Consider the following 72,089-nt stretch of genomic DNA (forward strand, 5'->3'; position numbering starts at 1 on the left):
AGTTCCCACCCTAGACGGGGGGAGTTCGAATTCTCCCTCCCTTCTTTGCTCTGCAATATTCAATCCTGATACTTCCTCAATCAGGGTTTCCTGTCCTAACGCATTCCGTAAGGAAGTGAAACCTAGATCCGGATTGATTGCAGTGCCACTGGGGGGAATAGGTGTCGTTGGGACCCTGGGACTTAGACTGACTTCTCCCGGGAGGGGGATAGATTGCTCTCCTTCCCCACCTCCAATGGGACTCTCCAGGGGTTCTCTTTCTGCTGAGAAGAAATCAGTCATTGTTGTTTGAACCAAGGATGGGTATACAGGAGTTGAGGCTTCCTGCCTTACCCTGCCTTTGCATTTGGTATGTGGCATAGCAACTCAGTGCCTAAACAAGCTATGACGGTTTACACTTACCCTAGTTAACCAAAGTATAAGTATTTAAGAAGGAGAGAGTGAAAGAGAGTCAAAAATAGGGGAATATCTCGAAGAGTCTAGGAGCCTTCTAGCCTTCGCCGGCCGCGTGCCGACGGCGGCCGAGCGCCGATTACCATCCAAATTTATCTGGAGACGCGCAGCAATGATGTCACTGGGGCACCTCCCCCTGCCGAGCTCCCAGCTAGCGAAATCGATGTTCCGGGGTCTCTCACCTCCCTCGGCAAGGTCAGTCTCAACGGGCACCCCCCGATTTGGAGTCCCACTCTCAGTCTCTCCACCTCGGACTCCAAATTCCCGCGTCTGCCGTCCAAATTTATCTGGAGACGCGCAGCAATGATGTCACTGGGGCACCTCCCCCTGCCAAGCTCCCAGCTAGCGAAATCGATGTTCCGGGGTCTCTCACCTCCCTCGGCAAGGTCAGTCTCAACGGGCACCCCCCGATTTGGAGTCCCACTCTCAGTCTCTCCACCTCGGACTCCCAGTTTATTAATTTTTAAGGGAGTTTTATTTCTGTAAGGTTCTCTAGTATTAAATGTTGCTTCCAAGTACAATTATTGAAACAAAGAACACAATTGTTACCTATTTGAATAAAGGTTCATAATGGAAGAATCTGATGAAAATATTTTTCCTGTTAAGATGGATTTAAATGCTTTATGGAACGAAGGATAAAACAAACCATATATGATAGGGTTGAAAGCAGAATTGAAGTATCCCAACCACAAGAAAGCATTGAAAAGGTCTTCAGGGGTAGAGAAATTTATAAAAGGATCTGCCATAGTAGCAATAAAGAAAGGTAACCAGCACAATATAAATACCCCCATTACTACACTCAATGTCTTCGCAGCTTTACTTTCTTTTTTTAGTGACATCTTTTTTGTGTCAGACACAGACTGTGATACAGCTGAGACTTTATGGATTTTTCTAGCCTGATCCTTTGCCACCATAAATATGTGCTCATAAACACCTACCATCACAGTGCCCGGGATGAAGAAGGCTATTAATGAAGCCAAAACGCCCCATAGTTTATTTAGTGTGAGTGAACAAGCACCAATGCAGGATATTGAAGTCACATAATCTTGTATCCCATCAGATAAAACTTTACCAACAGCAAGGAAACAGGGAACTGACCAACTAATTAACACAAAAACAGCAATCACTGGGTTGGTTATTTTGGTGATGTAATGCAGTGGTTGACACACAGCATAATAACGGTCAACAGATATAAAGCACAGATGAAAAATTGAAGTTGTACAAAGCATGATGTCACAGCAAGTGTGGAGTTTGCAGAACCACTCTCCAAAATACCAACAGGAATCAATGGATCTCACCATACTGTAGGGCATCACCAGGAGACCAACAAGAAAATCAGCAGCAGCCAATGAGAGAATTAAGAAGTTAGTTGGGGAGTGAAGTTGCTTGAAATGGGCAATTGAAATAACCACGACCAAATTTCCACCCATTGTGAGTATTATAGCTCCCATCATAGTCATATACATTGCTGAAAAACTGACCAGAGATCTGATGGTCCTAGGACAGGATCCATTCACAAAGTCAAAGCAATATTTTGTGTTCTGTGGACTCAAGGTACTGGGGGAATTCATTATTAAGTGATATCAGCTCTCTCAAATGTTTTCCAACGTAATGTGTTTATCAGAAAGATGTAAATATTCCTGGGAAGGTAAATTAAGAAACATTAGTGATACTGTTTGTTACCGTTTCTGAGATCTTATCAAAGCCCTTTTATTATAAAATAACTCCCACCTAGAGGGAAAATAAATGACTGAAACGACTAAATCAGCCAAACAGATTGTCTTATTCTTTTCTGGTATGTGTTGTTTGGTCTTTCCTGGAATGTAAGTTTCATCAGAGGATTGGAGAAGGACCATTATGTCAATCTGAAAAAAAGATTCATACCCATCAGATTTAGACTTTTTTCTGATTGCACATAGCCATTCCTACTCAGTTACTTAATCTGTTACCCTACATTGATACCCTTTATATTTAAGAAAATATCCTATTTTGACCTAAACATACCAAATGACATTTGCTACACAACCCTGCTAGAGTTCATATACTGTAAAAATAAGAATACAAATATTTATATTGGAAAATTAAATTTATCTTTCTTTTTATTGGTTCCAAGTTTTGCCCTTTTGTCTTTTACCATAATTCCCTACTGACTTGCATACTGATCTTTCCAATATAAACAGTAATCAGGTCACTATCTATCTATTTGTTTATTTTCTTAGACTTGTGACACACCTTTATGAATGCTGGAATCGAGGTAAAACAAATAACATTAATACATTATCACATCAAACAGCATAAAAAAAACACAGTATCACAATTCAAAAACTGCAATAATCATCTCCTGTTATCATTAGAGATGAGCTTCATTTTCTGTGTCGGGTCGGGTTTCAGTTTGAGTTTTCCCACGGATCATTTTTCGGCAAAAACGAAGCTGGAACCCGAACCCAAAACCGGAAAAACGAATAAAAAAAAATCCAATTTGGAAAAAAAATCACCCCAACCCTTAAAGTTTACTGTATTACAACCCCCCCTCCCCCACCATCCTAATCCCTCCCCAAGACATACTAAAAGCCCTGGTGGTCCAGCGGGGTCCTGCGAGTGATCCCTCCCTCTGGGACGTCGGGCTGTTGGGCCTGCTATGAATCAAAATGGCACTGATGGCCCTTTGCCCTTACGATGTCACAGGGGCTACCGGTGCCATTGGTCGGCCCCTGTCACATGGTAGAAGCAATGGACGTCCGGCGCCATTGGTCGGCCCCAGTGACATAGTAAGGGCAAAGGGCCATCAGCGCCATTTTGATTACTGGCAGCCGATGGCCCAAGTCCAGGAGATCGCTCCCGGACCCCCGCTGGACCACCAGGGACTTTTGGCAGGTCTTGGTGGGGTCAGGAGGGTGGGGGGTTGTATTTAATTAATTTTGCAGATCTTGGGGGGTCAGGAGGGTGGGGGGTTGTTAATTAATTTAAAGGGTTGGGATGGGGTTTTTTTTGGGGGGGGTTTCCATAGAAAGAGAAAGATAAAGGTTTTCTGATCTGGGGAATATACCGAAATGGCCCTCCCCAGACCCGAAAACAAAATGGGGAGAAAAAATAATGTTATGCACTCCCCTAATTTGCTCTATAATACGCACAGATGCCCGGGGACAGAGCCAGTTTAGCACAACATTTTTTTTTTTATTTTCCTCCTCTGAATCCTAGGTGCGTCTTATGGTCAGGTGCAACTTATGAAGCGAAAAACCCTTGCCCTTCATTTGCTCCAACTTGATTGCCCAAGCTCTGATGCAAAGATATACCTTTCATTAGTTATAAATTATTTCATGGAAAGTTAATTATAATAAAGTCTAGTGTCTTCTCTTATCCAGTAATGTCCACTTGGTATCTATGTAGTCTAGAAAATAGTACTGCATTCGCTTCCAGCCAAAGGTGCTCCCATGCAGACATCAAAAGAAGGTAATAAGCTTCACATGAAACAAACTGTTGTCAGTAGGGAATTATCCTTCTGTTGGCTTTAAGAGGAACATATGCCATTTGTATTCTTCTGTAACTGACAAAAGAAAGATTTCAAGTAACTGATGGAGTTACCATTTAATCTTTTACCATAGGAATTCTGAGTAAATTTAATTGCATAGTTTAGGATACATGATGCAGGGATCTAAATAACATGAAGTATTTGAAATACTTTGCATTATCCCCGCATTAGGCCATTTACTGTGTGGAATGCAGCCTAACGCAGCTTTGTGAATTAGCTCCTGTTTGCACCTAAAGAAAAGGTAGGTCACAACCAGAATCAACAGGATTTGAATCTGGTTCTCAGTCTGATGCTCTAACCACTAGACTGCGCTTCCAAGCTTATCTTGGCGTATAAACAGATTCTTGACATCCATCTATCAGGCTTTAGAGCTAGCTATAAGAACATAAGAACATAAGAACCTGCCATACTGGGTCAGAGCAAAGATCCATCAAGCCCAGCATCCTGTTTCCAACAGTGGCCAATCCAGGCCATAAGTACCTGGCAAGTACCCAAATACTAAGTCTATTCCATGTTACCATTGCTAGTAATAGCAGTGGCTATTCCCTAAGTCAACTTAATAGCAGGTACTGAAACTTCGTTAATAGTAATGTTAGATGATTTACATAAGAACTTTGATTGGGGGGGGGGGGGGGGTGGCAGTGCAGTATTTGATAATAATCCTTCTTGAAAGGATACTAGCTTTTGATCTGCGGATCATACCATTTTACTGATTCGTTAAGGATATACTGTATTGGGAATCAAAGGAGTATGTTCCACTGGTTTCAAGCATATCTGAGAGAAAGATCAGAAAATTATGTGCCGAGATAATTTTTCTAACCCCTGCAAAATGGAATGGGATGTGCCTCAGGGATCTGTATTATATTCTCTGTTGGACAATAAATACAACCTCTTTGGTCATCTATTAAGAATGCAAGTTTTCATTATTTAATATATGCAGATGATACACAGATTTATTCTGACATAAATGCATTTAGTCTCCAGATAGCTAAATTGAAATTGATTAAAGCTGAGAGCAACAAACACAGAAATGGGAAAAGAAACCCTCTATGTCCTCTTCACCACCAATGCTAATGATTAATCATACATTGCTTGAAATCAGATAGGAAGTACAGATTTTAGGGGTGATTGTAGTTTCAGAACAATCCCTGAAATTTGAAATCTCCTCTGCTGTTTGAATTTCCTTTTACTAATCTGCATACATCATTGTCTTTGACCATATTTCCCTCAGAAAGATATGGAAACCATTTTACACACCATGGTAGCATGACATCATTATTATTGTAATGCCTTATATTTAGGTTTGCCAGAGAAACATCGTTCTCATCCTCCTCTGTCTTAAGAATGGAATAAAAGGAAACCCGGGACAGAAGACAGAAAGTCAAGCTTTCTAGAGGAATGAGAGAACAACTGACCTCTAGGGGAAGAGGTAGAAGGAGAACACAGAGATCAAGGAGAGTGAATAAAAGAAAGACTCATACATGGCTCGTCTAGCATTATGTACTCCGTTTGTTTAATGCTATTCCATTGGTTTCCCATTGTTAAAGGATTGTAGATAAGAGGTGAGTGAGGTTTTCTGTGCAGAAGGCACTGACTGACTGTGCAAGGCACTTGAGAGGTAAATGTGGGGCAGGGTCTAATAGGGAAGAGAAGGATAATGGTGGTAGTGCCAATAAGAGACAAGAGGCTACAGGAATGTAACCTGCAACAATGTAGGGAAGCAGAGCGGGAGGAAGGAGTTCTGGAGCAGGGGCAAAGCCCAAGGAGCCAAGCCAAGGGCTGGAGGAGGGACGCCTACATAACCCAGGTTAGGGGCATCAACATGTAATGCCCATGCATTAAAGTATGACATTTCATATTTTTGTTGAAAATACATTTTTCACACTGAAATGTAAAATAGGTCATTATATTCAAATTCAACATTTTTTGCTGAAAGGAATTATATTTATTTAGAACTTTTCTATACCGACGTTCAAGTGAATATCAGATCGGTTTACAATAATGTTAGGACATAAGAAATTACATGTTAAGAGAGGGAGCTAAGAAAGGGAGCTAGCAGAGAACGGGCTGGAGTAGCACAATCAGGTGCATGCGAAGTATGGTAACAAAATCGAATGTTAACACTTGTTTATGCTGCCTTATAATTGAAAATTCTTTTGAAAATGCAAACTGTAAGTTAAATTTCTCTCATTGGTATGATATTTCTGGTGTTTATAAGAAACATTTTAATAGGTTTTCACTTTACATAAACACGCACTCCCTGAGCAGCTCACCACTAGACAGCTGAATATTCAGTGCCAAAACATTACCTCCAGTAAGGCTGGCTTGTACACTAAACATAGAAGGACATCTTTAATTTTACACTTATCTCAACATGCACCAATACTAAAACGATACTTCTATTTAGTAATTAATACAAAATCTACTTTTATATTTTTATGAATTGTCCCTACCTGCTTGTTTCCATTATTGCTACTCTTTCTAGTGATGTCTATTACTTAAAAAAAACAAAAAAAACCAGTTCCAGATATTGCTAGGATATTGAGTCAGACTTTCATCATACTGAATATTTTTTGTTGTTACTTCTTACATTTTACTATTACCTTTGGCGCAATAGTGACTTATAATCACAATACAATGGCTCGATATCATGAAATTTATCCTGCAAAATACAGGTTTCAAACTCTAGCCCAATAAATATGGCAAACCAGATTCTATCAGATTTGGGAAGCATTGTCTAAAACTTCCTATGCCCACCCCTAACATAAAGATTGTTTAATATTTGATCAGTTTGCTTTTTTTGCAAAAAATATCTTTATATTAGCTTCAAAAATAGCATTGTACATAATTAAAATTGATGGCATCTGGTCACTCTATGTACTGCTAAATTTTTTAACAAAATAAGCTGTTTGAACACTGCAGGATATCCTCTATTTCACAAGTTTTTTGTTTATTATTAGTGATATTTCTTTATTGGATTATCTTCTTACTTACAGCCATTTTATATATTATCTCTCTGAAACTGGTTTCCTTCTAATAAATAGCATCAAAATGAATTGTATGTATGAAATCATTCCATTTGTTTTTTTTATTGTACCTTCCTTGTAAAATCCTTTACAACACTGCATTGGAAGTCTATCCTTTTCTCTTATGCTCCTGGTGTGCTGCTCTGTGCAGAAGTTCCCTGGATAATTTAATGCTTGGTATTTATGTAATAGAAAATCTCTCTGAGGACATTTCAGCATTATCCCTGATGAATTTTGAGTGGCATTTGTCCAAATAACGTTTCAGATTCAGTGTGTTCTCTTCTATTATCAAATAGGCAAAGAACGCATACTTCAAAGCAAAATTAGAGGGGATTCAAATGGTTATTTGATGCTATTATGTAGCAAATCATAAATAATAATTTCTGTAGATTAAGGATGGATCCTAAATTTTTCCATAATTTTCCAAAATAATTTTAAAGTGTTCTAAATATGAATGATGTGTTGAGGGACCCCACAGTTTGGAACAGGATGAAAAGGATTTAAATTCTGTCTTTTGATAACCCAAAGGGAAGAAAGAACAGCTATTGGTGGCCAACTGTAACATTAGTAATATAAATTTTAGTTCTTATCAATCTAGAAGTAAAGATATTAAAAGGGCAATTTTGAAACTATCCACAGTACTTGCAGGCCTTTCTGTGCCCATGGGCCTGCAAGTAATGTGGGGAAATGTGCCAGAAATGGCATTTAATAATGATGATTCAGAGGAACTGAAACAAATCACGAGGAGCCTGGAAAATGTACTAGGACAAATTGGCAAATTAAAGAGTAGCAAATCACCTGGCCTAGGGGATATGCAGCACAGAGTTCTACAAGAACTAAACATGAAATTGCAGACTTATTACTAGTAGTTTATAAACTATAACTGTCTATTGTACTTGAAAATTAGAGGGTAGCCAGTGTAACACCAATCTTTAAAAATAACTCCAGAGGTGATTTGGGAAACTATAGACCAGTGAACTTGATGTAATTGCTGGGAAAAATCATAGAACGTATTATAAACATTATAATTACTGAACATAAAGATAGACATGTTTAATGGAACAGAGCCAGCTTGGATTTACCTAACATAAATATTTGCCTCACCAATCTGTCACATTATTTGAAGGGGTTAATAAACTGAGGGTTAATGGTTATTCAATGAATTCATTGTATCTGGATTTTTAGAAGCTATTTGACAGTCCCTCATGAGAGACTCCTGAGAAAATTAAAAAGTTATGTGATAGGAGGCAATGTTCTATTGTGGTTTGAAAACTGGTTAAAAGATAGGAAACAGAGTGTAGGACTAAATTTTCAGTTTTTGCAAAGAAGGAAGGTAAATAGTGGAGTGCCTCAAGGATCTATACTGGGATTGCTGCTTTTTAATACATTTATAAATAATCTGCATGGAAAGGGGAATGATGAGTAAAGTGATCAAATTAGAAAATTATTCCAAGTTGTTAACTCACAAGTGGATTGTGAGAAATTGCAAGAGGACCTTTCAAGATTGGGAGAATGGGCATCCAAATGTCAGATGAAATTTAATAAGGACAAGTGCAAAGTGATGTACATAGTCAAAAATAATCCAAACTGTTATTTATACAATGTTAGGTTCCTTCTTAGGAGTCACCTTCCAGGAAAAGGATATAGGTGTCATTGTGGACAATATGTAGAAATCCTCAGCTCAGTATGCAGCAGTAATCAAAAAAGCAAACAGAATGTTAGGAATTATTAGGAAATGAATTAAGAATAAAATAGAGCATTACATAATACCTCTATATTGCTCCATGATATCACTGCATCTAAAAAAGGTATAGCAGAACCAGAAATAGTACAGACAAGGATGACCAAAATGATAAAGAAGTTGGAATGGCGCCGGCGCTACCTTTGCCCTGTCATATGACAGGGCAAAGGTAGCGCCGGCGCCATTATGGTTCCTGTCCCCGACGTCACGAGCGTAGAAGATCGCTCCCAGACCCCCGCTGGACCCCCAGGGACTTTTGGCCAGCTTGGGGGGGGCCTCCTGACCCCCACAAGACTTTCCAAAAGTCCAGCGGGGGTTCGGGAACGACCTCCTGCACTCGAATCGTATTGCCGTAATATGGCCATATGGCCGGCGCCATTTTGCAAAATGGCCGGAGCAAAATGGCCGGCCATTTTGCAAAATGGCGCCAGCCATATGGCCATATTGCCATACGGCAAAATGGCGCCGGCCGTACGGCGCCATTTTTCATTACGGCAACATGATTTGAGTGCAGGAGGTCGTTCCCGGACCCCCGCTGGACTTTTGGCAAGTCTTGTGGGGGTCAGGAGGCCCCCCCAAGCTGGCCAAAAGTCCCTGGGGGTCCAGCGGGGGTCCGGGAGCAATCTTCTACGCTCGTGACGTCGGGGACAGGAACCAAAATGGCACCGGCGCCATTTTCTATCAACACACTCGTGGCCCGAGAGTGGTAGATCACAACGGGACCCCCCCACTGGACCCCAGGTAATTTAAGACATTTTGGGGGGGTTCGGGAGGGTGGGGGATTTATTTTAAAGGGTCGGGGTGGGTTTTAGGGATGTTTTAGTGTGCCGGTTTTCCCGCCCTCCCCCTCCCCTCCCCCTTCCCCCGATTTTCGATTTTTGACGATAAATCGGGGAAATTCCTATTAAATATCGCCTCTAACGATTTTTGACGATTTAAAATATATCGGACGATATTTTAAATCGTCAAAAAATGATTCACATCCCTAGAATATACTGAAGAGGTTAGTGCTGTTCACCTTAGAGAAAAGACAGATGAGAGGAGATATGTTAGATGTCTATAAAATCATGAGGGAGGGGGGCAAGATGGCTGCCTGATAGGACGTGCAGGAAGCGAGCTCCTCCACGGCGATTTACCTTTTGAAAAATACCTATTGAAATGCCGCACACTAAAAGAAAAGGAAAGGTTCGGGGAGCACTGACCAGTTCCCCGATGCTAAGTCCTTCTCAGCCATGGATTGAGGGCTTCCTGACGGGAGTATCAACGACGCCATATGGGCTGGTCGCTGGGGGAATGCTAGAGGAGCGAACGCATTCACCCCTGACCCTGGACGTCACGCTGAGCCCTGGCGAGCCGATACGGCCGATGCCCCCAGCACAGTGTCCTCTCTTTCTCTGACTCGACCCGAAGCGTTTTGCAACTTGAGACTTCGGGGGAGGTGCAGGCGAGTGCCGGGACTGTAGAGGTGGAATCTGCTGCCCCGAGAGATGTAGGACCCTGTGGTGGGCTGGAAGAGAAACCTGGAGAGCAAGATTCTACCCGTAGAATGAGCCCAGGGAAACAACAAACGGCAGCTTCGGGAGAGCAGGAAGAACCACGACAAGAAACCTCAGAGGTTAATGTAAATCTGGGACAGCCTGAGGACATAACACTTGGGAAGGTATGGTACGCTTTAAAAGCTATTGATTCAGCATTGAAGTCTATTGCACAATCTACCTTTGAAGTTAAAAACCAGATTAAGGAAAACAAAGAAGCTGTTAAAGGTTTTGAAGTGAAACTGCAGAGCCACGAGGAATGCCTGCAAAAAATGGAGACTTTACAGAAAACTTTATAACATCTGAAACAGCCATGGAAAGGAAAATGGAAAAACTTGAGAATAGTTTAAAATTATTAAACCTTCGTGTTTTAAACTTTCCGGTGGTTAGAATGATATCACCTATTGAATTATTCAAAATATACATGAAAGAAATTCTTAAGCTTCCAGAGGCGGCTCTTCCAGTGTGTACAAAAGCCTACTACCTCCCAGGAGTAACACCTCAGGCAGAGAGAGAAGATTTACCTTCGCTGGATATATCTCAAGTTTTAGAACTCTCTATAGAAGCTGAAATAAGGGAAAGGAAATCAATGCTAATATCCTTTGCGTTCTTATCTGAACATAATTACATATTGAAAATGTTTCTGAGAAATAGGCAAGCATTATTTTACAGGGCAAAGATTTGGGTATATCCTGATCTTACAGATCAACACTGCTTCGCAGGAAGGAATTTCTTGCCTTAAGAGAGAGGGTTACAAGTATGGGGGCCCGTTTTATATTAAAGTTTCCCTGTAAAGGATGTGTTAGATACCAAAACAATAATTATGTCTTCTTTGACCCTAAACAACTGCGAGATTTTTTGGTGGGACATCCTAATATTACTCCAGAAGCGTAATCGACTATAAAGAATATGGTACTCACCTATCTATTTCCTTAGTAAATTGTAATGTTATTCGCTCCTTTTTGTTTCACTTGCCCCCTAGTTACCTATATTAAGGTACAAATTATCTGTATAAATTTTCAGTTAAATAGTTTTAGAAAGGAAAGGTGTTTAACCTTTTTTTTCCAGAAATTGTACCGTAATCTTATTATGTTCTATTTCATGTATTGTATGTGAAAATTTGAGAAATAAAAAATTAAAAAAAAAAAAAAAATCATGAGGGAATTGGAATGGGTAAATGCAAACCAAATGCAAACTAAAAAGATTAAGGGAAATTCCATGAAGTGTTGCGACCGACACTTCCCAACGGCTTCACTCCGCCTACCTTTCCTTTTTTGCGGCTCCTCCTGCTCTTCACGGATGCCTGGCTGCCGCGGCGTCCACCTGTCGTCCTCTCCAGCGTCCCCGGACCGGCTTGGGCGCTGCCTCCCGTCATGCTCTTCAGGTACCTTAGGGCGCGCACCTCGCGGCCCTCATTCTTATTTCCTCATTGGCGCATTTCTCAGGAGCGTCCCCTGTGATGATGTCATGCTGCCCGGATATTTAAGCCTACAGTTTATTGCTAGCTGTTGAGTTAGCAAGGGTGTTCTTACGGACGGGATTCGCTCTCCGTACCCAGCTACTCTGCCTTCCAACTTCCATTGGACTCTTTCTGCTAACGGGGTACCCACTCCTCGGGGACCTCTTTGCTTCTTTCAGGTCACTATCAGGTAACCGGTACTCGCTCCTCGAGGGCCCATGTTCCCTGACCCGCTGCCTGCATCTATCTCCTCTTCTACTTGGAAGAATTCACTACAGACACCATCAGTGAGTACTACTACCATCCACTCCTCAGAGCTGTCTCCCTGGAACCAGGTACTCGCTCCTCGAGGACCTGCCCCCGTTCCAGCGCCAGTGCCATCTCCTACGTGGAACCGCTGTGTGAGTACTTTGCCAACAAGTCTCTCTACCTCCAGGGACCTGGTACTTGCTCCTCGAGCACCAGCTCTCCCTATCTTGGGGCTTCTCCATATTTGGGACTCTGTGAATCTTCTATTGTACTCACTTTCTCAGTTCTCTCCACTACAGCACCTTTTGAATCTTGTAAACCGTTGTGATGGCTTCACCGAATAACGGAATATAAAACTGAACAAATAAATAAATAAATACAATAGTTCTTCTATTATCCAAAAGAGTAAGTAACTTATTCACATTAACCCCTTCTAGACCTCTCATGATTTTAAACACCTATCATATCCCCCCTCAGCAGTCTATTCTCCAAGCTGAACAGTCCTAACCTCTTTAGTCTTTCCTCATAGGGGAGCTGTTCCATCGCTTTATCATTTTGGTCGCCCTTCTCTGTACCTTCTTTATCGCAACTATATCTTTTTTGAGATGCAGCTACTAGAATTAAAAACAGTATTCAAGGTGTGGTCTGACCATGGAGCAATACAGAGGCATTATGAAATGTTCTGTTTTATTCATCATTCCCTTTCTAATAATTCCCAGCATTCTGTTTGCTTTTTTGATTGCTGCAGCACACTGAACTGACAATTTCAATGTTTTGTCCACTATGATGCCTAGATCTCTTTCATGGGTTGTGGTTCCAAATATGGAACCTAACATTCGGGCCAATGCAGTAATATGCACTAGACTGAGCGCACCGTTAGTCCCCGTTTGGCCACGTGTTTTCAACACACTATTTTTACCCCTTATACAGTAAGGGGAAATAGCGCGTGGAAAACGCACAGCCAACCTCCCTGAAACTAATAGTGACCGCAACATGCAAATGTATGTTGATGAGCCTATTAGTTAGTCTCGCGCGATCCAGAAAGTAAAGGGGCAGATTTTCAAAGGCTACGCGCGTTACCTGAGAAAATCTGCCCCTGTGCGCGCTGAGCCTATTTTGCATAGGCTTGGCGGCACTGCAAGCCCCGGGATGCGTGTATGTCCTGGGGCTTAGGAAAAGGGGTGGGAAGGGGCGGGACCTGGGGCGTGGCAGTGGCCCGGGGGCAGGTCCGGGGGGGTCAGAGGTCCTTCCAGGGGCGGGTCCGGGGGTGTAATGGCAGTTTGGGGGTGCTCCAGGATGGGGCCGAGTCCCCCAGCATTGCGGCCTGTGCTGGGGGATGGCGAGCCAGCGCGTGCAAGTTATGCCTGTCTCGGGCAGGTGTAACTTTTGAAATAAAGGTAGGGCGGACAAGTTAGTTAGGGGTTGGGGGAGGGTTAGATAGGGGAAGGGAGGGGAAGGTGGGGGGTTGCTGAAAAAAAGTTCCCTCTGAGGACTCTCCAATTTCGGAGCGGCCTTGGAGGGAACAGTGAAAGCCATCGGGGCTCCCCTCGGGCTCGGCGTGCGCAAGGTGCACATGTGTGCACCCCCTTGTGCGCGCCGAGCCCGGATTTTATAACATGCGCGCGGCAACGCACGCATGTTATAAAACTGGGTGTAGATTTCTTTGCGCCGGGTTGCGCAAACAAATCTACGCCCTTGCGTAGATTTTAAGATCTGACCCAAAATGGCAGGCAAGCTGCACATTTTACTCTCAGAAATTAACTCCTGTGAAAGGCAGGAGACCGTGTCGGGGGACGCCATTAAGCCGGTGCTTGTATAAACTTGTGGAGTTGCCATATTGAAAAAATAAAACACATCTTGTTTTATATGACTGTCTAAATCAGTTCTGTCAGGATTCAACACTCACCTGCACTATATGTACGTTGCGGTAATTGAAATCTCCCATTATTATAAATACCTTCATTAAAATCCTTGTTTGCATTAAAAAATGAATTCTCATTGACAATCTTTTGAGTAATTAAAAAGTATTGGGCTAGGAGGACATGTCCTATTGTGGATTGGTAACTGGTTACAAGACAGATAACAGAGGGTAGGACTAAATGGTCAGTTTTCCAAATGGAGAAAGGTCATTAGTGGAGTCCACAGGGATTTGTGCTAGGACCTGTGCTGTTTAATCTATTCATAAATGATCTGGAAAGGGGAACAATAAATGAGGTGAACTAAATTGCAAATGCTATAAAATAGTTCAAGTTGTTAAAATAACAGTGGATTGTGAAGAGCTGCAGAAAGACTTTGAAAAAGTGCAAAGTGATGCATATAGAGAAATATAATTCCAATGACAGGTGCCCAGTACTGGGTTCCATATTAGGAGTCGCCAGCCCGGAAAAGGACCTTGCACTCCTTCTGGACAATCCATTCAAATCCCCAGCTCAGCGTGCTATGGAATTCAAAAAAGGAAATATAATGTTAGGACTGACACAAGAAACAATAGAGAATAAAATGGAAATTATCATCTTGCTGTTGCGTTCGGCAGTCCATGGGCTGCCCCCATGACCCGTCGCCCTTACCTTTGTGGCCTAGCCAACAACTCTGCCTCTGGATGTGGCAAAATGCCACCAATATACCACAAAACACCATACGGCAGGACACAGCCAGCCTCAACACACCGCACGTCTCCCTAGGCATGCTCATGCTTGACATTGTCCTATTTAAAGGGAATGCAGGGGGAAAGTCACCCCAGCCCCTAGCGATAATGTCACTAGCACTGCCCTAAATATGTTAAGCCCGTCGGTCGCAGATGGCTGCGACCACTTATGCTCACCTCTTTCTTCACAGCAAGGAGTTCCTTCATTGCTGAATTCCGCTCCATCCTTGGACTTCCTGTTCCAGATGCTACACTTGGCGTGAGACACTCTGGGTACCCGCTCCTCGGGGCCCTTCCTCGTCTTTGGCTATCCGCTCCTCGGAGGTCCTTCTTGCCTTGGACTTCTATCTGTCCTGTTCCCCAGGACCTCTCCTGGAACCACCTCCTGTGAGTACCTTACTTCTACGGACTTCAACTATACAAAGCCTCATTGTGGGATCCTATTTGGTGTACCCCATGCCTCAGGCCACTACTGCATCATCCCAGTAGGAACCACTCCGGTATACCCTGCGCTGCAGGTCATTACCGCACCATCACTACATGATCCTCATCGGGGTTCCTGCACCTCGGACTACCATCTCATTACCATTACTGAGACACCTCTCCAGTGTACCCCGCTCCACGGGCCACTACCGATTCTACACGTCTGAGGTAGTTCTACACTACTGAAAGTCTTCCTGACGTACCCCGCTCTACGGGCCACTACCAGATCTTCACATTGGAGGTATCACCCTTGGGTACACCCCTCTGCTCAGAACTTTACTTATACTGTACCTCCAGCTCCGTGGGCTGTGCCTTTCTCCTCTCTTAATAAAGACTCTATTCTACAGCTGTGTCTGACACCACTGAGACTACGCCTACCAAAGGTGAGGCTCACAGGCTCCTCCCTGTGGGCGGAGACACCTCTCACCTCAGCCCAGGGTGCACTCTCTTACAAGTCATAACAATATAAGGGCCATTCCTTTGATGCTCCCTGCCTCAGCATCAAGTCCAGCTACCTTGAGTAGTGTGTGTTGCTTCCCAGCTTATTCCAGCCTTCGTTTGCCCAGCCTGTCCAAACCTTTACCTGGCCTGCCCAGCCTGTCCAAACCTTTACCTTGCCTGCCCAGCCTTCCTCAGCTCTATCCATTCCTTTTCCTCTTCCTGGGATGGATACCTGGCTTTGACTCCTGCCTCAACTCTGGATTCACCCAATAACTGCCTGCTTATGGAATTATTGGTTTTTCTGATTCTCATACCTTCAGAAATTATTCTGGGGTAGTGCAAACTATTCCTGGCATACTCGCTCCTTTCCTGAATTTAACAAAATCTGTTGCACGTCGCCGGGCCTGCTTACCTCGGGCTCCCCTCTGCAAAGCCTGGGCCGTCCTCCCTCGCAGCCGCAGCCAGCCCCCTGTGTCCGCGGCATCCCCAGGCCCTTCAGGGCCTTCCACTTCGCGCAGCTCATCACATCAGGGTTTGGCATCGGATCCGGCCCTAGGCGCGCACGCGCACACGGATCACCTGACCCTTTAAAGGGCCAAGCGCGGGAAACTCCTCCGCGGCACACAATGATGACGTCACCTGAGCCATGCATAAAAGGCAGGGTTAAGGCTCCAGTTCTTGCCTTGCCAAACGGGTCGTCTCATTCGTGAGAAGCTAATTGTCGTCCTGTGTTCCTGCTTCCTTTATCCTGTGCTTGTTCCAGTGTTCCTGCGTTCCTATGTTCCTGTCCTTGTTCCAGTGTTCCTGTGTTCCTGCATTCCAGTGTTTGTTCCAGTGCTCCTGCATTCCTGTGCTTGTTCCAGTGTTCCTGCGTCTGTGTTCCCGTGGTCCTTCCTGTTTGCCAGCATCTGTTCCTGATTCCTGCTCCACTTCCCAGGTTGTTCCTTCTCGGACTAATTCACGGTACTGACTTCGGCTTGCCTCTGACCACGTTTGGACTGATACCCGGTATTGACCCCTGCTCGCCACTGACCATGTTTGGACCACTGCCTGGAACTGACCTCTGCTTGCCACTGACCACGCTCGGACTGACCCTTGCTTTGGCTGACCACCCTCAGACGGATACCCTGGCTTTGACCCTTGCACTTCACTCAGACATTCTCTTCGCTTCTCCTGTGACCACCAGGTGTGCCTACTCTGACGCTGCTCGCGGCCTTCTACAAGCTAGACCACTAGCTGCTGCCTATCCTGCCCGGAGGACCTTCAGTTCCTGTTCCCTTCCAGTGGTCTCCTGTACACTCTGTTCCGGTCTAGCTCAGCTCTTCTCCACTAGCCGTGTACCCTTGCTCTTGGTGGGCACGCCTCTCCACTACCTCTCTGGGAGACCCTCTGAGGCCCACCTAAGCCCAGGCGGTCTGGGTACCCAAGGGCTCAACCTGCGGAACTCCCCGGACTGTTACTGGTGAAGCTCCAGCTTACCTCTGTCTCCTTGTGTGCTCTGCCTCCTGGAGGCAGGCACCCTCTGGGACCTCCCTGAGGGCTGTACCAGTCCCTGTGCCAGGCCAAGGGTCCACCTCCAGTGCAACAAAATCTTAGCACAAGTATCTTAGGGGGCCTACTTTGCAACCTGTACACCATAAATGACTAGTATCTGCATCAATAGGCAAAAGTGTATTAAAAAATAAGAGAATGAATGTAAGAGGGTTAAGAAATTAAATGAACAGAAGTGACAGGAATCTTAGGGTAGGGTCCAAGGATCAGATCCCATCCAAAATGGCATGGATAATTGACCTCGACCTTCCATATAGAAATACACCCTGGCAGAAAAAAACCTAGCAGAAATGAAATATGCATTTGAAAATGTGGTCACTTTATTTACTAGTTTTGGAATTATAGCTGTCAAATGAAGTGCACTATAGCCATAGAACTAAACAAGTACAGGACAAGAGAAATCAGCATATTTTGGCAATAACATTTGGCATTACAGCTATCAAATGTAGTGCACCATAGCCATAGTACTCAACAGGTACAGCATAAGAAAAATCAGCATATATACCTTTTTCTCTTGATTGGTATTGTCTCTGAGGCCAGTATTCAGTAGGCCATTTAGTGGACAAGTAATCCGGCTAAAGTTAGCCAGATAACCTGTCCTGTATATTAAATTGGATAAACGCCCCACTGAATATCCCTGTTTAAAGTTATATGGCTACCTGTAGCCGGATAATTTTAAACCTAACCAGCCAGCAATTTTAATATGGCCAGTTTAAAGTTATCCGGCATTGTGTAGCCGAATAACCAGATATCTTTAAAAGATATCTGAGTAAGTAGTACTGTCAAAGGAAAGGGATAAAAAAGCAAAGGGTCCTGCAACCTGATTCTTCCCCCCTCCCCAAATTTTATATATGGCCCTGTCATTTGTGCACCCCCCCCCCCCACCCTCCAAACCCCTCCTAAATTATTTTAAACTGCATGCTTGGAAGATCGCCGCCCCCCCCCCCCCCAGTCCCTCCCATCCACCCGCAGTCTCCATAGGCCAACCCCCACCCACCTCAGGACCCTCCCATCCCAGCGCTGATACTAAAAGTCAAGCCTGGCAAGTGCAGGGTCTTAACCCACTGCATCCCAACAATACAGCGCCTCTTCTGCTCTGGAAGTGTAAACTACCGACAGGGCTAGAAGACTAGGAAGTTCTCTAGCCACACAAGTCACATAACTTTAGACCTGCTCTGAATCAGGTCTAAAGTTATCCAACTAACCTAGGGCTGGATTCATCATTCTTCGCAGAATGATGATTCCTGCGAAAAAGGGGGCAGGCTTGCGAAAGGCCATCGTAAAAGGTGGTGCTATTCGCCGCGCTACTGCCGGTGATAATGTTCCTCACATTATCGCCGGCAGCGGTGCCGCAGCCGACTCCTCCCCCACCCTGCCCTGACTCCTCCCCTCCCCTCCCCGACTCCTCCCCTCCCCTCCCCAACTCCTCCCCTCCCCACCCTGACTTCTCCTCTCCAGCTAATTTGCATTATATCACATGTGATAAGGCCCTTTTCGCACGTGATAACGCTTTGAAAAATAACCCCCCTGGTTGGTTATCATTAAAAATTATCTAAATTAGCTGGATTATCTAACTCATCGCTGAAACTCCCCCGGACTGCCTCATTTTTTAATCCTGCTAGATTTTATCTGGATAATATCTTCATCTCTAAAATCTTGCCATTTAGATAACTAACTGGGAGATTTTTCAAAATGCTAAAAATATAGCGGAAATAGCGTCCACGATTTTCACACCTCATCGCGTGCTGTGCTATTTTGAGAGAGAGAAAGAGAGGACACTATCAACTCAGTGGGTTTGCAAACATAGGCCTGGATTTATCAAAATGCAGTAAATATTGCATGCGATGGGAAAAGGGGTGTGTTTTATGGTAATAGGGAGTTTATTCACAATCAGAAAGGGTGCAGTAAACTTGCATAGTCCATAAGCTTTCAGTGTAATTTCTTTATTGTATATCGGCAAACTCCACTGTTGTACTGTAAACATTCAGTCAGCGTGATACAGAGCGTCCCCCGACACGGTCCCGTGTTTCGCCGAGGCTGCGTCAGGAGGGACAATAATATAATCAATGGTTCTGAAATAGAATATAAGAAAGGGACTATGTAGAACAATATACCATAGCCGACCAGCATTCATACACAGAGGAACTTCAAATGTAACCGTACAATTCACATACCTTACATACGTCTTCATGGGATTTAACAGGGAGCGCATCTAGGCACTTAACACAGATGGGATTTAACTAGGTAAAAGGCGCGAAAGTCAGACAGACCAATCAGCTCTCTTCAGGGTTTAGCCAATCAGGAGACAGCCCGGTTAGCCAATCACAGTCCGGTTAGCCAATCACAGTCAGATACTATAATCTATTGTTCCAGGTACTTCTGTTATATCTGTTATATCTGTTATAATTGTTACCATGTTATAATGTAAAATAGGGCTGATCGCGCCCTATTCTTTTAGTTATCTGGAAACCGATGTGATATCTCGATTGAATGTCGGTATATAAAAGAAATTATTCAGAGTAAATATCCACCTCTGTTCTCTTTGTATTAAAAGTTCTGCAAAATTACCCCCGTGGGACGGGGGGGGGGGGGGGGGCAACGATTTCTAATACAAAAAAGAACAAGTCAGATAATGTGTGGGATAGTTGAAGCCAATGTTCAACTAATGGTACATTTTCACGTACCCTGTTAATGTCTGACTTGTGTTCTATGATCCGTGTTTTTATCATTCTTAGAGTCTTTCCAACATACAATTTATTGCATGGGCATTTAATAATATAAACCACCCCGCTTGAATTGCAGTCTGAAAAATCTCTTAAGAAAAATCTCTTCCCCGAGATTGGATGTTCAAAAGATGACATCAAGGCTGTATGTGGGCAGACAGAACACTGCCCACATGGTTTATGTTCTCCCACAAAATTATAATTCCTCTCAACTGCAGTCATATCAGAGTGTACTAATAAATCACGGAGGTTCTTACCTCTTCAGTGAGTGAATCTCAAAACACTCTTAAATACATTTTTCAATGCCAACGAATTCCAGTGTTTCCGGATAATATCAGTTATTAATTTACTCTTGGTGGAAAAAGGTAAAATACAGTTCACTGTTGTCTCACTTGAATGTGTTTGTGGCCAAAATAATAAGTCCCTGTTCACATAAAGAGCTCTTTTAAAGGCTTTCCTCAAAACCTAACTCGGGCATCCTCTCTCTAAAAACCGAAATGTCATCTCCTTAGCTTTTAAAAGGAACTCAGGTTTGGAAGAGCACAACCACCACAGTCTCAGAAATTGGCCCATGGGGATATTATTCTTAAAAGCCTTTGGATGACAACTGTCATAATTAAGTAATGTATTGCGGTCAGTATCTTTCCTAAATATAGTCATAGACAATTGAATGTTGTCAAAAGAAATCAAAAAATCCAGAAAAGAAATTTGAGACATGTGAATGTTAAAATTAAACTGCAAGTTCGTATTACATTGATTCAACCAATCTAAAAACATATAAAACTGCATATCTGTGCCTACCCAAATAATGAAAATGTCATCGATGAACCTTAGCCACAAGTAAAGGAAACCAGACCATTCTGAATGGTATATAAATGACTCTTCAAATTCCGCAACATACAGACAAGCAAGGCTTGGGGCCATGGTGGCTCCCATGGCTGTGCTTTTAATCTGTTTATAAAAAACATCCTTGAAGCGAAAATAATTCTGTGTCAATGCCAGTCTAGCTAATTGTAACAAGAACTAGGTTGGTACACATGTGTACTAAGTATTTTTTCTATAGTCCTCAATGGTTCTTCTTGTGGAATATTAGAGTATAAAGAAATAATATCTAATGTAACCAAAAAGCATGAGGAAGGAGGTGTTTCAATAGTATTCAAAATAGTAATCAAATGTGAAGAATCACGAACATACGATTTAATGTGTGGTACAAAAGGTTTAAGAAAAATGTCCACAAACTGGGAGAGGGGTTCTTACACAGAGCCAATACCTGAGACTATCGACCGGCCGGGCGGATTTTTTAATGTTTTATGGATTTTTGGTAATATGTAGAAAACAGGAATAACTGGATGTTCAATAGATAAACATTTAGCCTTCCATTGTGTGATCCAATTGTGTGCTACTGCATCCTGAACCAATAAAGAAATTTCATTCTTTAAGGATCGATCTCCAATGGTAGATAAAAAATCGGATCATTAAGTTGATGACAAATCCCAGCAGTATAATCACTTCTCTCCATCACAACAATACCCCCGCCCTTATCGGCAGGTTTAACCATTATATTAGGGTCAGCAGCCAATACATTAATTGATGAGTCTTTACTCTTAGACAACTTATAGGGGCGGATTTTCAGAGCCCTGCTCGCCTAAATCCGCCCAAAACCGGGTGGATTTAGGCGAGCAGGGCCCTGCGCGCCGGGAAGCCTATTTTACATAGGCCTACCAGCGCGCGCAGAGACCCGGGACTCGTGTAAGTCCCAGGGTTCTCCGAGGGGGGCGTGTCGGGGGGCGGGCCTGGTCGTCGCGGCATTTTGGGGGTGTGTCGGCAGCGTTTTGGGGGCGGGTATGGGGGCGTGGCTACGGCCCGGGGCGGTCCGGGGGCGTGGCCGCGCCCTCCATACCCGCCCCCAGGTCGCTGCCCGGTGCGCAGGAGGCCAGCTCGCGTGCGGGGATTTACGCCTCCCTCCGGGAGGCGTAAATCCCCGGAGAAAGGTAAGGGGGAGGTGTAGACAGGGCCGGGCGGGTGGGTTAGGTAGAGGAAGGGAGGGGAAGGTGAGGGGAGGGCATTAGAGGATTCCCTCCAAGGCGGCTCCGATTTAGGAGCGGCCTTGGAGGGAACGGGGGTAGGCTGCGCGGCTCGGCTCGCGCAGGCTATACAAAATCCATAGCCTTGCGCGCGCCGATCCAGGTTTTTAGCAGATATGTGCGGCTCCGCGCGTATCTACTAAAATCCAGCGTACTTTTGTTTGCGCCTGGAGCGCAAACAAAAGTAGGCTATTCGCGCTCCTTTTAAAATCCGCCCCATAGTGTGTATAATTTTTCTGTGTCAGCAACCTCTTAATATCATCTTGCACCAATCTTTCAAAAACTGTTATACTAGAGTCAACCGGCCTCAGGGGGATCCATCTAGATTTAACATAAACCACTGACCCATCTTAAGTCCTTGGAACATCAGCAAAAAATAGTTTAAGTTTCAAGGATCTGAAAAAACGATAAAGGTGTTTCTGTAAATCAAACTCATTAAATCGAGTTGTTGGAACAAATAAAAGATCTTTACCCAAAACTTTATATTCGTCTGTAGATAGTAGGCAAGAGGATAAATTAAATACAATGTTAGAACTTATTGCCATGGATCTATCTGTTGCTTGGTTGTGCGTGTTACACGGGGTGGCTGAGTTGTTGGTGGGTGACCCCGAGACCGGGTCCCCCGACCCCCATGCTGTGGATGGCTCGAGTCTAAAAAAGAAGTGGCTATAGATGAATAGGATGATGTAGCCATATTTGAGGTAGGTCTCTGATCATTCCAAGATCCCTGAAGTGTGCTGGGCTGTGCCTCTTCTCCTGAAGACTCCTCTGAAGATGTTTCCTCACTCCAAGGGTCATCAAATGTTCACAAAAGAGCACTGTTCTGTTCGTACATCTCACATTGAATGTCAAAGTGGCCCCTAACCCCCTACACTACTATGTAAACCTCACCTCGAGTTACTAGGCGGGCCTCCCACAGAGATATAAATACTTATCTGGGAGTTATTTTGTACACTGTAGCTAGTTTCAAACAAATTCTTCTGACTGTTATGTAAAACTCCACCCCAAGATGTCATATTAACTCTATACAGAGGCACTCGCTCTCTCTTTCACAAATTTTCCCCCGTAAAGCAAGGCTAATATGGCAAGAACGCACATAAAAAAGCTGTAGTTATTTCAGAAGTTAAACCACACAGTACTGTGAGTACTCTACCGCATTCTGTGCTAGGAGAACCTCGTTTCCCTTAACTCTTCCCACTTGCATACTAAATATAAAATTTGCATACCAACATGTGTTGCGCTATTTATCGCGTGCGTTAGAGCCCTTACACGAAATGATAAATGACCCAGTAAGTTATTTCAAACTTCTCTGATACTATCTAATGGTTCCAAGTACAGTTATTGAAGCAACATACATTATTGTTATCTGTTTGTAAAAAGGTTCACATTGGAAGAATCTGGTGAAAAAATCTTTCCTGTTAAGATTAATTTGAATGCTTTTTGGAACGAAGGATAAAACAAACCATATATGATAGGGTTGAAAGCAGAATTGAAGTATCCCAACCACAGGAAGGCATTGTAAAGGTCTTCAGGGGTAGAGAAATTTATAAAAGGATCTGCCATAGTAGCAATAAAGAAAGGTAACCAACACAATATAAATACCCCCATTACTACACTCAATGTCTTCGCAGCTTTACTTTCTTTTTTTAGTGACATCTTTTTTGTGTCAGACACAGACTGTGATATAGCTGAGACTTTATGGATTTTTCTAGCCTGCTTCTTTGCCACAATAAATATGTGCACATAAACACCTACCATCACAGTACCCGGGATGAAGAAGGCTATTAATGAAGCCAAAACTCCCCACAGTTTATTTAGTGTGAGTGAACAAGCACCAATGCAGGATATTGAAGCCACATAATCCTGTATTCCATTTATATTTAATTCAGACAAAACCATTCCAAAAGCAAGGAAACATGGAACTGACCAACTAATGAACAAAAAAATCTCAGTTACATTGACGGTTATTTTGGTGATGTAATGCAGTGGTTGACACACAGCATAGTAACGGTCAACAGAAATAAAGCACAGATGAAAAATTGAAGTTGTACAAAGCATGATGTCACAGCAAGTGTGGAGTTTGCAGAACCACTCTCCAAAATACCAACAGGAATCAATGGATCTCACCATACTGTAGGGCATCACCAGGAGACCAACAAGAAAATCAGCAGCAGCCAATGAGAGAATTAAGAAGTTAGTTGGGGAGTGAAGTTGCTTGAAATGGGCAATTGAAATAATCACAACCAAATTTCCACCCATTGTGACTATTATAGCTCCCAACATAATCATGTACATTGCTGAAAAACTGACGAGAGATCTGATGGTCCTAGGACAGGATCCGTTCACAAAGTCAAAGCAATATTTTGTGTTCTGTGGACTCAAGGTACTGGTGGAATTCATTATTAAGTGATATCAGCTCTCTCAAATGTTTTCCAAAGTATCAGAAAGATGTAAATATTCCTGGGAAGGGAAATTAAGAAACATTAGTGATTACTGTTTGATACCGTTTCTGAGATCTTATCAAAGCCCTTTTATTATAAAATAACTCCCACCTAGAGGGAAAATAAATGACTGAAAAGACTAAATCAGCCAATCAGATTGTCTTATTCTTTTCTGGTATGTGTTGTGGTTTGGTCTTTCCTGGAATGTAAATTGTCTGATTCAATCATTTCTGGTGTGTGCTTATGTCTTTGGTGAAAAGTAGGTTCATCAACAGATTGGAGAAGGACCATTATGTCAATCTGAAAAAAGATTCATACCCATCAGATCTAGACTTTTTCTGATTGCACATAGCCATTCCTACTCAGTTATTTAATCTGTTACCCTACATTCATACCCTTTATATTTAAGAAAATATCCTATTTTGAGCTAAACATACTAAATGGAATTTTCTACACAGCCCTGCTAGAGTTCATATACTGTAAAAATAAGAATACAAATATTCATATTGGAAAATTAAATTTATCTTTCTTTTTATTGGTTCCAAGTTTTGCCCTTTTGTCTTTTTTCCATAATTCCCTATTGATTTGCATACTGATCTTTCCAACATAAACAGCACTCCTTTATGAATGCTGGAATCGAGGTTCAGCAAATAACATTAATACATCATCACATCAAACAGCATAAAAAAAACACAGTATCACAATTCAAAAACTACAATAATCATCTCCTCTTGTCATACCAGTGCTTATCTTTCATTATAAAATAAATTAGATAGCTTTATTGTTCTGTACTAAATGCTTTTTAGCTCTTTTGAGTCAAAATACGTACAAAGAGCATACAACTCGGTTACACTATTTAATGATTTTAAAACTTGCAATGTTATAAAAGGAGTAAATCTATAAAAAAAAAAAAAGAAAGTAAAAGCAAATGGTTCAGTAAAAGCATTCTGGGCCTTTTACCCTAAAGTGCTTAATAAATTGAAAAGAACTTCCTTTGTGCTTCTTTTGCAAGTTGTTTGCTTGCATCCTTCTTTTTTGTGGACTGTTTTCCTTATCAGAGAGCATATATCCACTTTTAAAATCTGCAGGTACGCACACAAGTGACGCTGACATACCTGAACAAAGTTACACCTCTCGGGAGCAGATGTGACTTTCTACATGTATACTTACACATACAGGGCTGGATTTTCAAAGGGTTACATACGCATACATGCTTTTGAAAATTGAAAGCAATCTCGTAAATTCTGTCCTGACTTCAGATCTGTCCCTCCTGAAATGCCTCTTTACAGATGCATGCAAAAGTACGTGTGAAATGGCTTTTCACATATCTTTTGTACACAATCCACCCAAAGAATTTTGAAAAGGCCATTTACATGCATAAAACTGGTTTATGCGTGTAAAGTCTTTTAAAAGCTACCACCTAAATTAAAAACTCAAAAGAAACTGCCCCAACCCCCGCCCAGTACCAAAAAGGCAAAATGAAACCCTAGGCCTTTCTAGAGGTATCTTATACATTTTCATAAATCTGCAAAGCAGGAAGGGGCAGGAGTGATGCCCAGTTGCTCCTGCCCTTCCAAAATCCTTTTTGAAAATGGTGCCAGCAGGCCCTGGGGTCAGTGCTATTTTTGAACCAGGCTCCAGTAGAGCAGTAGTGTTGCATCCATCGGTCGCAGACGGCTGCGACCACTCTGCCTCACCTCTCTTCTACCCTTTTCCTCCTGCCTTGGAAGGATGGCTGCCTCCGCTGCTGTTTGCCGAAACCCTCGGCATCTCCGAGCCAGCATAGGTGTCCCTGTCCGACATGCTTCTTCCTGTAGGTCTCCTAGGGCACGCGCGCACACGCTGCCTACATTTATGAATACGTTATGGCGGGAACCTCTGGGACGGCCCCACCGCATGACGTCAGTACCTCCGGGTATTTAAACCTCCGCTCCAATTCAACGAGTTAGCAAGGACTTCGGTTTTGCTACTCTGACCGCTTCTAAGCTGCTCGCTTGGATACCTCACTACCCTCTGGGGTATCTCGCTCCTACGGAAGCTCTGGGTACCCGCTCCTCGGGGTCCTCTTGCTTCTACTAGCCCTCCGGGGTTAATCTGCCTAACCTTAAGGACACCTGCTCCTCGGGGGTCCTGTCTGCTTTCTTTCAGGAACCCTCAACTCTCCTAGGTACTCGCTCCTCGAAGGCCTATCCTGCTCAGGGTATCCTGCACCTCGGACCTCGGGTCCATTTTCTTTTTCATCTACAAAGGAAGTTATCAGCACTGCTACTCTGTGAGTATCACTATGCTCCAGCTCTTCCTATTCCACTCTTCAGGTTCACGGGTTATCCTGCGCTGCGGAACACAACCAGACCTGTGCTACATCTGGGTGAGACCATCTTCTACAGAGACTATTGTGTTATCACTGGACTACAGTGTTGTCCATTCCTTGGGCAAGATTCAACTCTTCAAAAGCAGTATAATAAAGCTTTCTTTCCTCAGTGTCTGCTTACTAGAGTCTAGCCAATCGTTGTGGTTCCCCATGGGGCTCCTCCCCATGGGAGAAGTCATCACCACTTTGAGCAAGAGTCCACAATATGCCACAAACCCAACAAGTAGAAACTGGGATTGTTCTTGCCCCTTTCTACATTATCCACACCAGGAAGAGGGTAAAACATCTTGGGAGGAGGTTGGTGAGATTTATAGAGAAGACTCTGGGGGTGGTAGAGGGGACAATGTTTTTCATTTTTGTGGATCCCCATCTTTTAAATTCACTTTCCAAAGTGAACTTCAATGGAAAAAAACATTTGGAGGAATATTTTTCTTTATTTTTAAACTAATTGAAAATGTGAGTGTTTTGTCTCATTTTATTTAATTTAAAAATGAATGCATATCTCTAGCCTTTACTGACAATGAACATATTCAACTGAAATGATCTCACACGCAATATATTTTGATAGGGAAGAATCTCAACAATCTATTGTTTAATAGACTGCATAACTGAGGATCACATACTATCTTCATGCCCCTCCAATGAGTAAGCATGGCATAAAAATTTGCTTTATTCGTGGCTACTTTGCCCAAGCCATATGCCTTCCAGATCCAGGAAATGAAGCTAGGGCTCTCTGTGTTAACCGCTATCACCAAAAGGCTGCCACCCCCTCCTCTGTTCACTCTCCAGAGGATTTTGTCTGTCACATCCCATTCCAAGCAACCCCAGTACCTGAAGATCATTGCTTCTGAAATGACTCGCATCTCAGACTGCAGGCAAGACTCCTCTCCTGTGCACATTTTTATACTGAATAGGAACTCTAAAAATATGACCCAGTTCAACCACAATCTTCTCCTTACTCTCCTTCTTTAAACAGATAGATGTTGGTTTGGGCTGTCAGAAAAATCTCCAAGGATCCTGTAGTGAACCCTTCTCCAAACCTAAGAGGATTCCGTCCCTTATTTCCTATTGGGAACTAAAAAAATTGTCTTTGTTCTGAAGGAGGGCTCCTTTTCTCATTTCCTCCCTAAAGCTTTCATCTCCTGCTAACTTCAGCTAACTTTCCCTCAGGAATCTCTGTTACCCTTAACAATTCCTTTATAGACTCATCATAGCGGGGTGCCTCTAGGAATTGGAATGTATCTGTTCTGGATCCATAGGAGGGAGTGCTAGGGGGTGCTCCTAATCCTGGGGAGAAGTGTGCCCTTGGGCATCGGCGAACCTGGAGAGCAGCAACAAGGAAGCACTGAGGCAGGTGAGACTAAGTCCTGTCTGGGCTAGGACCAGAAACCCAGGTCCCCGCCGACCTGCATGGCCTCGGTGAGACCAAACACGCAAGGTTGGCCTCTGAGTAGTCCTTCGACCACTCCAAGCCCTTTTGGACCCGGGAAACGGTAGAGGTGGCAGGCCGGACAGAAGACAAGGGTGGACAAGGACTCTGGAGCATGGAGACTCAGACAAGGAACTTGGAACGTGGAGACTCAGACGAGGAGCTTGTAACGTAGAGACTCAGACAAGGAATGAGAAAAGTCCCTCAGGCGCCCTACACAGCCCAGTCGTGCTGGTCATGGACCACACTGTCCCCTATGTGCCCTGCACAGCCAGCCAGCTGGTCACGGACCACGAGGGGAGCAGGCAAGCTCTGGACATCAGACACAGGACTTGGAATGAAGCCACCCCTTGGATCCTCCGAGGTCGGAACAGGCGACAGACTCAGAATTAAAACATGGGACTTGGAACCCAGAATTTAAAAACAAGGAACCTCCGGAGGCACGGGCTACTCAGGACCTGGAACGTCAGGACTGGGTCATGGAAAATCAAGACTTGGATCACGGAATATCAGGACTGGATCATCAGGACTTCGAACATCAGGACTGGATCACAGAACATCAGGACTTGGAATAAGGAACATCAGGTCTTAGAACACAGAACTTCTGGACTTGGAACATCAGGACTGGAACATGGAACATCACGAGAGACCAGGAACACAGACGACGAGGGATCCCACGAAGAACAAGGAAAGCCAAGCAGGAGCGAAGACTAGAAGTCCTATGGAGGACTAGCCCCTTGCGAAGGCAAGGCAGAAGTGGAAGCAGGTCCCTTAAATAGGGCTGAAGATGAGGAAATGCCCTGGGAGGAGTTCAGGTGGAGCCTGGGGTATATCCGGCCATGGGCCCTTTAAATCTTGAAGGAAGCCACAGCTTCTCCCCTTAGGGGAAGTGGGCAGGACCTTGGACAGCAGCGTCCCTGCTGCTGTGTAGGAGAAGGAGCAGGACCAGGGCCTCGACATGGAGCAGCGGCATCCACTATAGGATTTTAATACCTATGTGCGGGCGTACATTTGTGCACGCAACCCGGTGCGCACAAACGTACACCCGATTTTATAACATGCATGCACAGCCACGCGCATTTTATAAAATCCGGAGTTGACATGCGCAGGGGGTTGCACAATAGTGTACCTTGCATGCGCTGAGCCCTTGGGGAGCCCTGCTGACTTTCCCCATTCCCTCCAATCGGATCGGCCTTGGAGGGAACTTTCGTTCCACCCCCCCCACCTTCCCCTCCCCTCCCCTCCCCTCCCCTCCCCTACCTAACCCGCCCCCCAGCCCTACCTAACCCCCCCCCCCTATCCTTTATTTTATAAGTTGCGCGTGACAGCCAACGGCCAGCCCGCAATCCCGGGCACAGCAGCAAATGGCCGCAAATAGGCCCGGCATGCGTAACCCCCCTATGCACTCAAATCCTCCCTGATTTATGCGCGTAGGGCTTTGAAAATCTGCCCCTATGTCTTTAAGTTATCTGGATACAACGGGATGTTTATCCCATTGAACATATAGGACAAGTTATCCAGGTTACTTCAGCCGGAAAACTTGTCCACTAATCGCCCTACTGAATACGAATTCTCAATTTCTAGGAGACGGTCTCTGAAGTTATTAGGTAGCACATTTAATATAAATCAGATTCTTTTTTCACCCAAATCACAGTTAAGCTATGTAATTCATTGCTGGAGGATGTAGTTAAGGCAAATAGTATAGCTGGGTTTAAAAATGTTTGGACAAGTTTCTAGAGAAATTGATGAATTGTTACTTACCAAGTAGGCTTGAGGAAATTACCACTTATCATTGCATGCTAGTAGCATGGGATCTATTTACTGTTTGGGATCTTGCCAGGTACTTGTGACCTGGATTGGCCACTGTTGGAAACAGGATATTGGGCTTGACAGATTTTAGGTCTGACGCAATATGCCAAATTCTTATGTTCTTATCATTGATATACATCACCTTAAATTTGTCTATTTGACACTCATTCTCCTTGTTCTTTAGCAGAGCTCAAATCAATAAGTCAATTTGTAACTTTTTCACATTGTCACAGATATTGGATTTATCTTTTAGTTTTGTATCATCTGTAAAATATGAACATTATGTTATGTATAAATATAAACATATGATCTATATCTATACACATATCCCTGTAAGGGATAGAAAAGTAAGAGAAGATACTCTTAACAAAGATTGAGGTAGATTTATTTATTTTATTTATTTATTTGCAGTTTTTATATACCGACATTTGTTTAGTAACCTCACATCGGTTCACAATCTACCTTAAAAACAAAATGGAAACCTGATGACTCACTGAGCGAGTCCTTTTTAAGGCAGGTTAAAACAGGCTATGAGGAAGCTGGAAGTTTGAACAGTCTAGAGGCAGTTGGAAAGCCGAGAAATCCTGAAGCAAGGTGTCAAGGGATCCAAGGCCAAGGTAGGAATAAGCCTCAAGCCACAGAGAAGCAAGGCCTACTAAACAGAGCCAGAAAGCTTAGCAAGGAAAAGGCCAAAGCTGGTAGCAAACATTGCTGTAATTAAAGTAAACCTGTAATTGAAACCGTTCTGCTTGCTTGCTGTAAACCTGTTAATGTTTGTGAGAGGTGGTCTGACACCTTCTGAAGGGACCCAGAGAGAACAAATGTCCAATAAATCTGTGCTAAGGTGAAGCCTTGCGGTCTGAGAAGTTATTTTACAAAAGAAAAATATACTAGTAAGAAAGAGGGAAAGCCTGGAGTGGATTCCCACAATCTCCACGTTATATTTGAATAATATAAATATTAGAACAAACATATGATAATTCTGACAGTGCATAAACAAGTCTGCTGATTTTTACAAACTTATGTAAACCGTTGTGATGGTCCCGAGCGGTTTCCGTAATCTAGGACTTCTATTAAATGATCGTAAACCCCCAGCTATGGAAGGGGACACATACATAGCTTCTCCTCTCAGCTGTGTGATTTAGAAAGGGCACTTGTAGCATGCTGGCACAATTAAAGGTTCTCGCAGGGGTGAGGAAGAGACGCTGAAGCAGAAAATAAAAACAACATAACATAAAATAAGCACACAATATTACTATTGCAAGTACTATATGCAAAATCAGTGTATGCACATTTACATAACACTTTTAGATTATTAGACTACATAGGAAACAGAAGCACATGGCATTATAGTAAAAGAAGAATTTAATAGCACTGGAAAATAAAAAAAATAGCTTTTGTAAATTATAACAGAAAACCATTAACTCCTCTCTCTATATCTCAGTTTAGTTCACTTCAAGCAAATAAAAAAATTGGTTTTTCAAAATGTCCTTTCCAAATTTTGGCCAGAATGTTTGCACAAGTTCTCAATTTAATCTCACCTGACTGTTGAATACTTTAGATGAACTTCTCTGCAATGCAGATGTTTGATGAAGCAGTGACTGATGTGCGGGTCGACTTGTTTCCAGTGCCTCATACAGATCCAGGAGCAACTTGCTTCATGAAGATGATGTCTGAACCCTCATAGAAGTAATAAAATCCCCTCTCTGTTCTAAATAAAATGGTGACGTCTATTTTAAAGCTTCCCTGAACTAAATTAGTCTAATTCAAATTATTTTTAAATACTATTCTTAAAACTGTACTAGCTTGAAAGAAAACAAAATCAGAAAATATCTAAAATCACATTTCTTGCCCTTGTTGGAAAATAACAAACAACTGTCTTAGTACTCCTGATAAGTACTTTTTCTTAAAGAAAATTACTAGAAGAAAACTTCTAGCTATTGGAGTTGCTTTTCCTCTATTATAAGCAGCAGCTGGCTGGAGGCTGCATTTTAGGTTGCAGCTCATGACTACATTCCTGTATCTCTCTTTCTCTCTCTATCTCTCTCAACAAAAGCAGCCACCTCCTACACTTCATTAAAATGATTCATTAGTATTTAATCCCTTGCCCTTCATTTGTTCCAGCTTGATTGCCTAATCTTTGATGCAAAGATACACCGTTCATTAGTTTAAATATTAATTATTTCATGGAAAGTAAATAATAATAAAGTCTAGTGTCTTCTCTTTTCCAATAATGTCCACTTTGTATCTGTGTAGTCTAGAAAATAATATTGCATTGGCTTCCAGCCAAAGGTGCTCTCCTAAAACAAACTGACTATTGTCAGTTGGCAAAGATCCTTATGTTGGCTTTGAAAGGAGCATTTGGCATATGATAGAAGTGTTTAAAATCATGAGAGGTCTAGAACGGGTAGATGTGAATCGGTTCTTTACTCTTTCGGATAATAGAAAGACTAGGGGGCACTCCATGAAGTTAGCATGTGGCACATTTAAAACTAATCGGAGAAAGTTCTTTTTCACGCAACGCACAATTAAACTCTGGAATTTGTTGCCAGGGGATGTGGTTAGTGCAGTTAGTATAGCTGTGTTTAAAAAAGGATTGGATAAGTTCTTGGAGAAGTCTATTACCTGCTATTAATTAAGTTGACTTAAATAATAACCACTGCTATTACTAGCAACGGTAACATGGAATAGACTTAGTTTTTGGGCACTTGCCAGGTTCTTATGGTCTGGATTGGCCACTGTTGGAAACAGGATGCTGGGCTTGATGGACCCTTGGTCTGACCCAGTATGGCATGTTCTTATGTTCTTAATTATTTGAAATACTTTGCATTATCCTTGCATTAGGCCATTTATTGTGTGGCAAACTGCCTAACACAGCTTTGTGAATTAGTCCCTGTTTGTACCTGAGGGAATTGAGGGTGAAGTGACATCTCCAAGGTCACAACCAGCATCAGTAGATGTGAACGCTGGTTCTCAGTCTGATGCTCTAACTACCTGGCTACGCTTCCATGCATATCTTGGAGGATAAACAGATTCTTGACATCCATCTATCAGGTATTAGAGCTAGATATAATACTGAGACTTCATTAATTGTACTGTTAGATGATTTACATAAGAACTTTGATGGGAGAGGAGGTATTTGATAGTAATCCTTCTTGACCTGCCATTAGCCTTTGGTATGCAGATCATACCATTTTACTCATTCAGTAAGGATATGGAGGTAAATTTTAAAAGAAGCGCATATGCGGTTCCTGGCACACTCACATGGACGCGGCTATTTTATAACATGCACGCATGAGAGAATGAGAGAACAAATGACCTCTAGGAGAAGAGGTAGAAGGAGAACACAGAGATCAAGGAGAGTGAATAAAAGAAAGACTCATACATGGCACGCCTAGCATTATGTACTCCGTTTGTTTAATGCTTTTCCATTGGTTTCCCATTGTTAAAGGATTGTAGATGAGAGGTGAGTGAGGTTTTCTGTGCAGAAGGCACTGAGTGACTGTGCAAGGCACTTGAGAGGTAAATGTGGGGCAGGGTCTAATAGGAAAGAGAGGGATAATGGTGGTAGCGCCAATAGGAGAGGAGAGGCTACAGGAAGAAATCCTGCAACAATGTAGGGAAGCAGGGAAGGGGGAAGGCGTTCTGGAGCAGGGGCAAAGCCCATTGAGTCAAGCCAAGGTATGCCTACATATACCCAGGTTAGGGGCATCAACATGTAATTCCCATGCATTAAAGTATGACATTTCATATTTTTGTTGAAAATACATTGTTCACACTGAAATCTGAAATAGGTCATTATATTCAAATTCAACATTTTTTGCTGAAAGGAATTATATCCCTATTAATATGAGAAACATTACCTGATAATTGCAAATTCTTTTGAAAATGCATAACGTAAGTTAACTTTCTCTCATTGGTATGATATTTCTGGTGTTCATAAGAAACATTTTAATAGGTTTTCACTTTACATAAACACGCACTCCCTGAGCAGCTCACCACTAGACAGCTGAAAAATTCAGTGCCAATACATTACCTCCAGTAAGGCTGGCTTGTACACTAAACATAGAAGGACATCTTTAATTTTACACTTATCTCAACATGCACCATTACTTAGAACATTTACAAAAATTGACCAACTTAAATGTAAAATAAATATACACAATACTTGTATTTAGTAATTAAGTACAACAATCTACTTATATATTTTTTATAAATTGTCCCTACCTGCTTATTTCCATTATTGTTACTTTTTCTAGTGATGTCTATTACTTAAAAAAGAAAAAAGAGTTCCAGACCTTCATTCATATAGCTTATTTTTTGTTGTTACTTCTTACATTTTACTGTTACCTTTGGCATAATACTGACTTATACTCACAATGGCTTGATATCATGAAATTTATCCTGCAAAATACAGGTTTCAAGCTCTAGCGCGATAAAAATGGCAAACCAGATTCTATCAGATTTGGGAAGCATTGTCTAAAACTTCCTATGCCCACCCCTAACATACAGAGTGTATAATATTTGATCAGTTTCCTTTTTTTTTCAGAAAATATCTTTAGTAGAAATCATTATTATATTAGCTTCTAAAATAGCATTCTACATACTTAAAATTGATGGCATCTGGTCACTCTTTGTACTGCTAAATTTTTTTTAACAAAATAAGCTGTTTGAACACTGCAGGATATCCTCTATTCCACAAGTTTTTATGTTTATTATTAGTGATATTTCTTTATTGGATTATCTTCTTACTTACAGCCATTTTATATATTATCTCTCTGAAACTGGTTTGCTTATTAAAAAAATAGCATCAAAATGAATTGTATGCATGAAATCATTCCATTCGGTTTTTTATCTGTACCTTCCTTGTAAAATCCTTTACAACGCTGCATTGGAAGTCTATCCTTTTCTCTTATGTTCCTGGTGTGCTGCTCTGTGCAGAAGTTCCCTGGTTAATTTGATGCTTGGTATTTATGTAATAGAAAATTTCCCTGAGGATGTTTAAGCATTATCCCTGATGAATTTCAGGAGGCATTTGTCCAAATAATTTTTCTGATTCAATGTGTTCTCTTCTATTATCGAATAGGCAAATAACTCATACTTCAGAGCAAAATTAGAGGATATTCAAATGGTTATTTGATGCTATTATGTAGCAAATCATAATTAATAATTTCCATAGATTAAGGATGTATTCTAAATTTCTCAATAATTTTCCAAAATCATTTTAAAGTGTTCTAAATATGTGTGATGAAAAGGATTTAAATGATATCTTTTTGATAAACCAAAGGAAAGAAAGAACAGCCATTGGTGGCCAACTGTGACATTAGTAATATGAATTTTGGTTCTTATCAATCTAGAAGTAAAGATATTAAAAGGGCAATTTTGAAACTATCCACAGTACTTGCAGGCCTTTCTGTGCCCATGGGCATGCAAGTAATGTGGGGAAATGTGCCAGAAATGGCATTTAATAATGATGATTCAGAGGAACTGAAACAAATCATGAGGAGCCTGGAAAATGTAATAGGACAAATTGGCAAATTAAAGAGTAGCAAATCACCTGGCCTAGGGTATATACAGCACAGAGTTCTGCAATAAAAAATGAAATTGCAGACTATTGTACCTAAAAATTTGAGGGTGGCCAATATAACATCAATCTTTATAAAGTACTCCAGAGGTGATTTGTGAAACCAGTGAGCTTGCTATTGCTAGGAAAAATCATAGAAATTATTCTAAAGAATAAAGAATATAATTACTGTGTATCTAGAATTTCAGAAGGCATTTGACAGTCCCTCATGAGAGACTCCTGAGAAAATTAAAACGTTATGTGATAGGAGGCAATGTTCTATTGTGGTTTGGAAATTGGCTAAAAGATAGGAAACAGAGTGCAGGACTAAATGGTCAGGTTTTGCAATAGAGAAGGTAAATAGTGCAGTGCCTCAAGAATCTATACTGGGATTGGTGCTTTTAGTTTTTAATATATTTATAAATGATCTGGAAAGGGGAATGATGAGTAAAGTGATCACATTTGTAGCCAAAACAAAATTATTTCAAGTTGCTATATCACAATCGGATTGTGAGAAATTGCAAGAGGACCTTGCAAGATTGGGAGACTGGGCATCCAAATGTTAGATAAATTTAATATGGACAAGTGCAAAGTGATGTACATAGTCAAAAATAATCCAAACTGTTATTTATACAATGTTAGGTTCCTTCTTAGGAGTCACCTTCCAGGAGAAGGATGTAGGTGTGATTGTGGACAATATGTTGAAATCCTCAGCTCAGTATGCAGCAGTAATCAAAAAAGCAAACAGAATGTTAGGAATTATTAGGAAAGGAAATGAAAATAAAATGGAGCATTACATACATAATACCTCTATTTTGCTCCATGACGTGACTGCATTTAGAGTAAAGTGTGCAATTCTGGTCGCTGCATCTCAAAAAAGATATAGCAGAACCAGAAAACTTACAGAGAAGGATGACTAAAATGATAAAGGAGTTTGAATGGGTCCCCTAGGAGGATAGCCTAAAGAGGTTAGGGCTGTTCAGCTTAGAGAAAAGACAGATAAGATGAGATATATTAGAGGTCTATAAAATCATAAGGGAATTGGAATGGGTAAATGCAAACCAGTAGTTTACTCTTTTAAAAACTAAAAAGATTAGAGGAAATTCCATGAAGTTACCAAGTAGTACATGTAAAACAAATCAGAGAAAATATTCTTTCATTCAACATACAATTAAGTTCTGGAATTCATTGCCAGAGAATGTGGTACAGACTGTTAGCATAGCTGGGTTTAGAAGTGGTTTCAACAAGATCCTGAAGGACAAGTCCATACATAGTTCTTAACCAGGTAGACTTGTGGAAAGCCACTGCTTATCACTGGGCATAAAGGGCTAGATTTTAAAAGCCATGCGTGCGTAAATCCTGCTGGATTTACGCGCACAGGGCACTCGCACGCCAGCGTGCCTATTTTGCATAGGCCACCGGCTCGCACAAAGGGGCGTGTCTGGGGCATGTCCGGGGCGTATCTGGGGTCAGGGGCGGTCCGGGGTGGATCCGGAGGGTGTGGCGATGTTTCGTGTGCGGGCCAGGAGGGCGGTCCCAAGTCCCTCAGCACTGCGGCCTGTGCTGGGGGATGCTGTGGAGGCACGAGCAAGTTACGCCTGCTTCAAGCAGGCATAACTTGCACAACAAAAGGTCGGGGGGATTTAGGTAGGGCTGGGGGGTGGGGTAGATAGGGGAAGGGAGGGGAAGGTGGGGGGATGCGGAAGGAAAGTTCCCTCCGAGGCTGCTCCGATTTCGGAGCGGCCTCGGAGGGAACGTGACTTCGGCGCCACGTCGGAGTGACGCGGCGTCACGTGATTCCCCGCGGGTTCGCTCTGGGACCCTCGTTCGACCCAAAAGGACAGAGCTTTCCAAACTTTTCATGTTGGTGACACACTTTTTAGACAAACATAATTTCGGGACACAGTAATTCAGTCTACTAGTAAACCAGAGGTTAAAGGTTAAACGAACGAAACATATTTCGACAATTTATGTATGTTTCCTTAAATATATACATAAATAAAATGTTTCACGACACAACCTATCTCATGAAAACCTTAAATTTATATTAAAAATATATATTCCAAGATTCATGTTATTGTTATAATTTATGAGAAACAATAATAAAACAAATTGTCTGTCCCCCACACACTCATCTCTCTCCTCCCCCCAGCACATGTCTGGCCCCCACACTCATGTACCTCGTCTTTTTGATTGTTGCCAGTTAAGTGCTTCACTCCCTTCCATGATCACCAGACACTGCTGCTTGCAGTCAGTACTCTTCATGGCCAGGCCTCATCGGCAGCAGCAGCCAATGCAAGGATGGCTGGGCTCGTTCCACCCACCAAGCCCCCCCCAAAAAACGCGATTGACAGCAAAAATCACCCAATAATAAGCAACCCATAAACTGAAAAAAAAAAAGTGAATCTCTAGAAAAAAAAAAAGCCCAAACTCGCATCAGAGTTGACCAGGCTTGCTCGACACACCTGCACACTGCAGGCGACACACTAACGTGTCCCGACACACAGTTTGGAAAGCTCTGCAAAAGGAACTTTTGGCCAGATTGGGGGGGCCTCCTGACACCCCCAAGCTGGCCAAAAGTTCCTTTTGGGTCGAACAAGGGTCCCGGAGCGAACCCGCGGGGAATCACGTGACGTTGGCGCCACGTCGGAGTGACGCGGCGTCACGTGATTCCCCGCGGGTTCGCTCCGGGACCCTCGTTCGACCCAAAAGGAACTTTTGGCCAGCTTGGGGGGGCCTCTTGACACCCCCAAGCTGGCCAAAAGTTCCTTTTGGGTCGAACGAGGGTCCCGGAGAGAACCCACGGGGAATCACGTGACGCCGCGTCACTCCGACGTGGCGCCGACGTCACGTGCTCCTCGCAAAGGAGTTCAGAAATGGCGTCCTGACTCCTCGCTGGACCACCAGGGAGTTGTGGTAAGTCTTTGGGGGGGGGGATTAAGGAAGGTGAGGGGTTTAAATTTTTATTTTGGATCAACAATCACGATTTCCAACGTATTCAACATAGCTATGTTGAATAAGTTGGAAATCCGATCGTTTTCGCCTCATCACTTTTTTAAGTTAAAAAAAAAAAAAGTAGCGTTTTACATTTAAGTTCAAAACGAATGCACACCCCTAATACCCATGTAACGCTTTATTTTTGCCCCCATCCCCGTTAAAGCTGGAACCATCAGTTCTGGTGCCAAAATTTATTCGGTGTGTTTCTGTAACCAAAGGGCATTAATTTTTTTTTTGTTGGTACGGTATGATTAGCATTTAGCAAGTCTTGTATTTTATTAAATTCGTATCATTTTCTAAATTAGGGCAGATTATTTCTGAGCAGCCTGAGTTTTTCTGTGCATTGTGTTCTTACTCTTCCTTTATGATTTTGTTGTTTTTTTTAAATCTTATTTTATTTAATTTTTATGATTTTAACTACTCTCCTAATCATGTTTTATTTTAGGTTGTACTGTAGTTATTCAATTTTTTAACACCATTATTTTAGGAATTTTATAATTGTGGTTAGCATGATATTTTTTATTTGAATTTATTGGTTGCATTTTTACACTTACTCATTTCTTTTATTCTCAATTGTTTTTTATGAGAAGAATGTTATGATAGTTACTGATTTTGTATTAGTGATATAACTTTTTTTTTCCCTACTCTGTGGTGAACTGGTACGATGGCTTGTCCTAGTGACAGTATATAAAACCTAATAAATAAATAAAATAAATAAATAATATACCATCTTCCTAATAGAACTATGTGTTCCTTTGAAGGGTCAAACTCAGTTCCTGGATCTGATTGATCTTGGCTACATCTTAAATGATGAGCCAAGACGGACTCAGTTTTCCTAAAAAAATTGTTGGGCCAGTCAAACTCTTCTAGCTACTTCCTGCCTTGCTCCTCAATGCAGTCCCTTTGCTCAATCCAATCTCAGTCCCCCATCAATTGCTAAAAATAATCACCATCCCCATTGCCCCAGAATAGCAGATGATGATGTACATGGGGGTAACCTGCATGGCGTGGCAGATTCTACCATAGGAAGCTTGCTGGGCAGACTGGATGGACCATTGGTCCTCTTCTGCCATCATTTCTATGTTTCTATGTTACTTCTCAGCAGTGCTGGGAACTTGATATTGTTCTCTTGATGCTGGAGGAAGGGAGCCTATAACAAGAAAATAATGCAAATCTCCTGGTATGTGCACCTCAAGCATGGTCACTGTGAAAAGGAAAAGCAAATCATGGGTTGGGAGAGAAGCAAGAAAAAATAAGGAAGGAATCAGTGAAGGGGAAGGGAAGGATGTACAGGTAACAAGATGAGAGAATGAAGCAAGTAAAAGAAAAGGAATTGTGAAAACGTTTAGGAACAATGTTCTGAGCATATCTTGTTGTGAAGTAGGTAAGGTGGACCCTTGAGCCGGCTAGGATAGATGGCGGTGCTCTGTGTGATGGCCCACAGAGGAGGTCGAAGCCGGGAGGCGGTCAGGAGAATCTTCATCCTGGAAACCTGAGACCACCCCAAGAGGAGCTCGTAGTGGTCCAGATCGCTGGGACAGGTGGCTTCGCCCTGGAAACCCAAGGTCCCCCCAAGAGGAGACCTGGGTCACTGGGACTTAGGAGAACCCCCTGGAGTGGTGTACCTTGGAGGCCGGAATCCCCGGAACAAGGTCAGAATCCAAAGCCAGAGGTCAAGAGCCAGAACGGGGTCGGAGTCCAAAGCCAGAGGTTTAAGACAACGAACAGAATCAAAGATCAAGAAGCACAAGCCACCTCTAGGAGCAAGAACCTAATTGCAAGGCAAGGCGCAGAGGGTGTTGCAGGGTTTAAATACCCTGAGTGTCTGACATCATGCCAGGGGCTTTCCTGCGCTGGTCCCTACAAGAGCCTGGACTCAGCTCGCATGCACATCTAGGGGCGGAGCCAGCCCCGGAGCAAAGTCAGTGAGAGCCTCGTGCTGGATCCTGTGGATGTTGATCAGGGTCTATATCCACCTCATCGGAGGCTTGTCCTGCGGGTCCTGGTACCCTGGCTCAAAGGGCGGGTTCTAGGCTCCATGACTTCCACCCTGGAGCTGATGCCCTGGGTCTTTGCTCATATGCGTCCTTTACAGTCAGCGTTGCTTTTGCTTTGGAATCCAGTCTCCAAACAGTTTTATTTACCTCTCCCTCTTATGGATACGGCACGCTCCAGTCTTGATTGGTGACTTATCTTGGACAACTCAGCCCGAGGAGTTCCCCAGGAGGTGCCCGAATAGACAGTAGTGACCACGGATGCCAGCCTCTCCAATTGGGGAGCGGTTTGCCTGAGGAAGTCGGAGCAGGGACAATGGTCCCAGGAAGAATCTCAGTGGTCGATCAATCATCTGGAAACCAGGGCAGTGTGGTTAGCGTTGCAAGTGTTCCGCCCTCTCCTCCAGGGGAAGTCAGTCAGAAATATTTCCGACAATGTGATCATGGTGGCTTATATCAATTGCCAAGGGGGAACCAAGAGCCAGCCAGTGGCCACGGAAGCCCGGCAGCTGATCAGCTGGGCGGAGAAGCATTTAGTAAGTATTGCAGCGTCTCACATGGCAGTAGCTGATAATGTTCAGGTGGACTTTCTCAGTCAGCCCCGCCTCGATCCTGGGGAATGGAAGCTCGCAGACTAAGCTTTCCAGCTCATATGCAAAACATGGGGCGTACCCCGCATGGATCTCATGGCAATGTTTCAGAACACCAAAGCTCCGCGCTTCTTCGGTCACTGCAGAGAAACAGGAGCAGAAGGGGTAGATGCCCTGGTGCTGCCCTGGCCGACCGACGTGCTGCTGTACATAGAAACATAGAAACATAGAAATGACGGCAGAAGAAGACCAACCGGTCCATCCAGTCTGCCCAGCAAGCCTTACACTTATTTTTCTCATACTTAACTGTTTCTCTTGGCTCTTAGTAACCTTATGTTCTAATTCCCTTTTCACCCCCACTATTAATGTAGAGAGCAGTGATGGAGCTGCTTCCAAGTGAAATATTAAGTTTGATTAGTTGGGTAAGTGGCAGCATAGCTCTCTGCCATGAAGCAGAGGGCAATGCTGGAAATGTGTGAAGTATCAGTTTTTCTTTTCCCCTGTCATTGAAGCAGGGAGTCATGCCGGACATGCACCGAAAGTGAAGCATGCCTTGAAAGTCACATTAACTATCATCAAATATTGAAAAGCCTAATAATTGGTAATACCTATAGCCCATGAACCCATCCCTGTTTTTTTCTTTTTTTCTTTTTTTCTTTTTTTTTTTTTAATTGGGAGATGGATGCCCTTCATCCTTCTACTCTGTGAAGGTGGACACCTACCACTGGCCACTGGCATCCCGCTCCGTGAATGCCTCTGTGGCTATTGCCGCTCCATGCAGTGTTTTACTACCTGCTCTTTATATGCGTCCTCTAGAACTGATGGATCCCATCCCTGTTTTTATTTTTCTTATTTATTTAATTGGGAGATGACAGCCCTCCATCCTTCCGCTCCGTGAAGGTGGACACCTACCACTGGCCACTGGCATCCCGCTCCGTGAATGCCTCTGTGGCTACTGCCGCTCCGTGCAGTATTTTACTACCTGCTCTTTATATGGACACCTACCACTGGCCACTGGCATCCCGCTCCATGAATGCCTCTGTGGCTACTGCCGCTCCATGCAGTATTTTACTACCTGCTCTTTATATGTGTCCTCTAGACCTGATGGATCCCATCCCTGTTTTGTTTTTTGGTTTTTTTTTATTTAATTGGGAGATGACAGCCCTACATCCTTCCGCTCCATGAAGGTGGACACCTACCACTGGCCACTGGCATCCCGCTCCGTGAATGCCTCTGTGGCTACTGCCGCTCCGTGCAGTATTTTACTATCTGCTCTTTATATGCGTCCTCTAGACCTGATGGATCCACAATGTTTATCCCATGCCCCTTTGAAGTGCTTCACAGTTTTGGACTTCACCACTTCCTCCGGAAGGGCATTCCAGGCATCCACCACTCTCTCCGTGAAGAAATTCTTCCTGACATTGGTTCTTAGTCTTCCTCCTTGGAGCCTCAGCTCGTGACCTCTGGTTCTGCTGATTTTTTTCTGTTGGAAAAGGTTTGTCGTTGTCTTTGGATCGTTAAAGTTTTTCAAGTATCTGAAAGTTTGAATCATATCACCCCTGCTCCTCCTTTCCTCCAGGGTGTACATATTTAGATTCTTCAATCTCTCCTCGCATGTCAACCGATGAAGACCCTCCACCTTCCTGGTCGCCCTTCTCTGTACCGCTTCCAACTTGTCCTTGTCTCTTTGTAGATACGGTCTCCAGAATTGAACACAGTACTCCAGGTGAGGCCTCACCAAGGACCTGTACAAGGGGATTATCACTTCCCTTTTCTTACTCGATATTCCTCTCTCTATGCATCCCAGCATTCTTCTGGCTTTTGCAATCGCCTTGTCGCATTGTTTCGCCGACTTCATATCATTAGACACTATCACCCCAAGGTCTCTCTCCTGCTCCGTGCACATCAGCCTTTCCCCCCCCATCGAATACAGTTCATTCGGATTTCCACTCCCCAAATGCATGACTTTGCACTTCTTGGCATTGAATTTCAGCTGCCATATCTTCGACCACTCTTCCAGCTTCCTTAAATCCCGTCTCATTCTCTCCACTCCTTCCGGCGTGTCCACTCTGTTGCAGATCTTAGTGTCGTCCGCAAAAAGACAAACCTTACCTTCTATCCCTTCCGCAATGTCGCTCACAAAGATATTGAACAGGACCGGTCCCAACACCGATCCTTGCGGTACACCACTTAAAACCGCTCTCTCTTCAGAGAAAGTTCCATTTACCATCACGCATTGTCTTCTGTCCGTCAACCAGTTTGCAATCCAGGTCACCACTTCGGCACTCACTCCCAAGCTTTTTGTTTTATTCACCAGTCTCCTGTGCGGAACCGTATCAAAAGCTTTGCTGAAATCCAAGTAGATGACATCTAGCGCTCTTCCTTGATCCAATTCCTTGGTTACCCAGTCGAAAAAGTCAATCAGATTTGTCTGACAGGATCTTCCCCTGGTGAATCCATGCTGCCTCTGGTCCATCAATTCTCCGGACTGTAGATAGTTCACTATTCTCTCTTTCAACAGTGACTCCATTACTTTTCCCACCACCGAAGTGAGGCTAACCGGTCTGTAGTTACCAGCCTCTTCTCTGTTCCCACTCTTGTGAAGCGGGACCACCACCGCTCTTCTCCAATCACTCGGTACCACTCCCGTTTCTAGGGATCTATTGAACAGGTCACACAGCGGACCCGCCAGCACATCTCTGAGCTCCCTCAGAATCCTTGGATGAATCCCATCAGGTCCCATGGCTTTGTCCACTTTCAGATTCTTTAGCTCTTCCCATACATTTTCTACTGTAAAATGATTTTTATCTATTCCACTACCCTCCAGCTTCTTGTGTAGAAATGGTCCTTCTCCAGGGTCTTCTTTAGTGAACACAGAGTGAACATCTAGTGAACACAGAGTGAACATCTTTCCTCCTTGGCCGCTGATAGGCAAAGTGCTCAGGAGAGTAAAGATACACCTAGCAGAAGTCATCCTCGTAGCTCCAGAGTGGCCGAGACGGCCTTGATTTGTGGACCTGGTCAATCTGGCCCGAGTGTTTGGAAGAGGTCAATCACTTTTGTCTAACAGCATGACTTTTGAGAGGCACCGCCTGAGGAGCAGGTATTCAAATGCTGTGGTGGCAACACTTCTCCGGTCGCGCAAGACATCCACCAACCTATCGTATATGCGCGTGTGGAGAATCTTTGAATCTTGGTGTGTGGACCTGGCGATTGTTCCTACACAGTCTTTGGTGTCAGATATTTTAGGTTTCTTACAATCCGGACTCACCAAGGGCTTATTGTTTAGTTCACTGAGGGTTCAGGTGGCAGCTCTTGGTTGTTTGCGCGGTTCCATTCAAGGCATGGCTTTGGCTGCTCACCCCAATGTGGCTTGTTTCCTAAAGGGGGCAAAACATTTATGTCCCCTGATCAGGCACCCTTGTCCTTCTTGGAATCTGAACTTGGTTCTCTCAGCTCTGTGTACAGTGCCCTTTGAGCCTCTGAAAATGGTACAATAAAGGATTTCACGTTAAAGGTGATTATCCTTATCGTTATCACATCTGCTTGCAGGGTATCGGAGCTCCAGGCTCTATCCTGTAGGGAGCCGTTTCTGAGAATTTCGGATTCTGGTGTGTCCTTGCAGATGGTTCCTTCCTTTCTTCCAAAGGTGGTGTCTGCTTTTCAAGTGAATCAGTCAGTGGAGCTTCCATCATTTCACGTTTTGGAACGGTCAGACCCTATGTCTAAAGACTTATGGAAGCTGGATGTTCATCGGGCGTTGTTGGGTTATCTGGAAGTTACTAAAGCGTTTCGTGTAATGGACCATGTTTTTGGGCTGTGGGCTGGTCCGAAACAAGTAATTATGGCATCTAAAGCTATGATTTCATGCTGGTTGAAAGAGGCTATAGGCTTGGCATATTTGCTGCGTGGTAAGCCTGTACCATTTGGTCTTTGGGCTCATTCTACCCATTTGCATGCAGCTTCTTGGGCAGAATGTCAAATGGTCTCACCGGAGGAGATCTACAGGGCGGCGACTTGGAAGTCTTTGCATACCTTTGCCAGACACTACAGACTGGATATTCAGGCACCAGGTGAAGGAGGCTTTGGAGAAGCAGTGCTTAGAGCGGGCCTCTCTAGATCCCATCCCAGGTAAGAAAGCTCTGGTACATCCCAGGAGTCTGGACTGATCCGGGGACATTCAGGGAAAGGAAAATTAGTTTCTTACCTCATAATTTTCGTTCCTGTGGTACCATGGATCAGTCCAGAGTCCCACCTGGGGAACGAATGGCAGTAAGGGCGAGTCCGCTCAGTTATTGATTGATTTGTTTTCAGTTATGGTGGTTTTTTGAGAGCCATTCTGCTTTGACATTGAGTAATACTGCTGGAATATAGGTGGCACCATCCTATATAAGGTGGAGTTTTGTTTTGAAAACTTCTCTGTCTCCATCTGCTAGAGGGGGGTGGGGGGGAACCTCTAAAAAAAAAACAAAAACAAGATTTATAGTAAACAGCCAAAAGCTTACTTATTTAAGCAAGTCTTTAACCTATAAAGTAGAGAAAGACTTGCAAAGATGATTTCACGGGACCTAATGTTTTTATTTACTGTATCTGTTTTGCTTTGTTTGAAATTGTTTTGATATTTTTATGTTTTGTGATCTGCCTAGCATAAGATTTCAATAATATGGAATATAAATATATTTAAATACATAAATCAGATATGCTTGTATCCAGTTGCTGAGTCTTTCAGCCTTGCACATGAATGAACTCAGATATGGATATCTCCAGAAAAGAATTTATCCAGCTCCTTCAATAGCTGTTTAGCAGCATGATGAGAGACACAAATTTTAAAGTTTTATTAAAAAGGTTTGAAACTATGCTATTTGTCTATGAGTAGATAGCATGTAATTTCTCTGAATTAAATCTATTCAAACCTTTAATCAATGATCTGTCTGCTGTGCTACTTTAGAAACTGTATGGGGCGGATTTTCATACTCCGCGAATAGGCCTACTTTTGTTTGCGCTCCAGGCGCAAACAAAAGTACGCTGGATTTTAGTAGATACGCGCGGAGCCGCGCGTATCTGCTAAAAACCTGGATCGGCGCGCGCAAGGCTATCGATTTTGTATAGCCGGCGCGCGCCAAGCCGCGCAGCCTACCCCCGTTCCCTCCGAGGCCGCTCCGAAATCGAAGCGGCCTCGGAGGGAACTTCCTTTTGCCCTCCCCTCACCTTCCCCTCCCTTCCCCTACCTAACCCATCCACCCGGCCCTGTCTAAGCCCCCACCTTACCTTTGTCGGGGGATTTACGCCTCCCAGAGGGAGGCGTAAATCCCTGTGCGCCAGCGGGCCTCTTGCGTGCCGGGCCGCGACCTGGGGGCAGGTACGGAGGGCGTGGCCACGCCCCCGGACCGCCCCGGGCTGTAGCCACGCCCCCGTACCCGCCCCCGACATGCTGCCGACACGCCCCGAAAATGCCGCGACGACCGGGACCGCCCCCGACACGCCCCCCTCGGAGAACCCCGGGACTTACGCGAGTCCCGGGGCTCTGTGCGCGCCGGTAGGCCTATGTAAAATAGGCGCACCGGCGAGCAGGGCTCTTAAAATCCGCCCCTTAATGTGCATCTAATTGTCTTGAATCACTAAAGCTTCCTTGTTATAATGTAACTGTATACTCCGTATCTCTTGTTGATTGGTTAATTGTATATTCTGCTTAGTTCATTGTAAACCGAATTGATTTGATTTGTATCAAGAAAGTCGGTATATAAAAGCCTTAATAATAATAATAATAATAATAATAATAAAGCAATTGTAACATTAATTAATTATGTTTTAATTGATAAATACCTTCATTAACATCTCTATCTTTAGATAAACTTAAAGTATCCTTGTTTCTATTAAAAATTAATTCTGATTGGGAATGCTTTAAGTAATTAAAACGTCTTGGGATAGGAGGGCATGTCCTTTTGTGGATTGGTAACTGGTTACAAGACAGATAACAGAGGGAAGGACTAAGTGGTCAGTTTTCCAAATGGAGAAAGGTCATTAGTGGAATACCACAGGGATCTGTACTAGGACCTGTGCTATTTAATGTATTCATAAATGATCTGGAAAGGGGAACTAAATTGAAAATGCCATAAAATAGTTCAAGTTGTTAAAATAACAGTAGATTGCGAGGAATTGCAGAAAGACTTTGGAAAAGTGCAAAGTGATGCACATAGAGAAATATAATTCCAATGACAGGTGCCCAGTACTGGGTTCCATATTAGGAGTCACCAGCCAGGAAAAGGACCTTACACTCCTTCTGGACAATCCACTGAAATCCTCAGCTCAGCGTGCTATGAAATTCTAAAAAAGCAAATATAATGTTAGGACTGACACAAGAAACAATAGAGAATAAAATGGAAATTATCATCTTGCTGTTGCATTCAGTAGTCCGTGGGCTGCCCCCACAAATCACCACCCTTACCTTTGTGGCCTGGCCAGCCACTCTGCCTCCTGATGTGACAAAAGGCCACCAACATGCCACCAAACAAAATACGACAGGTCATCGCCAGCCTCAACACACCACACTTCTCCCTAGACATGCGTGTGTTCGACATTGACCTATTTAAAGGTATTATGGTGGGAAAGTCCCTCGGCTATTAGTGATGATGTCACTAGCTCTGCCCTATATAAGGGCAGTTCATCTGACGCCTCCTGCCTCAGCAGAAGGTCCAGCTACTTTGAGTAGTGTATGTTGCTTCCCAGCTTGTTCTAGCCTTCGTATGTCGATTCTGCTCCAGTCTTCATCTGCCTAACCTGTTCTAGCCTATGCCTGCCCTGTCTGTTCCCATCTTTCCTGCCCAGCCTGCCTCAGCCCTATCCATCCCTTGTCCTCTTCCTTGGATAGATACCTGTTTTTGACTCCTGCCTGGACTCTGGATACATCTGATCACTGCCTGCTTATGACCCTATTCCGGCCTTGGACCATGTCTCCAGACATCTGCAGAGACCCTTTCCTAAGTCCTGCCGGCCCCGACACCCCAAGGCTTAACCCAAGAGGAACTCGGGCTGGTAAAGGTGAAGTTCCTGGCCGGTCTCTGCTTTGCCTGGGTCCACCTACTGATGGTGAGAACTGATAGGGCTCCATCTTGCAGATAGAGCCAATCTCACTTCAGCCCAAGGGTCAACAGATACAACCATTGCTTCTCTATTGATCCATCATACGACCATATCTTGAGCATTGTGTGCAGTTCTGGTCACCCCAATTCAAAAAAGACATAGCAGAACTAAATATGGTGCAGAGGAGGGCAACCAGATTGCTAAAGGGGAGAGAACATCATTTCTATCATGAGAGACTAAACAGCTTAGGGCTTACCAGCTCGGAAAAGAAATGTATTTACGTATTTCTTTGTTTTATATTCCACAACATCAGACAAATCCATATGTGCACATGGCTGAGAGGGGACATAAAAGGAGTTTTTAAAATCATGAGTGGGGTGGAATGGGTAAATAAAGGATTGTTATTTACCCTTTCAAATAATGCCAAAGCAAGAGGACATCCATGAAACTAACAACCAGCAAATTTAAAACAAATTATAGAAAGCACATTTCCACACAGTGCCCAATCTGTGGAATCTGTTGCCAGAGGATGTTGTCAAGGCAACTAGCAGAGCAGGGTTTAAATGGGATTTGGACAGGTTCCTGAAGAGAAAGTCCATAAAAAAAATTATTAGCCAGGTAAACTAGGGAATCCATTGTTTTCCCTGGGAGTGAATCAAAAGAAAAATGTATGTGCTGTCTGGGATCTGCCAGGTACCTGTGACATGAACTGTTCACTGTCAGAGACAGAATGCCCATGGCTCAATGAACCTTGGTCTGACACAGAGAGGAATTTCTTACGTTCTTATATTTCTATGGTTCCCAATAGACAACAAGAGTAAGCAATGAGTTGCATTGTGGCTTTAGTTTCAGGATTGCCTCTGTTAAAGCCTAACAATTACCCAGACTTTTTGTATCTGCCACCTTTTCCTTTAAGGGCAGCCTATTGGTAAGGTGTGAGCTTCCTAGGTGTACTTAGAAAGTGATAGCTGCAGCTTTGGGCCTAGGTGGGATGCCTAGATGGGCAATAGTGGCGATGTGAGGCAAGCTGCACATTGGTTGACAATACTGAAGCCTAGAAGATGTGAATTGGGGATACTTACCTCTGACCATCTCTTGTCTGTAGTGCAGCTCTGGCTGTTACCCCCCCGTTTCCCCCTTTTTGTCATTGGAGCTCTTGGGATTTCTTTTTGAGATCCACAGTATGTTGAAATAGAAAACTTGATAGAGCTGGAGTTAAAGGAGAGATGGATCATAAGGGCCAAATAATATTGTGCATTCCCTTTGTTGCCAGCTAACCCCAGACCCTCATAGAGTTGGTCTTTTAAATATCTATGGATGCTGTGGCTTCTCTCCTGATTTTTGGAGCAGAGTTAACATTCTTGGGGTAAGCTCTTTCCTTGAGAGCCGATGCATTTGCTTCCCTTAGGTTGTCCTAGTGCCGTACTGATATAGTAGAAAAGAACTTTTAGTAGAATGCATGACAATATATCATTATGGAGGGCACAGTAACAATTGTAATGCACTCTCAACTTTGACATTCTATTCCTCCTTATAGATTGAGGACGTGCAGAAGAAAACCCGGTGGTTGCACCTGCATAAAAGGAGGTGGATGGACCGGCTGTGGGTTTGGTGGGGTGGAGCTAGAGATAAGTTCTTTCTCTAGCCATCACATGGTCAGTATATGTCCTATTTTTATCAGCACACACAGATGAGCCTACTGTTCTGCATGACCCTGCCTCTTCTTTCAGCATACAAAAATCCTCAAGAAAGTTCTCAGGGTCACAGGCAGCGATGTCATGAGTTGTTCATTAAAAGGTATCCTCTTCCCTATCTGGGAAACCTTCAGGTTCAAAAAAGGTTTGGATAAGTTCTTGGAGGAGAAGTCCATTAACTGCTATTAATCAAGTTTACTTAGGAAATAGCCACTGCGATTAATTGCATCAGTAGCTTGGGATCTTCTTAGTGTTTGGGTAATTGCCAGGTTCTTGTGGCCTCTGTTGGAAACAGGATGCTGGGTTTGATGGACCCTTGGTCTGACCCAGCATGGCAATTTCTCACTTCACAGTCTCCTGTACGAAACCTTGGCATTCTAAGAGGAAAAGGGTAAAAAGTGGAGTGCCTCAGGGATCTGTACTTGAACCATAGATTTTCAATATATTTATAAATGATCTGGAAAGGAATATGACTAGTGAGGTTATCAAAGTTGCAGATGATACAAATTTTTTCAGAGTAGTTAAATCACAAGCAGATTGTGATAAATTACAGGAGGATCTTGTGAGACTGGAAGACTGCGCATCCAAATGGCAGTTGAGATTTAATGTGGACAAGTGCAAGTGACGCATATAGGGAAAAATAACCCATGCTGTAGTTACACGATGTTAGGTTCTTTATTAGGAGCTACCACCCAAGCAAGAGACCTAGGCATCATAGTGAATAACACATTGAAATAATCTGTTCATTGTGCTGCAGCAGTCAAAAAAGCAAACAGAATGTTGGGAATTATTAGGAAGGGAATGGTGAATAAAATAGAAAACGTCATAATGCCTCTGTATTGCTCCATGGTGAGACGGTACCTTGAGTACTGTGTACAGTTCTGGTCACCACATCTCAAAAAAGATATAGTTGCAATAGAGAAGATACAGAGAAGGGCGACCAAAATGATAAAGGAGATAGAACAGCTCCCCTATGAGGAAAAGCTAAAGAGGTTAGGGCTGTTCAGCTTGGAGAAGAGACGGCTGAGGGGGAATATGATAGAAGCCTTTAAAATCATGAGAGGTTTAGAAAAGGTAAATGTGAATCAGTTATTTACTCTTTCGGATAATAGAAGGACCATGGGGCACTCCATGAAGTTAGCATGTAGCACATTTAACACAAATTGGAGAAAAATCTTTCTCACTCAACGCACAATTAAGATCTGGAATTTGTTGCCAGAGGATGTGGTTAGTGCAGTTAGTGTAGTTGGATTTAAAAAAGGTTTGGATAAGTTCTTGGAGGAGAAGTCCATTAACTGCTTTTAATCAAATTGACTTAGAAAATTGCCACTGCTATTACTAGCATCAGTAGCATGGGATCTACTTAGTGTTTGGGTACTTGCCAGGTACTTGTAGCCTGGATTGCCACTGTTGGAAAGAAGATGCTGACCCAGTATGCAATTTCTTATGTTCTTATGTCCCCAGATGCAAAACACAGGTTGAACCTCACCAAATACAGAACTGACTACAAATTAGAACTAGAAACAGTGAGACAAAGCTAAACTGGAAAATCCAAAATGCCAGACTAGAGTTTAGAACCAGATAAATAAAAACAAATACATTTTTCCAGAGATGTTTCTGAAAAACAACAGAGAAAATCAAATTGTTCCTACTTGCCAGGTACTTCTCATCTCAGAGAATCAAAACCAAAAGCTCATACTCTGCCAGCCCCTCAAGTCCTCAGCTGTCAAGTCCCTTAACCCCTTCTCCCCTACTAGCCCCAGCAGTATTGCTCCCCAGCCCCTTCTCTCTTCCCAGACCCTCCCCAGGAATCTTACTCACCAGCCCCTCCCAGACCTCCAGGTTTTGCTCCCCAGCCACCTCTCCCTTCCCACATCTATACCAGCAGTCTTATTCCCCAGCTCCTCACAGATCTCCCAGTCTTGCTCCCCAGCCCCCTCTCCCTTCCCACAACCATCCCCAGCAATCTTGCTATTACTTTCCCAGTCCCCCCTCCCCCTGTATTGTCAATGAGAGTCTGAGAGTGTTACGCTTGGGCTGAGTTCAGGGGTAGTGAACACCACCCAAAGGGGTGGCTCCAGGTGGAGAGAGACAGGGATGGCTGGAAACCGTGGCTGGGTCAGGGCAGACAGCAAGAAGCAGTGTCTGGGTCTAGGCTGGGTCAGGGCAGGCGGCAGAGCAAGGCAGGTCAGAAGGCCCGTAGGCCACACACACACAGACGGCCCGTAGGCCAGACACCGTAAGCGGGGCAAGGCAGGTCAGAAGGCCCGTAGGCCACACACACACAGAAGGCCCGTAGGCCACACACCTGTAAGCGGGGCAAGGCAGGTCAGAAGGCCCGTAGGCCACACACACACACAGAAGGCCCGAAGGCCACACACCGTAAGCGGGGCAAGGCAGGTCAGTAGGCCCGTAGGCCACACACACACACAGAAGGCCCGTAGGCCACACACCGTAAGCGGGTCAAGGCAGGTCAGTAGGCCCGTAGGCCACACACACACACAGAAGGCCCGTAGGCCACACACCGTAAGCGGGTCAAGGCAGGTCAGTAGGCCCGTAGGCCACACACACACACAGAAGGCCCGTAGGCCACACACCGCAAGCGGGGCAGAGAGCCCGTAGGCCAAACACACACAGACAATAGAGCAGAGGGCCCGTAGGACCGCATGCACAGTAAGCAAGGCAGGGCAGGGCAGAAGGTCCGAAGACCATACACAGCACAAGGTAGAAGGCCCGAAGGCCGCGCAGGGCAAGACAAGACAAGGTAGAAGGCCCGAAGGCCGCGCAAGGCAAAGCAAGGCAAGACCGAAGGCCCGAAGGCCACCAAGACTAGGCTAGACAAGACAAGGTAGAAGGCCCGAAGGCCGCGCAAGGCAAGGCAAGACAGAAGGCCCGAAGGCCGCGCAAGGCAAGGCAAGACAGAAGGCCCGAAGGCCACGCAAGGCAAGGCAAGACAGAAGGCCCGAAGGCCGCGCAAGGCAAGGCAAGACAGAAGGCCCAAAGGCCGCGCAAGGCAAGGCAAGACAGAAGGCCCGAAGGCCGCGCAAGGCAAGGCAAGACAGAAGGCCCAAAGGCCGCGCAAGGCAAGGCAAGACAGAAGGCCCAAAGGCCGCGCAAGGCAAGGCAAGACAGAAGGCCCAAAGGCCGCGCAAGGCAAGGCAAGACAGAAGGCCCGAAGGCCGCGCAAGGCAAGGCAAGACAGAAGGCCCGAAGGCCGCGCAAGGCAAGGCAAGACAGAAGGCCCGAAGGCCGCGCAAGGCAAGGCAAGACAGAAGGCCCGAAGGCAGGGCAAGGCAAGACAAGGTAGAAGGCCCAAAGGCCACGCAAGGCAAGGCAAGGAAAGGCCCGAAGGCCACGCAAGGCAGGCTAGAGCAGGGAGCCCAGGTGAGCTCGATGCCGAAGCACCGAGGCAACTGTCAGGCAGGGTTATAAGGGCACACCCAGAGCATAGAGTGGACAGAGGAGATGGACTGGGCCTGTCAGGAAAGCCAGCTCTAGAGGGATCCCTGGTGGTGAGGCGGTTGCACAGCAGCCACAGCCGTAACAGAGAGTATGGGAGGCCTCCCATACTCTCCCAGACTCTCGCTGACCTTAACACTCAAATGCTACCACTGGAATAATTACAATTGGCCAGCTGAGTCCAGTCAACAGCACTTGTATTTTCCTATCAAATATCCTACAAGTCCTCAGTGCTGTCCTCCAACTCTCTCTCCACAGGGCCACAAGCGGGCACAATGTCAAGCTGAGTCAAATTAACTGTCTCTGATTCTGCATCTTTCAGCAGCTCCTGGCCATGCCACATTTGCACTCTGCTTTTCACATGAGGTAGAAGGCAGGACCTAGCTTTGAGCTGATTTGTTGAAGCAAGGTCACACCTTCTGCCCCATACTGTGCTACTCTGCATCTTCTTGTGCAAATTAAAACTGTGTCTGCCCTACCAATTAGTCCGTCACTGTAAGGATCTCTTCCTGTGCCTCAGGTTTGTCTTTCTCCTGTGTGCATGCCACTGCCCTCTTAGTGGTCCAGCGGTCCTGGCCCCTCCCATCACTGTTATGCACACAGGGGACAGGATGCCAGATGCCATTCCTCTACATACAAGCCACAAGTGATTCCATGGCTGGAAAAAAAAAAAGGTTGAGAGTTAGGCCTGAGGATTTGATGAATCCCTTGAAAGCCACTGGCAACACATGAGAATGTAAGCTGTTAATGTGTTCCATTTTCTATTTACATGGCACAGGTGATACAGGATATGGCTGTTAGCCATGGCTTCTCACTCTTATAACAGTGCCTAGGATACCAGCAGAGAGGAGTTACAATGAGGCTCACACTTCCATGCGCTCAATCATTGAATGCATCTTTGGTGTATTAAAAGTCATATCTGCTGTTTGGATAAAACAGGGGGCTGGGGGGGCCCTTAATGTATGACTCAATCACTGTTGCAGAGATAGTGCTTACTTTTTGTATGCTTCACAATATAGCTCTCTATGCAGTCCAGCGGAGATTAACTAGAATATAGAGAATGATGCAGTGTGTCCTCTGGTACATCATTGGGATACTACACAACTTAGAAGCCAGGCCCATAGCCAAATCATCGAACACTACTTTGCATGTAAGTTTAGGCCTGGAACTCCCACTAAATTAGATCTATTCTATACGTTGATTGGGTATTGCATAACTGCAATTCCTCCACCAATCAAGAAAGGTTTTTGCTGTTTTGCAGGACTTACTGGCTGACTAGATATTAGTAGAAGCACTACCATGATGCCAAAGGTACCAATTGTGGATAAGAAAAGGCCTAAGAAAGGAGGCAGAGTAGCCATTTTAAAAATCAAGGAATAACTATTAAAGGCATCTAACAGTCATGCTTATAGCACACATTTACAAAGCAGCATCTACTTTTACTACTATATCTTAGTGGGATGTGGCATAGGACTTACTGGGAATATATGAGTGACACTTCAGGTCACTATAACATTCTTAGGTATTCCCTACTAAGCCCTTGAAAAGTTTCCTTCCAGAGTATGATGGAGATATAGGGTTTCAAGGATCTAGTGGTGTCAGGCTGCTAGCTTCTTAGGTGTCACCTTGCTGGCATTTGGCATCAGGTGATTTTGAGCTATTCAAAGTGGATATTTCTTTCCATGTTACCTCTTGAGGTCACAATGTTAAACAGTTTATCCTGTGCTTTCATAGAGATGACTCCCCACCCAAGCTTTCTCTGACACAAAAACATTTGTTGTAAAGGCCAATTACTCAGGCATACTAGTTTCTTTCAGATACATATGTTTGGCCTGTTATGTTACCTTTTTCATTTTCTTGACAGTTCTGGTCTGCCTGCCAAATATATCATGTGCCATCTCAGCTATGGGCGGTGATTATGACAGTCCTTCGTATGAAGTGATATTTGTCATACCATTATGATTGCCTATGTTTTTTTAAGATTTATTTATTTATTTATTTATTTATTTAAGGCTTTTTTATACCGGCATTCATGATAAAATCACATCATGCTGATTCATTAGCACATAAGATGTGCTTATGTATCCACACACTAAGTGGACTTGTGAAGAAAATATAGGTGGGACGGGGAGTGCAAGCTTCAAGAGTGATGTGGTAAAATGGCTGTGGGTTACCACATCTGTAGACATCTGTGTTCTATCAAAAACTTAATTTGTAATATAGGTGCCGATTTGTTTGGACATATGTGCTGAAAGCCTTTCATTTTCCAGTGTTGTAACCCTATGAAGCTCAGAATGAAGGCATATAATAATGATCCCCAGAGTTAGAAGGGTTTCTTGGTGTTGATATTGTTAAAAATATTGTTGAGAAAAGAATAGTTTTTACAATACTGAGTCCAGAACTACTTGTTGTTTGGTGGCCAAGCTCTACTGCAAGTGGCCAAATGCCTTATCTTGAATGTTTCCTTGGCTGCCCATTTGAAGTGATTTGATATGTAAAGTCCTTTCATATAGAAGCCGAATTTTCCATCCATATGATCACCGTCTAAAAAAATACGATTTTTTTTTTTTTCTAAAACTTGCCACTAATCACAGAGGATATTTTGAGCACCTGTAGGAATAGAACCACTTCACTATACAGCTTTTCTTTGTCAGGGCTGGTAGAGAGAGGAGAACTGAGGATTGAAGCTAAAGAGTGGCTGTCTTCCTGTTTCCACTAGTGTCACTATCTCCACGCCACTGCAGCTGACACTGAAAGATACTATACTACCTTATCCTCCAGAATCCAAGGGATTACGTTGTGGAAATAGGGGGTGGCAGCTTTATTTCTACGACACACTTAGAGCTGCATGTGCACAAAGCATGAGGTAGCAGGCGGCTGGCTTGTTTACATAGAGTCACAGTGAGACTACCGGGGGGAAAAAAGAACATTTCCTGCCAAGTGAAGCCTGTGTGGCCTCTTGGAGGGGGTGAATCAATGTTCCGGGAGCTGTGTCCAGCGTGGGGGAACTGCAGGGTTGCAAGGACTCATTGTAGCAGGATAACTGGGTAGGACTCAGAATATAAGAGGCGCAGCCAAAGAGATTTCTAATATGACCCTATCATGCAGGGCCCACCTCCCTAAACGCGTCTCCCCCACAATCCAAAGCCTCTACCATTACTTCTAGAACAGCAACATGGCCTACCTAATGTTTGCAAGGAGCAGTGATGAGAGACCATTAGGAGCATTAGAATGTAGACGCTCTGTAACTTTTATAGGAAAGTTTTTTTCTATGGAATTATTGGTGTAGCTGATTCTCACACCTACGGAAATTATTATGGGGCAGTGCAAACTATTCCTGGCATACTCGCTCCTTTCCTGAATTAAACAAGATCTTAGCACAGGTATCTTAAGGGGCCTACTTTGCAACCTGTGCACCATAAAAGACTAGTATCTGCAGCAACGGGCAAAATGTATGAAAAGATAAGTGAGCAGATGTAAGAGGGTTAGGACAGAAAATGAAAAGAAGTGACAGGGATCTTAGGGTAGGGTCCAAGGATTAGATCCCATCCAAAATGGTATGGATAACTGACCTTGACCTTCCACATAGAAATACACCCCCTGCCCAAAAAAAACCCCACCAGATCTGAAATATGCATTTGAAAATGTGGTCACTTTATTTACTAGTTTTGGAATTATAGTTGTCAAATGAAGTGCACTATAGCCATAGTACTAAACAAGTACAGGACAAGAGAAATCAGCATATTTTGGGAATAACATTTGGCATTACAGCTGTCAAATGTAGTGCACCATAGCCATAGTACTCAACAGGTACAGGATAAGAAAAATCAGCATATATACATTTTTCTCTTGATTGGTATTGTCTCTGAGGCCAGTATTCAGTAGGCCATTTAGTGTATATTAAGTTGGATAAACGCCCCACTGAATATCCCCGTTGTTGTTCAGCTACTTTTAGCTGGATAATTTTAAACCTAACCAGCCAGCAATTTTAATATGGCCAGGTTAAAGTTATCCGGCATTGTGTAGCCGAATAACTTCCTACTTAACCGGGTGCTTGTGCTTGGATGAGGAGTGTTGAATGTTTGTGGTGTGAATGGTTGCAGGGATGTCCTGTTGAATAAGGGTGGTTAGTATTTTATTATAATATAAAATATTACATTCTGCTGTCATTGTCTGTTAGTTATTATATGTATGAGGAAATCTAAGTAGATGTAGATTTATTTCAATCTTGATGTGTTGACCTTTAATATGTATGTTACTATTGTAAACCATTGTGATCTTCATTAGAACGACGGTATATAAAATGTGTAAATAAATATCTTTAAAAGATATCCAATGAAGTTGTACTCTTGAAGGCAAGGGTTAAAAAATAGTAAAGGGTCCTGCAGCCATTTTCTTCCCCCCTCCCCAAACTTTATATATGGCCTTGTCATTTGTCTACCCCCGACCCTGCAAACCCCTCCTAAAATATTTAAAACCGCGTGGTTGGAAGATCGCTGCCTGTCCCCCCAACCCATTCCCATTTTACAAATATATAAATCCTACTTTCCTCACCCAGTCCATCCCATCCACCCGCAGTCTCCATAGGCCAACCCCCACCCACCTCAGGACCCTCCCATCCCAGCGCTGATACTAAAAGTCAAGCCCTGGCAAGTGCAGGGTCTTAACTCACTGAATCCCAACAATACAGCGCTGCTTCTGCTCTGGAAGTGTAAACTACTGGCAGGGCTAGAGAAGACTAGGAGGTTCTCTGGCCACACAGGTCACATAACTTTAGACCTGCTCTGAATCAGGCCTAAAGTTATCCAGCTGACCTAGCTGGTTATCAATAAAAATCAGCTAAGTTAGCAGGATGATCTTGCTCATCCCTGAATTGCCCTCAGAATGTCTCTTTTTAATCCTGCTAGATTTTATCTTAATAATGACCTCACCAGCTAAAATCTAGCTGCTGAATATACCCTTTATGGCTCTTATGTGTGCATTAAAAAATAATGCTATACCAGAAATAACTTTTTTCTGTGTGTGGGGAGAGAGAGAGCGCGAGCGAGCGAGTGATGGAGCAAGAGAGAGAGAGAACCTCTGTAGAGATCAATAAGTAATTTTACTAATTATACCACTGTAAGAGAGGGCATTTTAACTCAGTGTGGGGATTGGTGGGGGTGGGATAGGTTTGGAGGGACAATTTACATATACACTCAGAGGTATGAACAGCAAAGTTGACATCACTGAAGATTATCTCTCATTTTGAGCAATGAAAGGTAAAAGATGAGTTGATCTGTACAATGTACTCTCTACCTAGCTTGATGCAGGAGCATAGAAATTAGTGTAACCATGCCCCTTTTTTTTTTATCACAGGTGCTATTTCCACTATATTTATAACATTTTGATAAATTTAGGCCTGTGTTATTTAAAACTCAGCTCCACAATGAACAGAGCATTCTCCCTAGCAGGTCCCACCATTTGGAATTCCATGCCCCCTGACCTACGCACTGAAACCTCCACAGCTAAATTAAAAAAAAACCTAAAAACCTGGCTGTTCATACAGGCCTTTCCTTCCTCCATGAACCGCCCTCCTGAAACCACCTAAATCTTTGAGTACACCTCCTTTATCTTCCTGCCGTTTATAGCATCTCTCTCCTTCCCTTCCTCCTCCTCTCCTCACCTGCCCTCTGATCTTAACGCTATTGCAACCTAACTTTTGTCTAATATTTTGTAAATTGTCCAACCTTGCCTTGCCAGTTACCGAAGTTGCATATCCTCCCGTTTTACCCCGCTTGCCTTCCTAGTTCCCATGCTGTAGTTAATCTATTCTGTCTCCTACCTTTGTAAATACTATTAATGAGCTGTTAGATGTTTGCTGTTCCCTAGTTCATAGTTTACTGTTCCATGTAAAGGCAACGCCTAAAGTTTTTAGTTATCTGTGAACCGATACGATGTGCAAACGGTTGTCGGTATATAAAAGTTTCTAAATAAATAAATAAATAAAAATGTCTCTAATGCTTCTAAGTACATTTATTAAAACAATGTACATTATTGTTATTTGTTGGTAATAAGGTTTATAGTGGAAGAATCTGGTGAAAAAATCTTTCCTGTTAAGATTAATTTAAATGCTTTTTGGAATGAAGGATAAAACAAACCATATATGATAGGGTTGAGAGTAGAGTTGAAGTATCCCAACCATTGGAAGGCATTGAAGAGGTCTTCAGGGGTAGAGAAATTTATAAAAGGATTTGCCATTGTAGCTATAAAGAAAGGTAACCAACATAATATAAATACCCCCATTACTACACTCAATGTCTTCGCAGCTTTACTTTCTTTTTTTAGTGACATCTTTTTTGTGTCAGACACAGACTGTGATATAGCTGAGACTTTATGGATTTTTCTAGCCTGCTTTTTTGCCACAGTAAATATGTGCACATAAACACCTACCATCACAATGCCTGGGATGAAGAAGGATATTAATGAAGCCAAAACGCCCCATAGTTTATTTACTAAGAATGAACAAGCACCAATGCAGGATATAGAAGCCACATAATCCTGTATTCCATTTGTACTTAATTCAGATAAAACCATTCCAAAAGCAAGGAAACATGGAACTGACCAACTAATGAACAAAAACATCTCAATTACATAGACAGTTATTTTGGTGATGTAATGCAGTGGTTGACACACAGCATAGTAACGATCAACAGAAATAAAGCACAGATGAAAAATTGAAGTTGTACAAAGCATGATGTCACAGCAAGTGTGGAGTTTGCAGAACCACTCTCCAAAATACCAACAGGAATCAATGGATCTCACCATACTGTAGGGCATCACCAGGAGACCAACAAGAAAATCAGCAGCAGCCAATGAGAGAATTAAGAAGTTAGTTGGGGAGTGAAGTTGCTTGAAATGGGCAATTGAAATAATCACAACCACATTTCCACCCATTGTGACTATTATAGCTCCCATCATAGTCATATACATTGCTGAAAAACTGACTAAAGATCTGATGGCCTTAGGACAAGAACCATTCACAAATTCAAAGCATTGTTGTATGTTCTGTTGACTCAGAATGCTGGAGGAATTCATTATTCAATGATATGATCTATCTCACACTTTTTCCAACTTGTTTTATGCCAAAGATGCAATCATTTTTCCTGGGAAAGGAAATAAAGAAGCATTAGTCACAGTTCTAGATGTTATTAAAGTCCTTTTGAGGACCATATAGCTCCTGTATAAAATACATGCTTGAAACAACTAAATCAACTAAATCAGCCAATTAAATTGTCTGATTCATTCATTTCTGGTGTGTGCTTATGTCTTTGGTGAAAAGTAGGTTCATCAACAGATTGGAGAAGGACCATTATGTCAATCTGAAAAAAGAATCATATCCATCAGGTTCAGCCTTTTTTTGATTACACATAGTTATTCCTGCTCAGTTACATAGATGATAAGTTTAAAAGATTTGCATACAGCAACATATACACATTTATATGGCTATGTGTAATTTTACCATGGTGAAATTATTAGGGATGTGAATAGTTTTTTGACGATTTAAAATATCGTCCGATATATTTTAAATCGTCAAAAATCGTTAGAGGCGATATTTAATAGGAATTCCCCCGATTTATCGTCAAAAATCGTAAATCGGGGGAAGGGGGAGGGCGGGAAAACCGACACACTAAAACATCCCTAAAACCCACCCCGACCCTTTAAAATAAATCCCCCACCCTCCCGAACCCCCCAAAATGCCTTAAATTACCTGGGGTCCAGAGGGGGGGTCCCGGTGTGATCTTTTACTCTCGGGCCTCCGCTGCGTTGTAGAAATGGCGCAGGTGCTACCTTTGCCCTGTCATATGACAGGGCAAAGGTAGCACCAATATGGCGCCATTTTGCCGTACGGCAATATGGCCGGCGCCATATTTTGCAAAATGGCGCTGGCCATATTGCCGTACGGCAAAATGGCGCCGGCTGTACGGCAACACGTACGTTCGGGACCCCCCCTCTGGACCCCAGAGAGGACCCCAGAGGCCCGAGAATAAAAGATCACACCGGGACCCCCCCCTCTGGACCCCAGGTAATTTAAGGCATTTTGGGGGGGTTCGGGAGGGTGGGGGATTTATTTTAAAGGGTCGGGGTGGGTTTTAGGGATGTTTTAGTGTGCAGGTTTTCCCGCCCTCCCCCGATTTACGATTTACATGATATTTAAAAAAACAAAACCGCGACGATCCGATTCCCTCCCCCCCCCAGCCGAAATCGATCGTTAAGGCGATCGATCACACGATTCACATCTCTAGAAATTATCACTTCAATTAATGGGTCCACCAGTTTTCCCAGTCTTTTGCATTTGGTATTCATGAGACCCACCTGCAATCGGCATTACTCAATCCTGACACCTTTTGCTCCACTGCGCAGCCTATGCACTGCTTGACACTAACCACCACCATGGGCGGCCGGGAATGCCACCATACTGATCTCAGGCTGGTTTTCCCTAGACATGGATGTGCCCAATCAATGGCCTCTTAAAGGGCCCACTGGCTCTCCCTACTTAAGCAAGCTCATAACGGCCCTATGTTGCCTCATCAATAGGTTTCCTACACTTATAGTAGTGTGTTTTGCTTCTGCATGTTGGTTCCTGATTCCTTTTTTTAAATTTAATCTTTATTGAGTTTCAATCACTTAATGATTACAATTTTTCCTTCACTAATAAAGTAAATAAATTTTGCAAAACATAAAAATTACAATATAACCTTGGGGGTCATTTATCAAAATGCGGTAAGGCGTTTTCGCATGCGTTAAGGGCTTATCACATGCAAAAAAGCCCCGTTTTCTCATGCGATAGGCCTTTTAGACATGCGAAAACGTATGCAAAAGAGAGAGAGAGAGATAGAGAGAGCACCCAGCCATGATAGCATGTCCCATGCATAGGTATTTATATCCCTAGGATAGGCCCACCTAGTAACTCGAGGTGGGGATTAGATAAGGGTGTAGGGGTTTAGGGGCCACTGTCACATTCTACATGAGACGTACAAACAGAACAGTGGTCTCTTGTGATGATTAGCTGGCCTTCGGAGTGAGGAAACGCCCTCCAAGATGGGATTTGGCCAAGGGTCTCTCAGCCTAGCTTGATGTTACCCAGGTAGAGAGTCCATCAAGCTAGGCTGAGAGACCCTTGGCCAAATCCCATCTTGGAGGGAGATTCCTCACTCCGAAGGCCAGCTAATCGTCACAAGAGACCACTGTTCTGTTTGTACGTCTCATGTAGAATGTGACAGTGGCCCCTAAACCCCTACACCCTTATCTAATCCCCACCTCGAGTTACTAGGTGGGCCTATCCTAGGGATATAAATACCTATGCATGGGACATGCTACCATGGCTGGGTTCTCTCTCTCTCTCTCTTGCAATACATCAGGTCGGTTTGGCACTTATCGCAGAATATGAAGTGGTATCACAATGTGCAGTAACTTACACAAAATGCGATAAACACCACATTAGCATAAACTACACCCCTTTTGCTAACGCATGCGGTATTTACCGCATTTTGATAAATGAACCCCCTTGTTTGAAGAAACAGATATACATTTGCTCCATTTAACCTATAAAGGGAGCAGCTAAACAATAAACAAATAGGAAAATATAAATTTATCTAAGGAGATAGGAGGACACATTTTAATTTAAATTCAACCCACTGTTGTTACTGAAGCCGTTCCCAGTTCCTGTGCCTTTCAGCCTTGCCTCGTCTAAACTTGCCCTGCCTCGCTCAGCCTTCCCTTCTGGCCTTCCCTTCCAGCATTCCTCATCCAGCCTTGCCTTCCAGCCTTCCTCGTCCAGCTTTGCCTTGTCCTATTTGTCTTGTCCAGTGTTTCTGTGTTTCTTTGTCCACCCTTGGCCTGACTCTCTGGATCTTGACCTATTGCTTGGATCTGACCCTTTGCCTGGACCTGACCATTCTTGCTAGCTGCCTGCCCCAACCTTGGCCTATCTCTGACTCCATTAGTCTACTGCCCTCCCTGATCTCAGTGTGTTGCTGGACTTTAATTATCTCCACCGCCCTAGGGAACTGCCTAAGTCCAGCCAGCTGCCAGAACCCAAGGGCTTAACCTGAAGGGGAGGCAGCTGGCATAGGTGAAGCTTCAGACTGTCCCACTACAGGGCGCACTCTCCAGCTACCGGCATAGGCCATGTGGGTTCAGCCTCGAAGCTGCGTCAACTACGCTACAACATAAAGGGTTCTCACACCCATTACCCTTCACATTGTCCTCCTCCAGGTCATTGAGACCCTCCTGGTTCTTCAGAGTCTAGTTTACCCTGACCTCCCACACAATAAACATTTTTAATAATTAATAGAAATTAATTTTCAGGTATGAAAATGCATGAGGAAGTTGGAAAATGTATGTGTGTTTTATTTTTTTAGTTCAAACTATTTATTGAAAAATACACACTAAAATCAAACAAACAGCCTATGGCAAATAATCCAACAATATTTAGACAGAATATCTAGTCACCGGAGGCCACAATTTTTCACAATCTAGCAAAGACACATTACATTCAACTGCCAATTTGTATTTATGAATAAAGTGATAATGTGTTCCACCATATATTTACTTCCAACATTGTGCTGTCTTTCCAATGCAGGAGCACTAAATAAAGAGCAATGGAAATCAGAAAATCAAAATTAACACATGTGGTAATGCCAAGAATTTCAAAACAATCATTCTGAAGGTTAAAGCTTGAAAATAGTCATATCCTGGCCCATATACAGCAGGCTAATATGTACATAAATTACTAGAATAAAATAAGATATAAGATAACGTACCTTATTCACTTGTACACGCCCAACACTGTGCAGTCCCCTTCCTAAAGCTTATGTGCATGTTAAAATAGTAACTTTCGAGCTTATGTGTTTGCCCTGCCCAGGAACACTTCTAGACTGCCCCCTTTTTACATGCAAATATGCACTTGTGAAAGTGAAAATATGTGTATATTACGCATGTTTTTAAAACACAGAATGTATTTATTTATTTAAAAAATACAAAATATGTGAGTTATGGCTACTTATGCACATATATACTAATTTATATGTGCATAAAAATTTGAAAAATCACCTTACAAATCTATCAAACTATGAGGGTCATTTATCAAATTGTGTTAGGGCTCTAACGCTGGTGATCAATGTCGCATCATAAAACGCATCTGTAAATTTTATTCAAATGGAAGGAGTTAATAGAAATGAGGGTTGGTTAGCATGGCATCCAATAGAATAACACACAGCAACACATGTTTTAACCCCAGAAATAACTACTCCTCTTTTCTGTGTGTTACTGGAAGAACACATTTTTATCGCAAAATAAATTTCAGTTGAGAGAGAGAGAAGGAACACCTCTGTGGTGGCTCACATATAAGACAAGTTTTTATACCACTGTAAGAGGGGACATTATGAACTCAGAGTGAGGTTTTGGTGGTGGACTCGGTTTTGAGGGCAGTTTTACCTGCACAGTCAGAGGTACGAACAGCACAGTTGCCATCAATGAAGATTTTCTGTGATTTGGAGGGATGAAAGGTATAAAAAGATGTGTTTTGTACAACATACTCTCTACCTAGCTTGATGCACTCACTACCTAGCTGCTATCAAGCTAAGTAGAGAGTACATTTTACAAATCTCATCAAGTTACTAGTAGCCCCTCTTGCAGGCCGAATGAATAAAAGGTGCGGGAGAGCCGGTGCTCTGCTCTCCCGACACGCACCCAGGCACCTCTCCTGGGCGCGCAATTCTCTATTTAAATGAGGCCGGGTGCTAATAAGGAGGTGCTAGGGACAATAGTGTGTCTCTAGCACCTCCTTATTAGTAGAAGAGGCAGCCGACGCGTGCATGTTATTAGGGAATCTCATGCATGTGTGCATGCCGGTAACCACACGCACATGGACACACATACGCGATTTTAAAAGTCAACCCCTATGAGGTATAAAATTACACTAAAATTAGAGCAAAATTATTATTTCACAGATACATTCTATAAAATGTGTTTGATAGTTACAAAATGTACTTTAATTACTGACATTAACAAAAAAGAAATAATAATTATGTGCTAGCATCATTCGATGGGGTGAAAAAAAACTCCCAGGTGCCTAGTTGCCCAAATTTTCCTGTTTGGCACTGCCTGGATGTGCTTAGCACTCTGTGCTACTGAGACTCAACACAGGGATCTGGAGAGCAAAACAATTGCCCTGAAGCAGTGCCACAGGATCAGTAAAGGTGGGGACCGCAGTGCCGAAGACAGCAACTGCAGAAGTAGAGATGGGAGGGAACGTCAGTGAAGGGAGATAGGAAGAGAACAAATGGAAGAGGAGGGAAGAGGCTGAAAAGGCAAAGAAGAAAAGAGATGGAAATAAATGATAGGAAATAGGAAAAAAAGTCACACTCTTCTTCAAATAAATGAGCATAAAACAAGAACAAAATTCCTTTCCTTTGCCTCAGGTACAAACTTATGAGTACATTTTCAAAGGGGTTACAAGCGGAAAATTAGCATATATGCATGTAAGTAGCTTGCACGTGAACACATGCTATTTTATAAACATCAAAAATATACGCTATTTTATAAACATCATGCTATTTTATAAACATAAAAAATATACATCAAATATAAACATCAAAAATATACCCCACCATCCATCGAAATCAGTCTCTTCAGATCCAAACCCCTCCAAATTCTGCTGATCTATGCCCCCCCAGGCATTCTCAACAAAGATCCTTGCCCAGTCATTGAAACCATCGCCGCTAACATCAACACTAACCACCCCACCATCATCCTAGGAGACTTTAACCTCCACCTTGACAAATCTCCCCTCCCCCCCCCCCTCAAGTGAGCTCCTTCTCAACTCACTATCTGCCATGGGCTTCACTCAAATAATAAACTCCCCCACGCAAAAATCAGGCTACATCCTCGACCTGATTTTCATCAACAACAAAATAGCACTCAACTCCCCTCCTACCATCTCTCCTGTTTCCTGGTCCGATCACTTGATGATCAAAACAAAACTCCAAGTAGCCTACACCCACATCCACACCCCAATAGACAAAAAACGGATAATCTTTACCAAACCTTGCTCCAGCGAAACCCTAGAAAAAACCCTACCAGATGCCCTAAAACATCTAGATACCTCAAATACCATCAATGCAGTCAACTCATGGGCCACAATCAACATGGAGACAGCAAAAAAGATCTGCCCAACCATCGAAAAGGAAATCGGAACCACGACAAAACACAAATCACCATGGTACAACCAGGAACTAAAAAACACGAAACGCCAACTTGGACAAGCAGAAAAAGCCTGGCGAAGCAACCCCACAAACCAACTATAGAACTCTACTACACATATACACAACTGACATCAACAAAGCCAAACAGAACTTCTACTCCCAAAGAATTCACAATTACCAATACAACCCAAGAGTCCTGTTCGAGTATGTAACTCAGCTGACACGACCCATCAATAACACAGCACAAAAAGAAGCTTCAGCAACAATAACCAGCCACAGCTTTGCCCAACACCTCATAGAAAAAACAGCCAAACTTAACCCAAAAGAACCTCCAATCAATCCAAAACCCAACATACAAACACCCCCTACTGCAACAACATGGTCACAGTTCGAGACCGTAGCCTCTACCGAAGTGGAAAACATTGTTCGAAAGATTAACCCAGCAGCACACCCGCTAGACCCCATACCAACAAAAACCCTCAAGTTAATTCCAAACTGCCTAGCTAGACCCATTGCGGACATCACCAATCTTTCCCTCAAGCAAGGAGTACTCCCGGATTCCCTCAAATGTGCTATAGTCAAACCCATCCTAAAAAAACCACAACTCGACCCAACCATCCCATCCAACTATTGGCCTATCTCGAACCTTCCGTTCCTGGCGAAGATCATCGAGAAGACGGTTAACCACCAACTCTCAGAATTCCTGGAAAACTACAACATACTTGCTCCCGCCCAACACGGCTTCAAAAATTTCACAGCACAGAATTGCTACTACTCACTCTCATAAACACTATACTACGAGGGTTCGACAAAGGTGTATCCTTCCTCCTAATCCTACTAGACATCTCCGCTGCATTTGACACCGTCAGCCATTTATTTATTTATTTATTTTTAATTTTTTATATACCAAGGTTCTTATAGAGACTACAAATCACTCCGGTTTACATATAACAATAAACTGCCCAACAGAGATAAGGGGCTTTACATAGAACAGTGGCACATATGTAACAATATAACTGGATGACAATATAACATAATGATAATAAATATTATAGATTAACATTGTAATTAATAAAATTGTGTAATATAATCTGTATAATTTAACTATTAACTTGGATATGGTGACATATTAACCATGCCAGATGTAAATAATAAGATAAAATGAGTTTTTGAATTTTTGAACTTAGATATTGTAGTCCAGTTGCAGAGGAAAATATAAATAATAAAATAAGACGAATTTTTAGAACTCAAAGATTGTAGTCCAGTTGCAGAGACCTGAAGGTATGACTTGGTACGGTGACCTAAATTAGGGGATGCTTCTTATTTGGGAAGGCTTTCCGTCTTGGTAGGATTGAGAGACTGGGAAGGCTTGTTGGAAAAGAAGAGTCTTTAGTCTTTTTTTGAACTCTTGATGATTGGGTTCAAGTCTTAGATTTGGGGGGAGCATGTTCCACTGGTGGGGGCCTGCTAAGGATAGCGCTCTTTTGCTCAGTGATGATTTTACTTGTTGGGCATGCAGTGTTCCTTTGTAAGCGCTTCTGATTGGTCTAGAAGATGTGTGCGGTTGGAGTTGAGAGCTTAACGTGATGGGAGCTATTTTGTTTGTCGCTTTGTGGATGATTGTGAGTACCTTATAGAGTATCCTTTGTTTAATGGGAAGCCAATGTAGGTTACTAAGGATTGGGGTGATGTGATCTTTTTTGTTAGTGCTTGTTAGAATTCTGGCAGCAGAATTCTGTACCATCTGTAATGGTTTGATCGTGTTGTTGGGAAGACCTAGTAGCAGGGAGTTGCAATAGTCGAGCTTAGATAATATAATGGATTGTAGTACTAGCCTGAAGTCGGAGAAGTAAAGGAGGGGTTTAAGCTTTTTGAGGACTTGCAGTTTGTAAAAGCAGTCCTTTGTGGTATTGTTTACAAACTTTTTTAGGTTAAGATGATTGTCAAGCCATGCTCCAAGGTCTCTGACGTCAGTTGAGAACATGTTATTAGCGTTTGGTAGAGAGAGGCTAGAAGAGATTGTGAGGGGATCTTGAGAGACAATGAACATCTCGGTTTTATTGGCATTCAATACTAGGTTGAGGCTTGAGAGTAATTCCTTAATGGGCTGTGGGCATTCGTTCCAGTAAGTGATGGTTTTTTGAAGGGATTCTGTAATCGGGAGAAGAATTTGAATGTCGTCTGCATAGAGGTAATGGGTAAGCTTGAGGTTTGAGAGTAGGTGGCAGAGAGGGAGGAGGTAGATATTGAATAGGGTGGGAGAAAGTGAGGATCCTTGCGGGACTCCTTGCTCTGTAAGGATTGGATGCGATTCTTTGTTGTTTATCCTTACTTTGTAGAATCTGTTGCTTAGGAAGGAGTGAAACCATAAGATTCTAATTCACAGACTAAAAGAAATAGGCATCACCGGCACCATTCTCCAATGGTTTCAATCATTCCTCACCAACAGAACCTTTAAAGTAACCCAAGGAAATACAACATCAGAAAGAATACCCCTCTCACAGGGAGTCCCCCAAGGCTCATCTCTATCCCCCACCCTCTTCAACGTCTATATGCTGCCACTATGCAATTACTTAGACAAAACAGGACTCACCTACTTTCTTTACGCCGATGATGTACAGATACTGCTCCCCATCAGAGACAACATCGACAACGCACTAAACCAATGGGAAACATACAGGACAAACATAACCACCATCCTCTCAGAAATGGCACTGACGCTCAACCAGAACAAGACAGAAATACTTCACCTCACCAGAAAATCCTCAATACCCATAACGGATCCCTCAACCCTAACCAAATACAACATACTCCCGACGGTTAGAGACCTCGGAGTCATCCTGGACCAAGAACTGAACTTCAAACAACATATCAAGACACTGATAAAAGAAGGATTCTACAAACTCCAAATCCTGAAGAAACTCCAACCTCTACTTCATCCCCCAGACTACCGGACGGTACTGCAATCCCTCCTTTTCGCTAAAATTGACTATTGCAACGCCCTCCTGACTGGCCTTCCCACATCCACCTCCATCTCCTACAAAATGCCGCAGCACGGTCACTAACGAATAAGAAAAAAACAGATCACATCACGCCAGAACTCAAACAACTCCACTGGCTACCTGTCCCATTCAGATCTCAATACAAAACACTCATGCTCATTCATAAAGCATTACATAATGACAAAGCCAGCTGGTTACAAAGACCTCTGACCACCTGCATCCCCACTAGAAATCTCCGCTCTACCAACACAGGCCTACTCCCCATTCCCCCCACAAAGGAAGTACATAAAGTCTCCACGAGAGAACGCGCCGCATCCGTAGTGGGTCCTATGGAACAACCTTCCAACCGCTCTCAGAATTGATCCTTCTACACCCTCCTTCCGAAAAAACCTCAAAACTTGGCTCTTCCGGAAAGCTTTCACCCTAGACAAATAACCCTGCCACAGTCCCCCCTCCCACCTTATATCATGCCTCACCCTTCCTCTGTACATAGTTAATTTATTAAACCTTTTATAATGCTGTATTAAGTTATGCTATTCAAACATGTTATAATAATTTGTGTAAAACCGTTTGGCATATTGCCAGTTACTCAGTTAAGCTGTTATAATGTACTATGTCATTACAAGGTTCGCCTTAGACATATTGTTATATGTAAACCAATGTGATATGCCAGATCGAATGTCGGTATAGAAAAATAAATAAATAAAATAAATAAATACGCATATTTTTGGGTTTCGTGGGCACATTTACCTGAGGAAAAAAGGGGCAGTTTCTGCATTCCAGGGTGGGGCTAAGAGGTACATGCGAAAATTGCTATTTTATATAAGATTTACATGAATACATTAGATTTACGTGAATACCTTCACATAATTTTAAACCTGCTAGTTAACTAGTGCAATTGCAATTTTTGAGTGGGAAGTCTGGGTTGGACTGGGTGAACTGATGGAGATATCAGCAAACTGGTGATTTCAATTACTCAGGGTTTTACGTGTACAAGTTACTTTTTTTGCACACATAAAATATATGCACGTATGTATATAAAATAGGTAGAGAAAGTGAGTGTTTTCAATGCACTGCCAATATTTGCATGTACTGAACCATGCACATGTGTGTTGGGGGGCAGGTAACGGATATTTTATAATCTGCATGGAAAAGATGTGCACAGATTATAAAATACTATAATAGATCTTTGCGCGCCCATATACTGTACATATATATATATGGAGCTGTGCAGAGATCTTTGAAAGTTATCATCTAAGAATGTGAGCCCTTTGCAAATAGGGAAATACCTACACTACCTGAATTTGATCTGCTTTGAGTTGTCATGAAAGGCTGAATATAATAAAAATATCATTATTTATTTATTTATGTGTTTTATATGTGGTCATTCCATGTGAATATCACTAGTTCATAATAGGGATGTGAATCGGGTGCCCAATCGTTCCCACTTTCGGGATCGTCTGGCCGTGGGAAAAAATTGTTTTCCCATTTCCCCGTTTTTTTTAGTGAAAAATCATTTTTCCAGTTAGTGTGCATTAACTCATGTTAGTGCGCACTCACAAAAATAGCAAAGAAATAACAACAAGTAAGAAAAATAAATGTTTTTTTTTGTGAGTGAGCGCTAACATGAATTAGCGCGCACTAATCCGAAAAACAATTTTTACGAAAAATCAGGGGTAAAATTGATAATTTCTTTCTTTTAACCGATTTCTAATGAATTTAGAAATATTGTACGATATTTCAATTCGTTAGAAAAACGATTCACATCCCTAGATCATAACGGTGTACAGGTTTGACATTCATAACTAAATAGTGAAAAACTGAGTCAGGCATATGAACAGGTAGTAAACTAGGGAAACCTTTAGAGACAGAGAGGGCGGATGAAAGCCAGGTACAAATAAGGAAAGACATAACTGGTTAGGTTAGGTGGAATTGGTCAGGACATTTCTGGTTATCAGACTCATGACGAACCAGAGTTTTCTGTCAGACTGTAGGCATTAGTGAATAGCCATGTTTTTAACTCGCTCTTGAATTTTTTAATGTCTGTTATTGTTCACAGGTGCTCTGGCAAGGAGTTCCATAGTTTTGGGCCAGCGACTGAAATTATTCTATCTCCTGCTTGTGTTACATGAGACTTTCTTATGGACGGGATTTCAAGGAGGCCTTTGTTTTGTGATCTGAGCGTTCGTAGTGGAATATGTGGTTTAAATGTTATTCCCATCAGATCGTTGTGTTGTGTTCCGCGGCCGTGGCTCCCCCACGACCGCGGCTCCCTACCTTGGCCACGGCGTTCCCTCGCCATGGGAGCCCCGGGGGAGGGCTCCGATATGGGCCGTCGCTCCCGCATGGCCTCCGGTGCTTCTCGCTGCAGGGGGAGCCGTCCTGCTCCCCCCTCGCGGCATCCAGCGACATCTCTCCTCCGCGGGGCAAAATCCAAGATGGCCGCCACCATCCTTAGGCGCGAGGCCGTGCCTCCTCCACAAACTTAAAGGGACCTA

The 72,089-nt window shown here is 43.2% G+C and overlaps 3 protein-coding genes across 3 annotated transcripts; all 3 read right to left on the reverse strand.

Moving 5' to 3' along the window:
* Positions 1-998: 998 nt before the first annotated feature.
* Positions 999-2,024, reverse strand: LOC115088662 (trace amine-associated receptor 4-like). The gene has a single exon (XM_029596922.1). The coding sequence runs from the start codon at positions 2,022-2,024 to the stop codon at positions 999-1,001; it is 1,026 nt and encodes a 341-aa protein (XP_029452782.1).
* A 21,256-nt stretch (positions 2,025-23,280) lies between these two features.
* On the reverse strand, positions 23,281-24,291 carry LOC115088663 (trace amine-associated receptor 4-like). Its single transcript, XM_029596923.1, has one exon. It carries the CDS (start codon positions 24,211-24,213, stop codon positions 23,281-23,283), a length of 933 nt encoding a protein of 310 aa, XP_029452783.1. The 5' UTR covers positions 24,214-24,291.
* A 35,090-nt stretch (positions 24,292-59,381) lies between these two features.
* LOC115088664 (trace amine-associated receptor 4-like) lies at positions 59,382-60,419 on the reverse strand. Its single transcript, XM_029596924.1, has one exon. It carries the CDS (start codon positions 60,417-60,419, stop codon positions 59,382-59,384), a length of 1,038 nt encoding a protein of 345 aa, XP_029452784.1.
* Positions 60,420-72,089: the final 11,670 nt, after the last annotated feature.

This window comes from Rhinatrema bivittatum, chromosome 3 (assembly GCF_901001135.1).
Source record: "Rhinatrema bivittatum chromosome 3, aRhiBiv1.1, whole genome shotgun sequence".
Lineage (NCBI taxonomy): Eukaryota > Metazoa > Chordata > Amphibia > Gymnophiona > Rhinatrematidae > Rhinatrema > Rhinatrema bivittatum.

Bases quoted from the DNA above. Each gene is read 5' to 3' on its own strand.
- LOC115088662 (XM_029596922.1), bottom strand. From the start codon at position 2,024: ATGAATTCCCCCAGTACCTTGAGTCCACAGAACACAAAATATTGCTTT.
- LOC115088663 (XM_029596923.1), bottom strand. From the start codon at position 24,213: ATGTACATGATTATGTTGGGAGCTATAATAGTCACAATGGGTGGAAAT.
- LOC115088664 (XM_029596924.1), bottom strand. From the start codon at position 60,419: ATGAATTCCTCCAGCATTCTGAGTCAACAGAACATACAACAATGCTTT.